The 71,443-nt window shown below is 45.1% G+C and overlaps 3 protein-coding genes and 2 pseudogenes across 4 annotated transcripts; 4 read left to right on the plus strand and 1 right to left on the minus strand.

Annotated features, from left to right (window-relative positions):
* Positions 1–5,627: 5,627 nt before the first annotated feature.
* Positions 5,628–6,593, plus strand: LOC120108272 (annotated as a pseudogene).
* A 4,817-nt stretch (positions 6,594–11,410) lies between these two features.
* Positions 11,411–14,019, plus strand: LOC103700930. Its single transcript, XM_026802157.2, has one exon. The coding sequence runs from the start codon at positions 11,840–11,842 to the stop codon at positions 13,736–13,738; it is 1,899 nt and encodes a 632-aa protein (XP_026657958.2). The 5' UTR covers positions 11,411–11,839; the 3' UTR covers positions 13,739–14,019.
* Positions 14,020–18,909: 4,890 nt separating this feature from the next.
* LOC103700929 lies at positions 18,910–21,854 on the plus strand (annotated as a pseudogene).
* Positions 21,855–24,550: 2,696 nt separating this feature from the next.
* LOC120108273 (auxin transporter-like protein 2) lies at positions 24,551–28,689 on the minus strand. The gene is made up of 7 exons (XM_039121868.1): positions 28,434–28,689; positions 28,150–28,335; positions 27,924–28,036; positions 27,627–27,810; positions 27,422–27,519; positions 26,209–26,674; positions 24,551–25,166 (listed from the first exon to the last, which is right to left on the minus strand). Exons 1-7 carry the CDS (start codon positions 28,605–28,607, stop codon positions 24,804–24,806), a joined length of 1,584 nt encoding a protein of 527 aa, XP_038977796.1. The 5' UTR covers positions 28,608–28,689; the 3' UTR covers positions 24,551–24,803.
* A 19,797-nt stretch (positions 28,690–48,486) lies between these two features.
* Positions 48,487–51,002, plus strand: LOC120108271 (thaumatin-like protein 1). 2 transcript variants are annotated; one of them, XM_039121866.1, is made up of 3 exons: positions 48,487–48,594; positions 48,691–49,399; positions 50,309–51,002. In XM_039121866.1, exons 1-3 carry the CDS (start codon positions 48,537–48,539, stop codon positions 50,472–50,474), a joined length of 933 nt encoding a protein of 310 aa, XP_038977794.1. In that variant the 5' UTR covers positions 48,487–48,536; the 3' UTR covers positions 50,475–51,002. The 2 variants fall into 2 exon arrangements, with proteins under 2 accessions (XP_038977794.1, XP_038977795.1); XM_039121867.1 differs by having other exon boundaries at positions 48,497–48,594; positions 48,700–49,399.
* Positions 51,003–71,443: the final 20,441 nt, after the last annotated feature.

Raw genomic sequence — 71,443 nt, forward strand, 5'->3', positions numbered from 1 at the left:
TTCCTATATTATAGCATCATTACCAAGATACGCTATCTCGGTACCGAACTTTATACCAGTGCCACACTATCACTATATCCGTACGGTATGATACAGAATCCGTTCGACGTACTCAGTATTAATACGTTCTCCATACCATATATCAGTATGGAATCAATACAATATGCTAGTACAACGAACTTTGGTCGCTGCTCTCTAAATAAAACGTTTTACTTGATCTGAAATCTGCAGGAAGTCATAATTAATGATTTTGCGGACATTACCTTGTAAGATGAATAAAAGAATTTAATATGCCATGCATGACGCTTAGCCAGTGGAGAAGGTCCAACAATTATCATGAATAAATATATATTGGAAAAAAGATTAAACAGAGCTTAATTGTTTTCATTGAGAAAATGAAAGAAAACAGTACAAAATAAACAGACAAACTGGTTAAAAGTAACCGAAAAAGAATCTACTGTGGGTTGTTGATCCACTCACTGCCCATGTGAATGCACGGCCTTTTTTGGAGGCACTCCCAACTCGGTCCAAGTTTTAGTTTCATGCCCTCGACAGACAAGTACCAATTTCTAATTTTAAGATAAATGATGTAAGATTTTGTTTTAGATGAAAAGATAAAATAGAGGAGCTTTAAAGGAAACTTCCGTTGGTGCAGGACCCCGGCATCACTGGCACCAACAACTACCTACTGTAACGGTAGGGTCGATTTAAAGCTGGCGTCGCGGCCTTTCCGCTCTAAAGTGGGCAAATGGACTGCTCACCTAATATACTTGCATGCAGGCTTTATAATTGGACTACCAACCTCGTAGGGTCGCAAGGCCAGGGATCCAATGTGACCTTCATGACAACTTAGATCCCAACCACCTTAGCTTCTAGAGAAACGATCTGGGTCCCTTCCCCCTTTAATTTTATTAAACTTAGATGCCTCCAGTAGTGCAAAAAGAAGCCAACAGAACCTTTTGTTATATATTTGTTATCCAATGACCCCTCCTCCATTTTTCACGCCCAATGGACAGGTGCTCGCCGGCTTCAATAGATAAGTTGATGAGGTCGTATTTTCCTTCTAGAAAAGTTTGTTTTTTAATTCTTGGAGCGTCATGCTCTCTACTTCTTGATGCCACAAATGAAGTTGGTGACTACTTAATCTCTATGACTTTATACGAGTCTTTCTTTATTCAGCTCTCGATCAACTGTATTCGGAAGTGCAATCAAGCCGAGCTGTAGTTCGAGCTCGAGATTGACTTGATTCAAAACAGGTCGAGTTTGAAACTCGACTCGAGAATTGTTCGAGTTTTAATATCCAAGCTCGAACTCAACTCGATAAAAAAAAAATCATATTCGGGATCAACTCGCTTGGACTCGAATATCAACCGAGCCATTCTTGAGCTTGAATTCGAACTTTAGTCATAATTGAAAAAATATAGTTAAAACAAAATATAACACAATATTATATTTTTAAATATTAAATTAATAATATATATACACACGTATGATTAGGTTCGCAAGCTTTGAAATGAGTATTTTGCTACTCGAGCTCGACTTAAGCATAGTCCATAACCGAGTTAAAACGAATTTGGATCCAAATCGAGCTCCACTAGCTCGCGAGCTACTTAGCTCACTTACACCCTGTGCCACTTGGGCCTTTTTATTTATTTATTTATTTATTTATTTTTGCATGTGAGTCCAATGAGGGCGTTATCGGTGGAAGGCATACTGGATGTGCATCATCAATGCTTGCGGTAAATTTCATATGGAGAGGTTGCAAAAGAAAAGCAAACCATCAAGGTTGGCATGTGTCATGGCGCTACAGGTTACATGACATCCAAGTAATGCCCAACCTACTGCTTCAAGCTACGGTCGGTGTTATTTAAAAAGAAAAAAAAAGGATTTTTTAAAAAAATAAAAACTAAAACTAAAACACTCAACAAGAAGACATTAAAGCGTGTGGTGGGCTTTCCACTTCAATTAACATGTTTCAGGCTGCATGATTGGTTACTTTTTTAATTGAAGCTAATTCACATTAGGTAACGCCCTTTTCCTCTTCTTATCGTATCAAAACATAAAATGAGAAACAGTTAGCACGTATGGTAAATGGTGGGTGCGTCCACTTTCTTCCTTTAAATAGAATAGAATTGCTTGTTAAAATATCTTAACATAATTATCATTTAAAGACAAAGATATAGTTTCTACAAGTATAACAATAGATTGTAATATTAAAACAACTATATGATATGTCTTGGCTGATTAGAGGGTTCGAAACACGTAAAAGGGCTAACAATGATTTTTAGGGATATTAGTAATGTTTTTTTTTCTATCACCAAAAGTGTGGCGAGCTATTATTTGATCAAACATAAAGAAAGTTATGTGGCTGGAGTGACCTTAACTTGCATCAATCTGCTAGATTTCGCTGCATTCATGGCAGGGGTGCAAAGACCTATATAAGATAAATCTAGTAGAACAATTTACTGTCGAAGGATTGCAATATTATTCCCGACATGGATACAAAGTAATGCATCAATACAGAGGATTGCCAAAATAATTTTTAGCATAATATACCTTCCAAATATTAACTGCAGAATTAAAACAAATCAATATTGTTATGAAGAAACCAAAAGAAACCATGATTGAGGCCGATCGCTTGTCATGTTAACTCAATCATGCGATACTAGCTATTCCATCCATAGCTCATGGTGTATTTGCCAAATGCCTGAACGTCGGAGATTATTACAATTTGATTGGTGGATACTTATACAGGACTAAGGAATCAAAAAAAATCCTACCAGTTAGTATTTTTCGGTAAGAGCAAACTCAGTCTATAGCCTATATCAACTAGGAAACGCTACAGCACAGATTCATTGAGGCTGACTACGGGCTGATCATGGTGATCCTGGTTAGATTTAAATTTTTTAGTCTGACGAGAGCGTCAGTACTTAAACAGTAGAGTATGCGAGGAATCGTACGAACGTGTATTTAGTCCCACATCAGTTATTCACTGAATAGATTTTAGTTACTCATAAAAAAAAATCAAGAAATCCTAATAGTACCTTTCAGTTAGATATTTTGGATGGGATCTTGGATTATTATATGTGGCGTTATCTCTATGTTTATGGGAGAGAGAAAAAGAGGAAGCGATCTGCAGAAGATGACAAGAACATCGAATGCAACATTGAGTCAGCTTAAAGGTGGAGTTGCCACGGTTTCGCTTTTTAAAGTCCGGCACAATGGACTGATCACCTAATACCACATGCAAGTATCTGAAATCGGACAACTAAATTAGTAGTTATCCCTCTACTATCCAACCTAGTCCAGTGACAGCTGAAGTCCCAACCTCCTTCGCTTCTAGACGGATGACCGGGGCCCAGTCCTCTTTGGTATATTAATCTCATATGTCTTTGCTGTTGAAAAATCTGTAACACCTCCTAGTAAAATATTGTCATCTAATGACCTCTTATCCATATTAATATATCCTTCTCCGACAACCTTTTGGCTTATCCCGCAGGTAGCCTTCAGCTCAATATACAAAGGTAGCCCAGCCACAAAGGCAGATAGATGATAACTGCTCAACCGATAGGGAACATTAAACTAAATTTTATGGATACAGGTTTTCTTCTTTTGGTGATGCAATGCTTGTTTCCGTAGTTAGGTCTACATTCAATGTAACCTAAGCTTGTTGCCTTGAGGACGATGCAAAAAAATACTGTACACAGAAGCTGGCATGGGATGTGCCGCTGTGAGGATACATAACTTGCAGTTGATGGCCGGCCAGCAGTTTAAACCTGCTGCGGATGACAAGTGTGTGTAACTAGCGAGGTTCAGGCTGCATGCAAACGTTGTCTATTTTGGCATTCCTGACATTCAATTAGAAAAGAAATCTATTTCGGTGCTGTGAACCTTGAAATGAAATCCGGAGTAGAAAAGAAATCTATTTTGGCATTCCTGATTTTCAATTGGGACAAGAAGATTCATACAGTTGACATGTTAAAAGTTTAATTTCTTTTCCCAAAAACATGTTAAAATTGCCATGCCAGAACGAAGCTTCCCTAGCTACTAGCAGAAATGAAGAAACAAAAAGCTTTTTCATTTATGTGAATTACTGTAACATCTAATAAGACCATAGAAGTTGGTACCCTACACGTAGCATTTTAAAATCTGTCCCAAAAAGACCTTTTTTTTGCTTTTGCATGATAAATTTAATTCATTATCAGTTTAAATTAAGTTTGCTCGAGGCCTATGTCTCGATGCCCTAGATTTGCTTATTTAATCGTGCTTTGCCTAGTCTCATGGAAAACCAAGAGACAATCTATAGTATTTGCATAGGTTGAAGATACAGCCATTTCAATGGTCAAGGAATAACCTAAAAAATCTATATGGGAATGATATTATAATGATTAATCTTTGATCCATGCATCAAAGTTGAAGAAATTTATATGACCCAGTTTAATTTGCAGCAAACTCTGAATTTGTGTCGCAGTGTCTAAAGAAGACATCTTTGAAGAAGAGCAGGTGCTGCAGGTCTAATATAAAATTTTAGAAGACTAGATAGCCAATAAAGGACAAGAAATTCTCTTAATTAGATATTTATATGATAAACTCACTAATCATCCAAATATTCCTATTCTTCTCATGATGAACTCCTTCATGGCTCCATCACGCCTTTTGCTCGACAATTAGTGCATTCCATACCCCACAAATGAGGAAAATACTGTACATCATCAGATTAGTGCTCAGTTCACCAGCTCAGTATAGGGATCGGTGATTGCCCGAGCAGTTGGAGGGATTTGGTTGATACTGTTGATCCCATAGTATATCGGATCGATCTTCAACTACCATATGAGCATCATGGACACATCCAAACCCCACTTTCCTTACCAAAACCCCTTTCTATTGCCTAGGTTGCAAGCTCTTAAATTCAATTCTTCCTCCTCCATTATAGTGCGGGAAAGAAAGCAATTAATCAGAAGACGCTAGTTACCCTTCTTCCTCTTGCCAAGTTTAGATCCTTTCAAGTTCTTCAATTAACCGTATAGTCTAGTTGTCCATCTTTGTCATCCATGCGGGTGAGTCCCACTAATCATCTATGGATGGTCGAACCGTACACAACCCATTATATCTGAACTCTCCAATGCTCCACAGCTGATATTTGACAGGATCTGCAAGAATCCGAGCCCTAGGGTTGTCTCTTTCGCCAAAAAGAATGATCGAATTTTTTCACAACGCCAACCATTGGACCGTAGCCCACTGAGATCTCAAAGCACACTATTTTTTTTGCTCGCTATCTGTACAGATCTCAAAGTGATCATTATATGATCCAATGGTAGATTGGTGTGAAGTAAAGGAATTCTTCTTTTAGGCCAAAGATACAGACCCCGTCCCGAGTTGTTCTTACTGCCTAACGTAATCCGACTTCATCGGGGAAAAATAAAAAGGCAAAAAGGGCCACGATCCCACTAATCCGCCCCTTCACTGCTGACTCGGCCAAGCCAAGTTGTGGTTATCCGCGGACAAAGTAATTCATTTAACCGGGAATAAGTTACCGACGCTCCTCATGGAGTCAGAGATCTTATAATAATTCTATTTCTAACTCTTAACCACGGTTAAACCAACCCCGCTTCAACCCCCAACCGAAGCATATTTCTATAAAAGAGGGACTCTCCCCAGCCCCATGCCGATCCTATCGTCCCCCGATCGATTTAGTGCTATGATGATCACCACGTCCTCCCAGTTCCTCGGCCTTCGGATCACCCCCTCTACCCCTCGCTCCGTCGCGCCTTCCTCCCCTCGCTCCGCCACCTCCCTCCGCTCGCCGGGCATCTCCGCCGCGTACGCGGCCGCGGCGGAGCGCCAGCCCCCGGCCGCCGCCCTACCCCCGGCTTTGCAATCATCCTTCGCCTCGCTCTACGACGTACTCGGCCTCCCCTCAGGCGCTACCGGCCAGGAGATCAAGGCCGCGTATCGTCGGCTGGCGCTCGCACGCCACCCGGACGTGGTGGCCACCGACCGGAAGGGCAACCTCGGCCGACGAGTTCATCCGGATTCACGCCGCCTACTCCACCCTGTCCGATCCCGACAAGCGCGCTGACTACGACCGCAAGCTCCTCCTCCTCGGCCGCCACCGCCGGACCGTCCGCCACTCTTCACCACCGACGCCTTCCTCCTCCTCCTCCTTCCGGCCTTTCTCCCGCTCCCCGTCCTTCCCCAGCTACGGCCGCCGGACCTGGGAGACCGACCAGTGCTGGTAGGTCCGCCGAGCGGGATCCAGTATCGCTGGAGCCGTCCGATGGGATTCGGACGGAGTGGATCTAAACCTCTAAAGATTTCCATCATTTCTACTGACGGATCCGTAGTCACTTGCGGCCGCCGGCGCCGTGAGTTGATATCGTTGGGCTTTGGTCGGATCTAGTTAGCTTAAGGCGTGGGTGTGGATGGAGCCAGGTATTATGTAAAGCTGCCACAGCCATCTTCTTCTTCCTGTTTCTTCTGGTACTTGCTTGTAAAAAAATTTCAGGTTTTGTAACACTTTCTCATCCATGAGAAATTGATATATGTAAAATACTATTAACATAACGTAGTAGCGATGTTACATGTTTCTTGTCTGCGTTTCGTGTTGGCTTTTAATTTTCCTGGCTGGAATTGGTTAGGTGCATGGTTTGAATTAGTTTGGTGGAAAGGTACGACTTCCGTTTAGCTAGTAGGAATCTTTGGATGTATTCTTCTTTAATGGCCATTTCTTTTCTGAGTCTAAAACTTTCAAAATTTGAAGTTTTGCCGGTCGAGATTACTAGGCTGCCAGAAACCTAATTTTTGTTTCAACACGAGGAGTTGGAGGACTTATATGTTCACAAAAATTGTTTGTTGGAAGTTCGTTTCAACATTTTGCTTTAGGCGATATCGCAACAGTTGCAGACTTTTGATGCTGCTAATCCTACAAGACATATGATCATGGTAATTAACTTTTCTTCGATGAAAAAGATTTAAGAGCATTACATTTGTGGTCGTGACTTACATCGATAGCCCACCGAAACAGAGTTACCTCCGAAAAACTGGGAGGCAGTGTTGTGGTGTGGTAATTTTTTTCTCTCACATCATTATATCAATCAACACTGAGAAACACTTGACGTCTCTAGGATTTTTTCTATTTTTCTGCTACTAGTTCTTACGCTCACCATCATCATCTACCGCATGAAATGAAGCAAAGACGGATTGCACGGGCAGAGAAAGGTGAGGCTGGAAAGTTGCATGACAAAATTGTCATATCTAGTGGGTACTATTTCAAGAGGCCAGAAGGTTATATCTATCTGGAACTATTTCGAGTGGCTACAATTTTTGCTTTTTAAAGCTCGAGTACAAGCCCGATCACGTTGCAAATCCAATGTTGGAAATTTTAAATCCAATTTTTATTTCCACAATAACTCGTAAAAAATAATGGATCATAGACTATTTTCTTATGAAAAAAGGTGGATCATGTACTAGATCTTAATTTAGGCCTAATCCGATCCAGAATATCTTGGCATATTTTGAATCCAAATTTCGCGTGATATTCACTTATTGCGACACAGAGATCACCCAAGATCTGAGAAATATATTAAAAAAAAAAGACAAGGATTCATCAAGCCATTATGACGAGGACGAAGCTAATAAGATAGTAGCGTATGATGGAGTAACGTGCGAGATGAAGAGAACGGTGGGGAGCATTGGAGCTTCCTTTGTGAATGCCAAGTCAACAGGCAGGGAGAAATTGCCCTGCGCAATAAAGAGCCTTTGGAACGAGTCTTGCAACGATGACAAAAGTGCTTACCAATTCAATTCATGGCCTATCCAATGGGTTTCCGGGCCCCCATCGCCCTCGGCGTGCATGGGACTTCCAAGCTAGTGGAGACCCATTGGCTCCGGTTGTGTCGGGTGGGGTGACTTTTGGCTTTGCTCCTTCGAGACGGAATGGCTGTGGCCCGGCACGGCACCGTACATTGTTTTTGGTGTATATTATTTGATAGCGGTCCATCTTTTGATAACGGTCATCCAAAAATATGCGGTGTTTGCAAAGCCACGGTAGAGGATCTAGGTAATTATGTATATTGTGACCGAGTGGTTGCATTTTTTTTAAAGAAATGGGTACGCTATATGAATGGATTTATAATGAGTCCACTCTAATTTCTATCAGCTAGGCTTCTAGAGCATAGCCGTCCAAATCGGGGGAGACTTAGTCCGTCCAAATCGGGGCAGACTTAGTGTCGGTCTATCTGTTATGTGGCCACTACACGACGGCGAAGCACATGGATAGAAAGATAGAAAAAAGGTAAAAATAATAGGGATGAGAGGGTGCCAGCATGGTGCTGAGAGGGACGGATGAGAAGACTCCGTTTGCTTCTACGGCTTCAACTTTGACTTAGGCCTCGCTTTTTGCCGTGGTGATTGGTACCCAAGGGTTCGGTAACCGATATACATAACATGTGACAATAAATTTTTTTTATATATACAACGACGACTCACATGAGTCGAATACTACTAATAAAATAATAAAAAATAAAGAAAAAATAGAATTAATTAGTGATTCTCTCAAAAATTCTTCATGAGTGTTGTACAACAATGAAGGCAATCTAGTTAGCAGTGCTATTTGCCTTCCAGTAGATATAAATGGCCCAAAAAGAGCTACATTTTTTTAAAAGCCTGTGTATGTTCCAAAGTAGCAGTTGCTCGTTGTCATATTTATGCTAGTATTGAATCCATTCGATCACCGTAATAGAATCCTCTTCAACATAGCTGTATCCGCACCCAGAATAACCCTTGCATAGGTTGCCTCCTATGTAGCTCTCAATTGTACTCCGATGATAGTCATGTCGAATATATGTCGTCCTCCAGCTATGACGAGTCTGAAGTCATGACTTCTAATCATAAAGCCCACTCCTCCTCTGCCTCCACCCTCGGACGCACTATCGTTAAAGTTCACTTTAAGAAAACTAGGAGGTAGAGGCTCTTAGAAAACAAAAGCAATCCTGGTCGTTGTAAAAACTAAGTGGGAGTTCCAAATATCCTTAGCCATTCTAAATGAAACTACCGCAGTAGTCCTAGTGATCTCAACAGCATGAAGTAGTACCCTGTTCATCACTATCCTCAGATACATCCTTCTATTCTCAAAGATCTAGGTGTTTCTGTCAAGCCAAATATGAAAGGTCGTATAGGCATATTTGATACCCACTCTATAGGGACTCCTTTAGATGGCCTAAAAAGTTCTCTGTCGATGACACAAACTGCGGCATGCTAGATGAAGCTAGAGCGCACCTCCAAATCTGGGCCACCCATGGACATCCAAAAACAATATGGATAATAGACTCTTCCACATCAGGGCATCCCTTGCAAGCTGTAGTGATTCTCACTCCCCTTTTGGCCAACACACTCATGGTCGCTAAAACATCCCCATGCCACCTTCTAGATGAACAAGACAACATGGGAGTGGATGCACATCCTCTAGACCCAACCTCCATCAATTCGTCGAGTCGTCCTCCTACTGACCATATTATGTAGGTCTTGAGGGTGGAATTGATCATCTTCCTCGGCTAGACCTCTATATTGGTCGCCCTCGGCTGCCGAATTCGATTGGTGGTAACCAGGAATCGAAGACTGGGCGGTAGTCGCGGTCAACCCCCATCCAGCTTTGGTAGACTCAATGTCTTTGTAGGGGTCTCCACAACCATGGGCGCCAGAGAAACCCTAGCTCCTTCCTTCATCGAAGCCGACATGGGGGAGGAATGCCGACACTCACCTTCCACTGCCGATTCAGGCACGAACGTTACAAAACACCGACAGGTTTTCGTAGACGAAGGCCTACTAGAACTTGTGCGTCTGCCCCTTAATGAAGATGCTAGATTTGAGGGGGTTTATGCTACTGGTGTCCACTTTGACCGTAGCATAGCTGAGCTTCTGAAGTTGGTCAGTGAAGCATCCAAGGCCAGCGGCCGACCAGTCACCGACGCGATGTCTAGGATCGAGTCCCTGTCCCAATACTCCAGAGGGAGACATCGGAGCTCAATCTGCACCACCATTCACCGAGTTGATGCCTGAAACGAAGTTCGACATCCATTTCTCCATAGTCAGTAGCTGGCCTACCACCAACCACGGACCATTGGCCAGCGTCGAGTTTCGGTCGCCTTCATTCTTGAAGCGGCAGGTGTGGTGTTCCTCTGCTTATTGGGACACCTCCATATTGTCGTCCAGCTTGCCCTTGAGATGTAGCTCCTGAGCAACCCATTTTGCCGGGACTCGTTGCCCTAGGCTGCGTACGATCATCGTCGTTGAACTCCTATGCTCTTCTGGACTTCTCCACCCATTCCGATGGCAGCTCAAGGATCTCTATGAAGTGTCGTTGGAGGATGGAGCCTGTGCCATCATCAACCATGAGGGATGGGTCTTGGCCACTCTCGGGAGTGGCCAATCCTTACTACCAGATGCCCTCTTGGCCGATCTTGTTGCTCTTGTGCTATGGCCTCTGTTGTTGCTCTTGTGCTCCAATCGCCCATCCCTTGGAGTCCCCAAGTGTTCCAGAAAAGGCCCCAAATGCCACACCAATATTGAAGTAAGCGCAGTCCAGTCGCGCTAGGCCCTCTTAAGGAGTCAACAAGGTTTTTTTTACCGTCAACAAGGTTTTTTTTACTTTTTTGCCCCATCCAAGAGTTAGGGACCTTGGGTTGACTGCACGCGAGCACCTTTAGGGGCACAGCCACCAAGCTGAGTTCGTCCGTTTTCCATCCACCGGCGCATGAGGAAGCTTGGGACCGCTGATCACGAGAATTCTTGCACGATCAGGACCGCGCATCCAGAGTCCCGACGCATTAAACTACTATTCTTGCACGAGAATTCTTGGCACATATGAATTCTCGCATAGTCCAGACGCATGCATATAGATGGACTTGGTTATATAGTTGTATCTCACTCCATCTCTTATCGTAGCGTTCTATTTAGATATGTAACTAGAGGGAAGCTGCAACTATTATGTTCCATTTCTTCTCCAAGAGAAAAAATTGTTTGGGCTCTGATAGTTTGTTGCAACGGATAAGGTTTTTTTTTTTTTTTTCTAATGCAAGATGTGAGTAAAGATTATTATTATTTAACTATGGTTTCCTTCTTACATGGAGAGTTGCATGAACGCCCCATTTCATTTTTATATGTCGGTCAATCCTCTCTAACGGGGATGAAAAGGATCGATAGAAAGAAAGAGAAAAAGAAAAGAAGAAAAAGAGGCGGGAGTGAGGATGATTTCTTTTTTCTATTTTTTTTTTTTCTTTTCACCTACAAATGTTGTAGCTCTCAATAGGCGTCTCGGGAGTCCGGAGCGAAAGATCTTGAAAAAAGCTAGAGCCACTCATATAACAAGAGAATGCCTAAATAGAATTCCACACATTCGCATGGACATTGATGAACCGGTGCCGGCTCGATTTTAGGGCTCTCCGGGGGCGGCTGGATGACTTGGAGAACCCGGTTCTTGGTGATGACCGTCGCGAACTGGAGATGACCCGAAGTCGACCCCCTGTCAGAGGTGGCTCTCCAATCGCCCCGGCAGTAATGGCTGGACAGCGGAATAGCGGATTCCGCCTCTCTTTTTCCATTCCAAAGATGTCGATAAAAGAAATAAATAAAATCGGTTGAATGATAAAAGACGCGTTTGACCCGTTGCCCTTCTCCCTTCCTCTCCTCTCGGGATAACAGAACAAGAGCAGGAGAAGAGATCCCATCGTGACCTCCCCAAAGATCAAGAGAAGGGTAAAACTAATTAGGTCCTCGATTTAGCCCCACATCGGCGGATCAACAAGTGGTGGTGGGGAATTAGGAGGGCGGAGGTGGAGATGCGATGATGGGGGACGGGGTGATGCAGATCCTGGCGAAGCTGATCCAGCTGGCGGATCAGGTGATCAAGCTGGCAGGCGATGCGCCCACGTCCCGGCAGGAGTGCCTGGAGCTCAAGGCCAAGACCGAGAGGCTGGCGGCCCTCCTCCGGCAGGCCGCGCGGGCGGATCTCTACGAGCGTCCCGCCCACCGCATCATGCTGGACACCGAGCTGGTCCTGGAGAAGGCGCTGGCCCTGGCGTCCAAGTGCCGAGCCCACGGCTTGATGCGCCGCGTCTTCGCCATCATCCCTACCACCGCCTTCGCCAAGATGTCAACCCAGCTCGACAACTCCATCGCCGACGTCTCGTGGCTCCTCTGCGTCTCCACCGCCGCGGCCGACGACGACCAGCTCAACGGGCTGCCGCCCATCGCCCAGAACGAGCCCATCCTCTTCCTCATCTGGGGCCACATCGCCACCCTCCACACGGGCTCTCTCGACGCCCGATCCGACTCGGCCGCCGCCCTCGCCTCCCTGGCCCGCGACAACCTCCACTACGCCAAGCTCATCATCCAGGAGGACGGCGTGGGGTACCTCCTTCGCCTCGTCAAGGAGGGCCTGGCCGACGGCCAGGAGAACGCCGCCCGCGCCCTCGGCCTCCTCGGCCGCGACCCGGAGGGCGTCAACAGCATGCTGCACGCCGGCGTCTGCTCCGCCCTCACCAAGCTCCTCAAGGACGGGGGGCCGATGAGAGCCCAGGCGGCCGCCGCCTGGGCCGTCGCCGAGCTCGCCGCCAACCACCCCGCTTGCCAGGACCTCTTCGCCCAGAACAACGTCATCCGCCTCCTTGTCGGCCACCTCGCCTTCGAGACCGTTGAGGAGCACAGCAGGTACTCCATCATCCCCTCCTCCAAGGCCACGTCCATCCACTCCGTCGTCCTCGCCACCACCCCCAACAACAAACCCCCCAATTCCTACACCACCAAACCGGAAGACAGAAGCAGCAACCCCTTCCCGAAGCCCAATGCGCAGTCCCAGATCCATTCCGTGATCCAATCCACCATAGCCTCCGCCAAATCCTCCAAACACGCCGCCGCAACTGCCAACGGCGCCGTCCCTTCCTGGAAGCCCCACGTGTCCTCCGGGTTCGGGACCAAGGGGAGGGAGGCGGAGGACCCGGCCACCAAGGCCGAGATGAAGGCCATGGCGGCCATGGCGCTGTGGCAGTTGGCCAAGAACAACCCTTCCATCTGCAAGAGCATCACCGAGTCCCGCGCCCTCCTCTGCTTCGCCGTCCTCCTCGAGAAGGGCTCCGGCGACGTGCGCTACTACTCTGCCATGTCCATCATGGAGATCGCCCGCGTCGCCGAGCACAACCCCGACCTCCGCCACTCCGCCTTCAAGCCCACCTCGCCTGCCGCCAAGGCGGTCGTCGACCAGCTCCTCCGGATCGCCGACAAGGGCGTCTTCGACGATCTTCTGATTCCCAGCATCACCGCTCTCGGCTGCCTGTCGAAGACCTTCCGGGCGACGGAGACGCGGATCATCGGGCCTCTGGTGCGGCTGCTGGACGAGAGGGAAGCCATCGTGTCGAGGGAGGCGGTGATTGCCCTGACCAAGTTCGTGTGCAAGGAGAATTTCCTTCGCGTCGAGCATTCCAAGGCCATCATCGAAGCCGGAGGGGCCAAGCACCTCGTCCAGCTGGTGTATTTTGGGGAGCAGCTCCAGACGGAGGCGTTGATTCTCTTGTGTTACATCTCCCTCAACGTACCGGAGAGTGAGGATCTCGCACAGGCAGGGGTCCCTGCGGTCCTCGCCTGGGCTTCGAAGCAGGGGCACTTGGTGCAGGACTCCAGGGTGGACTCCTCCTTGCCGGAGGCCAGAGGTCGGATGGAGCTCTATCAGTCAAGAGGATCTCGATGATCGACGACATTGATGCAGGGCGAGATTTCTTCTTGGCAATCCAAAACCAGAGGGTTGCTCGGTGTAGATACATCAAACTTTTCCGTCCAAGTTCTTGTTACCGTTTCAATCGGTCGCGTACACCTCTACTGTGATTTGCGCGGCTGCTGTAGGGATGACCCGTAAATGCTTGTTCCGATTTAAGGAATTTTGTAAGCCGAGCTGGATAGATGAAGTGGATTTGTCTGCTGTGAGCGTTCTATCATCGCCTAATATATATATTTTATAATATTTTCTGTTTATACGGATCACTTCTTGCACTAGCGTTGGCTGATTGAATCTAGGTTAAGATTAACCAGGATTATGAAAACCAAAAATATCCTCATTTTAATAGCAAATAAAAATCAAAACTTAGTCTTTTCCCTCTAATGCTGCCGTCTTGTCGTCCGAGGCTTGGCCATTGAGAGTTAAAAGGTTCGTTAAGTTGAAGAATCAAAAACAAAAATATCCAGAAAATAAAAAAAATAATACTTTAAAAAAAGGTAGAATATTTTATTATCGCTACTTAGCTTAACGTAAAGCATGTATAACCATTAAGTTACAAGATTTCAGGTCTTGTAATATAATTATATAAATATGGAAAAGACAGGAACTAACATGTAAATACAAAATATTTCGTGAGCTAATCTACGAAAGAAACTTTATTTTTAGTTTTATTTAAATTATTTATATTTGTTCGTTTTTTCCAAACATATCACCCAACTCGTTTTGGCAGGCCATTCAAACGATCGCATAAGGAATCCGACAATGGTTCTTGCATCTGCCTCAACCCAAACCTATCCAATATCCTTCCTGTCTGCTCCATTAAATCAGTAATTTAAATCTTCTAAATTTATTTGAAATTGTAGGTTATTTTTCTTTTTATCTTCTTGGCACAAGAAGGACCGAAACCCAAGATTAAACAGGAGCCAGCAGCTTCTACTGATGCTGCAACATCGAATTGAGGGGTTTTAATTGTTAGGAAATGCTTTGAAAACGTGTGTTTCTCCATGCTTGAGATTCTGCAGGCTGTAGCTCGAATTTGGACATCATGTAAAGCTACAATTGGTTGTCAGAATCTTGACTTTTCAGTAGGATTTTTCACGCATGGCCAATGCTTCTAATTGGCCATTGGATATCTTTTGAAAGTGTATCGAGCCGATCATATATTATTTTGTAACTGGGGCTTTATCTCCGTCGTCATCTTCTTTCTTTATTCCTCACCTAACATTTGTTGCCAAAAAGACTGACCGGTTCTTATTGACTTTTTTGTGAGTTATCGTAACGAATTCTTTGTATTGGATCTATTGATGCCAAATTCTGTGCAACCATGATCTAATAATCAAGAGGCATGGTGGGCACATATCAATATGCCCAATCACCTCTAGACTTCACTGTATCGCCCGAGTCAACAAGTTAGCTCAGCCTCAAATGTAGTAAACAAATGATACGCCTTCGAACCGACAACAACCAACGTAGCAGATTGACCAATTAGAGATTTCCACGAAGTCTCCAATCAATCAGTCACTGTCCGCTATATGGCCGATCCAGATATGCATAAAGAGTCCTTTAAATTTTAAATTCTTTCCCTAGTAGGCGACATCTTGGTTATGATCACTAGCGATTCATAACCACGTGGGCGAGATGTCGGGACGTGTGATAGGCTACCAAAAACGATGGATCTGCACATCAAAATTCCTCAACGACAGACGTCAACTCTCCTCTGTATAAACCATTCCAAGGGGACCCTCCAAATGAGTGCTCTCGAGCCTTCTTATGCCCCTATGCTGACGCTTTATTGTTCTCACAACACTTTCGTTGTTCTCTGAGAATCCGTTTGATTTAGTTATCAGAGGGTCTCCCGTCGGACAATCTTCCAGCAAAACGACTTCTTCGTCTTTGCTACCTAATGTCGGATCTGACGTCGGAGCCAAGATCAGAGCACGATCTTCTCTTACCAGCACCGTCTCGGAAGTGCCAGCATCATAACCATTGTCATCCGAGCATAATGACCATCAACTCGCCGCCTTAGAGGCACTTCGTGATCTTCAACCAATCTCTGCGATTTGAACTGCCAATTATCTGAGCACTCTAGCAGCTCAGCCAGCTCGATGCTTGGTCGGGCCGATTCTCGGCGGCAACAGAATCCATATTTCGATGAGAAAATGGTTAGAACTTCTTGCGTAGTTACTGCTTGTGAGTGGTTTCCATAATACTATACTATAATCACATTTGTAAGGCTCGTAGAAGTCTCCCCTAAACCTAGGCCAGTATCATATGGAACTATAACACCAAGGATATCTTGATTCATGAATTGAGATCATTTGAAGTCTCGATAAATGCACTACTATATTGAGCTGTTCTAGTAAGTTCTGTGTCTTCCATGTTTCTTTCTTCCGTACATTCTCCCCTATTTTTTCTTGTAAATCTTTCTTTCTTTTTGACTAAACTTTAGATGACGACCACTACCTCTCTCTCTCTCTCTCTCTCTCCCTCCTTTTTCATAAAAAAAAAAAAATTATGAACTTCGTGAAAATATAAAAAAGAATAAGGTCATGCGCGACATTTAATAAAAGCCGAAAAGGAATACACAACATTTGAAAAGTCGCCTGCAGCCCATCAGCTGTAACCAAGTGGAGCAGAGCAGTAAAATCCAGCTAGAAAAACGGAGAAAACAATCCGGCTCCGGGCGTACTCGGCACGCTGTCATCGCCAGCACCGAAAGCGTCACTGATCGCTGAAGGACTCTCAGTTATATTAATGAGGCTCAAATAAAAGCATAGCAAATGGCTTCTCAAGACCTTCTTGTCCTTTATGCGGTCGCTAGATTTTCCTGCCGACGCACGTGTGCATCCCATCGGTGCAAGTTGGCCAGCATTTCATGCGCTGCCGACTGTCGTCGCTTTGGGGGCATGGCCGGTGATCATCGCAGGACTGCAAGAGACGGCCAATGGGACAAGAATCTTAAGCGCTAGGCTCCAAAGAAGAGCGCATGAAGGACCCACTGGCACCAGACGGCAGGAAACTTTGTGACCTTGGGACGTCGTTTATGGGGACACAGGACTGTCATCATGTCGCGTTGCTGCTAATGCACCAGTGTAAAGGACAACAGACAGCAGTGACGTCGATGCAATCTTATTTAAAGGATTTCTGAACTACTGAAAATCCAGATCATGTTTCGTTCTGAACACTGTACCAAAATAGCAGTGATGAAGAAAATTGCATTGGCTGGCAGAACAAATCGAGACTTTGCAATGATCAACTACTGTTCCGCAGGTGCAATGCATATGAGCATGACGTAGACGACTATAATCCCGCTGTTGAAAGCTACCTCAAAACCACCAAAGTGGTAGCCCAGTTGGAACGGGCGTTTGCTTCTAACCAAGTGGTTCCAGGTTCGAAACGCACGGGCGTCGATTAAATCTGGGGACCGGATGCCCCGCGCCTGGACACGGGGTCTGGAAGTGCTACTGGTCGACTGGTAGCCTGGGTGGTGCCAGGTGTGACGTACTCACATGGGATACTCGTGCCAGGGCCCAGTGGGATAACTGAGCCGGGGCCACGGGTGGGGAGGGTATGAGTAAAATATGGCTGGGGTCTGGTGAGCTGGGCCTATACCAAACGGTCATTCTGCCCGCATCGAACATGCTCCTGGCGGGGTGGGGGCCCAGTGTGGGGCTGCTACGCGGGGGTGGGCTTGCCTTCCCCCCCTCTTCTCCTATTTTTTCAGGAAAAAAAAAAAAAAAAGCTACCTCAAATCCAAGATTGATTGTCCATCAATCCATTCATTTGGCTTTTGAATATGTGGAAGAATTTTTTTGCTCCTTGCTTCAATCTTTCGAGGTACTGAGAAACCTGCAGCTCTTGCAATTCTTCTTCTTCTCCATTAAAAGTTCATTGGGTACCGGTCTCCACCTCTTGGAACTTTGAAAATCAACGCAACTTTGATGGCTTTGTTAGAGATAATTAAGATACTGCTGGATTTCTTATTCGAGATCATTATGGCCGTCTCATCTAATGCTTGTACTAGGCGATTTGCAGCTACATCTGTAGCTAAGAGCAGCATGGAAAGGGCATATCATTGCAATCGTCACTTATAGTGCACAAGAATTTTGCTTGAATGTGACTCCAAAGTTATCATTAATTGAATTATTATGAAGTCTTCTTTTACATCATCCAGCCCTCTTCTTATTGATGTCCGCCATCCTTTTGCAATTTTGGATTTATTTGCTGCTAATCATGATTTTAGAGAGTCTAACTCCGCGGCAAATTGGCTGGCAAGTAGAGATTCTAATTATGATATTTATCCAAATGATGATGTTCATCCTGAGCTGGCTTTGTTATTACAAATTGATCGTATGAGACTTCCTTATATGCGGTTTCATTGAGGCCATTTACGCAGAGTTCTTCCTTTTTACACCCCCGCACCCCAACCTAAAGAAAAAAAAAAAAAAAAACAAAATAGAGGGAAATAAAGGTGGAGCATGCTCAAGGCATTGCGATTAAAGGAACAGTGCGCTCTATTGCACGAGCTTAATCGACCAGGTTCTCCCAGGATACGGCAATCTCCACCCGCTGAGCGTCGCTGCGATAGCCACAAGCCTCAGGAATCCAGTTGCAAGGCCTTACGCTATCTAGAAAGAAATGAGATAGCTGGGAGAAGAAAATTGGACAAAATTTAAGAAAATTAATCTAGCTAGTAGAAAAATACAAAATAAAGAATCAAAAGGTCAACAAAATTAGTCAGGCTAATGATAGCCCATTAACAGTTATACTAGCTAGATTCGAAGTTTATCACAGAGAACAAATCGGGTGTCCAGGTTGTAAAGTTTTCAAAATTTCCATACATGACTCCTGTATTTGATATACTAGTTTTCTTTGTTTTCCTTTCCTCAATGTGGCGTGCAGCACTGTGAACTGGTGGCACAAGTTGGTGACTCATAGTGAAGTTCTAGTTGTGTGAGACTAGAAATTTAATATTACTTTAAGTAGTTAGCTAGGACTACAAAAGGCATGGGGTCTGTGGTCTCATATTATACGGACTCCAAACCTGTCTTGGGAACCAAACTTCTTAGATTATTAAAAAAAAATTATATTTGTTTTCTCCTCTGGAGCTACAGGTTATCTCTATCAAGTTTATGTGTGTAGCGAAAATGACGGTGTTCCTCCGCAACCAGGAACTGTATTGCTGCTTCATTGATTTCTTTGAGAAGACGGTCATCTGCTCTCTTTCGACTATGCTTACACTACTTCAAGAGACTTTTTAAGACTGGCTAATTGAAAACGAAAAATGGGGTAGAGTCTAAACAGGCCAAGCCCAATAGCCCTTTGGCCTTTTAGCTCAAGGCCCAAAGCTCAGATATGGGCATAGCCGAATGTGGATCGGTTTTGGTCAAGAGCAAACTGAGAGTAACCCCCAATTTCAGGAATTAGGCAGTTTCCATTAGTGCAATATTAGTGCTTTTACCAAAACTAGCTATTAATCCTTCTTTTCTGTTTCATTTTGGGATCAATTTTCGATAATTTTTCTATTCTACTACATAATGCCAAGTCCCACAATGTGTTAGTTCATGAGGCATGTCCAATCATCCACGTTTCTCACCACAATTGGGTCAACTTGTAGCTTGCTACAAAAAACAATGGATGCCCTAAAATTCACGTGCATCAAATTAGAATCTATTTTATAATTATTGACATACTTTTATTTTTGGCCGTCAACCTGACATCAACCTTTCACCTTTCTTAATTATCCAGACTTTGGACTGGCTGTGGTGCTGTTAGATTGCCTAGCAATATCAATTTGCTTAGAAGTAGTTTCCAACTCCTTGTGCAATCTGTGTAGGATCCCAGTGATCAATTGCATAAATTAATTTGCTGCAGTAGCTTCATCAGGTACTTGCAACTACTAATTTCAGATGATCTTTCTTCTAGGTTTGATCAACAATGATAAGAAATTATTTGTTTAAGTAGTTCCAATTCATGACTTTCTAAGCCACCATTCTTTCCCTAATCATTACCTCTTTTTTTCCCTTTTTTAAGAACAACGTACACTTCCAAGCTACAATCAGAACTCTTGCCAGCACAAGCGCTGAGGAGAGAGGTGCCAACAAGCGGACCAAAGTCCCATTGGCCATGAGTATTCGCTATCAATGTTTTAGGATGTGTCCTTTCGAAACTTGTAATTCATGATTTCATGGGTCTGCTTGATGATTAATTTTGAAGGAAATGTGTTTTGTGTGATGTTTAATTTAATTGGTCTGAGTTATAAGCTAATAGCTATGTTTGTGTCATCACTACAATTAGTTCGAGATGCAAGTATATTCTTTACAGGTTTCTCTGTGTGTAAAGCGGCTTGTTTATATCAATGAGCAAGGAGAAATAGTGAAAGGAGTCTGCTCAAATTTATTATATGGGTACTTTAACTCCCCTACTCCTGTTGTCATAATTTTGACCAACCCAATGTTTTATTGTTTTCTTGATTGACTGATCATATTCCACTCATGTTATGCTGTTGTATTTAAGGTGACATGAATCCTGGTGCTGAAGTCAAGCTTACAGGACCGGGTTGGGAAAGAAATGCTTATGCCTAAGGAGCCCCAGGCAAATATTATAATGGCAATCTGGTGACCTTGTTTTATTCTTGTTAGCACTTGGAGATGTTGAGTTCTGCATCGTATTTTAATCCATTGGCCCATTACATGTTGTAAATAGATTTTGTAGGGCTTACCGATAGCCTTGCAGGCTGCAGCCTGCAACTGGAACTGGGATTGCACCCTTCCGCTCCTTCTTGTGGAAAATGTTCTTTGAGAAGCATGATGACTGCAAGGCAATGAATGCGACAGCGAATGCTTAGAACAATTTGCTCAAGTCAGGCTTTGCATAACAAGAAGTGAAGTGGTCTTATAAATGCAACTTATTAGGCAAGCCATTGGATAATATTAGTGGCAATTTACTTCTGAAATTTAATCTACATGGGAGATTGATGTCATCCGCTATAGTAAATGTCTCGTAATTGTAAATGAATTATAAGCCTAAAAAAGGCTCTAGATGAATTATGTCATGCGTGTGACTAAACTATTAGAAAATCGCAGTTTGGATTGCTTGCTACCCATGCTCCATTACTTGCTTATGGTGTTTCAAATAATTCGTCATGGGATGAGCAAGATTGATTTATTAAAATTCTTATGCAGTTCAATGGACCAGCATGGCTCTTCTTGGGAGTTCCTACAAGCACCTCATTGCTGTATGAAGAGGTAGGCTTATCATTATGTATTTACAATTCTAAAAAAGAAATAATCATTGTATTCCAAATTCCTTTATGTTTCTTTTGGTCATTAAATCTCATAATCAGCTACTGCTTATATTTATGTTCTTAATGGACCTCATATGGTGATTTTAACATGATATCAGAGGAGAGGTCTTGAGTTCGAACCATGTTTTCGCACTCTTTAATTTCATTATTAAAAATTTCACATGTTGAGCTCACCCATTAAAAAAAACTCCAGCCAACATATGAAGGAGAGCATAAGAAAATATAAAATATATAAATAAATCTACTTTATCCTATCGGTTTAAGCTTTTTAGAACAAGTGGTGATTTTAACACCTCACACTCTTGCAATGTGTAGGAATTTGAGAAGATGAAAGAGAAGGCACCAAATAATTTTAGGGTCGACTTTGCTGTCGGTAGAGAGCAAACGAATGAGATGGGAGAAGAAATGTACATACAAACTCGTATGACATGGTAATACCTATGTATATATGTTTGGTATTGATAACATTATGGTATCTTTGGTATGTGTGACAAATTGAGGGGGGAAAGTCATATGTTATGCATACTAATTTTCTTAATTCTGTTGCTAAATTTGCAGGTATTGACTGGTCGGAATACAGAAGGAACTTGAAGAGGGCAGAGCAGTGGAATGTGGACGTACGTGCATTTGTGTATGCTGTGTTTCTCCTCCATGGAGCCTACTCCTATCCTATACTCTACTCGTATGTAGATGGGCAATCCTCTTTTGTGTTTTATGCTAGCTTCTTGTGAGGCAACTGTATTATTCTGGCCTCTTAAATTTTATTCAGGAGGAATTTTAAAATTGTAATTCTAGCTGAATTCAATATCATGTAATGAACCTCGGCTCCCGTTATAGTTTTGCTGCTAATTTTCTGCAAGGAGCAGCTGAAGAAATGGTGTTCTACGTGGAAATACAAAGAGAGGATTTCCTCATGCACAATGATCCTTAGTGTTTTTCCTGTAAGAGAGTTGGTAGATGACTGTCATGAAACTCTCTCTTATATATATACCAGTGACATGGATACTGTTTTCATCCACTTTCCCTCTCAACTCAGAGTTTATATCTGTCTAACACTGCCTAATAAATCTATGGTTGTGTCTTGCAGGCTGTAGGTACTTGAAATTCTCAAGCGCCTGGGTCTCTTACCTCCATTCAACTGCTCTGTTTCCAATGGATATCCGTGCTGTCTTGATGGGAAATACGCATCATAGTATTTGACTGCTTGGCACGTCCCTGCTTTCTTGCAGCCTTTGGAAACATTCTAGGTAACATCTTAGCTCATTAGTTCTTGTTTTCTATCTTATGTTCTTTAATCAAATTTTATGTTTCTAAGTTTTAACATCCTTCTTTTGGAAGCTGGTGAATTTTTATTATCATTGCTCCTGAATTTCCTGTCTTTGCCTCTGATCAGATTTTTATTATGGAGAGAAGTGACGAAAATGCGACATTATGGTGTTGATGTGTATTTGGGGTGAGGACAATCCCAAATCAAACTAGTTTTTTAGAAATCATCAGTTTGCAGCTACCGAGACCAAAAGAAATTATTGGTTAGAATCTTTAAATTACTCCTATAGTTAGGCTTCTCTGTGAAACAATACCCGGATATTGTTAGAAGTTATCGATATCTGGACTTCTACTATACAATTACAAAATCATCTGGACCTAATTCCCAAAAATTGTCTTGGAAGAATCCTTGTTTCTGTGTGGGATATGTGGATATTCTGTGAGTTGTTGTTGTCACAAAAGTTGTGCTTGTAATAAATCATTTTATTCAATTCTTTGATTACATCAATAGTGTCAAAGTATAAGGTCATCTGTTATCTTTACTTGGATTTACTTAAAATCACTAAATAACCTGGTTTTCAGCTCTTTTTTTAAAAACTTCAATGGTAATAGACCCCCCAAAATACCCTATTTACATGAAACAACCTGGGTTAGTTTCTGATAGTCCTCTGGTGATGCTTGGTGTTTGTTGTTCAAGGTCCAACAGACTACTATGTTTGTCATATCAGATAATGTACATGCAGCCTTCGCTAGGAATAAGGATTTATCAAATGGTTGGGACAAACTTGGATAATTATGGTTGCTTAATAGATAATTTACAAATATTGAGATCAGAAAAGCAACGAACCTATTAATTCTTAACCTCGTACCGAGTCGTATTAATAGAAAAGCCTTGAAGTCCATTCTAAAGTTCCAAAGTATCTTGGACCTACTTGCCACTCTAAAAGTGGAAGAACCCTAAGAAAAAGAAGGCTGCAAAGATTCACTTCTTTTTATTATGCTTGTCAACATCCAACAAACTATTATGTTTGTCAGATCAGATAATTCACATGTGGCCTTTGATAGAAATAAGAATTTATCAAATAGTTGGAATGAAATTTGATAATTATGGGCTTGCTTGATAGATAATTTACAAATTTTGAGATCAGGAAACTAACAAACTTATTGATGCTTCTGGTTCTGATAGTGTGTTATTTTCTTTTTTTTTTTGGAAGTAAGATAGTCATATTATGTTTAGCTTCTCCATTGACCCATATTTCGTAGCTGAAGAGAGGGATGCATGGTGCAAATTATCTCGTATCCTACCTGTTACTCTAAAAGTGAAAGAAAGCTAAGCAAAAGAAGGCTGCAAAGTATCTCTTCTTTTTATTGATAGTTCCAGTGTATGATGTATGCCAATCCATGGATAAAGCAATGGCTTTATCTAGTCCAAAGTAATGGCCATGCCATATGTCATTTCCCTTCCTGGTTCTCTCAACTACACTGCAATAGCAAAGGACAAATTCTTCCTCTTGGTCTTGCATTTTTAGAGGAGACAACTTTCCCACAAAGTTGCTGTTTTTTACCCCATTTGTCCGATGTTCTCTAGTTGATATAGGGCCAAGAATCAGGTACCACATTAAGTATCTAGAGTGACAAGGCATTACCTAAATGCGAAGATTAGCTAATGAAATTAAGACGGATATTAATTATGGTTTTGTTGGGACTTCGCAGAACACTGCGGACGGAGCATATATAGTGTTGTTTACTGTAAGATGAACAGTGTCACCTCTTAATGTAACATTATACCCCTATTTGCATGTTTCTTCTCCAAGATCACCAAGAATCCACCCGTTGATGATAGTCATCTAATCGTGAGCACTTGAATATAGCACTGCAACATTAATTTTTTCCACTAGAGTTTCATGATGAATATATGCTTGCAACCCGTAAGGGGCAGGTTTTAGACAATCTAAACCAGCTACCATCTTTTGGCGCATTTGGAATATATAGTTAGATCTGCAACAATGTGTGTTTTTTTTTCCCCTCAGTACTCATCAGACTCTTTTCCCTTAAAATCAGAATGTATCACTGTCTAAAACTGCGTTGCTTGGTATCGGTAAGGAATAAAGCTTCCAAGAACCAAGAAATGGCAGTGCTCTCCTCTTAGCTAGCAATGAAGTAAAGCAATCATGCAGCAACGAGAGAGAGAGAGAGAGCATGAGTAGAAGATAAAGTTAGATGCAACTGTTGCTGCCACAGCGCATTGATAATTCCATTCAACTCACATTCCTGAATTGACCCCAGAAAGAAAAAGAACAAGAAGTACTGAAACATTGGCAGCGTTTGTTCTCTCACCTTCTCTCTACCAAACGACCATGGGACAACTTGCCTACATGGAACTACTTGCCTCTTCCTGCCTTCCTCTTTTTCACTGCTTAGCCTAGTAGTTCAAAGGCCATACCTTGGTCTCATTTCACATTGGTAAGCTCATGGGCCAAGATGGTGGTGGACAATATAAGAAGGCGATGGAGAGGGAGAGGGAGACATGCTGCTAGATATGGTTGGAATGGTGTGGTTATGAACATTAGTGGGGAATGGAGCAGTGGAAGGAGCCTGAGTGCTGGTAGGAAGCGGAAGACCATATGGTGGTGGTGGTGGTGGTGGGAGTTGGGGACATTGGTAGCATTTGGTGAAGAGACCAAAAGTGTCAATCTGGTGGATGAAGTTGGCCATGCTAGCCCAACCCCCAAACCCGAATCCCACCACCAGCACCCAACCCACCACAAATGAGTTGATTGTGTACGTGCCAATCCACCTCCCGACGAACCACGGCGGTGGCTCCACCGCGTTCTGCAAAGCGCAACAAAAGACGTGTTAGTGTTTAGCTAGCAATATTTATCGCAACGTACGTACTTATGAACTCCTCGGATTTGGGATGCTTGCTTATTATCATGGCGTCTGGACACGGGGTCTGGAAGTGCTACTGGTCGGCTGATAGCCTGGGTGGTGCCAGGTGTGACGTACTCACACGGAGGGTCGGGTCGGATAACCGAGCCGGCTCACGGGTGGGGAGGGTATAAGTAAAATAGGTCGGCGTGCCCAACACACGACCCGGTTTGCCCGCATCGAACATTCTCCTGGCGGGGTGGGGGGCCCAGTGGGGGCTGCTACGCGGGGTTGGGCTTGTCCCTTCCTCCCCCTGCTCCTCTTTTTTTTTTTTATTTTAGCAAAAAAAAAAAAGGTATTGATTCGATTGATTCTATTAAATTCGAAATTCGTTCTTGAAATGCGATTTTCTTACATGTTGCATGCATTTTAGTCCATGGTTAATACAGGTATTATTAGTTAATTGATTTCACCACTAATATTTATATTGTACTGCATCAATCACTCTAGTACGAATGATGCAACAATGTAGGCATGAAATATAGCTACAGAAATTTACCTTTTAAACTACAAATTAGCATGAGGAACAAGTTGCTCTCCCCAGAAAAGCATAAGGGGCATGTTACTCTGGAGACAGTCAAATCCATTTGTTTACTATATTTAATGTGGTCAGATCTATTGCGTACGCCCCAGTTGTCTGCCGGGTGGGTTTTTTCACTTATCTTGATCCTGCATTGATGTTATAAATTCTCATTCTGTAACTTATTATCTGCTTTCTTTTCTTCTTCTTCTACGATGTAATTTATGCAGACTGCATACTTTTTTTTTTTTCATTTGTTCTGAATAAAATTTAGTGAGTAATGTGAGTTCCTCTCATTACTGTCTATCTTCTAAGAAAAAATAATGCAATAATAATTTTTTTTCAAGGGGTTAAACGCAAACCAAAAGAAAAAGAATAGAAAAGGCTGAAGATTTTATTTTTTGAAAAAAAAGGGGAAAAAATTACCTCCCGGGCGGCGGCGGAGCGGAAGGTAAGCATGTGGGCGAGGGAGGGAATGACGTAGACGGTGAAGCTGACGAGGAGGGAGCCGACGGTGGAGTTGATGGGCCCGAAGAAGGGGAAGATGATGGCGAGGAACCAGATGGGCACCACCACGGGGAGCCGCGCCGCCGCCCGCTTGCACAAACTCCGGCAGTCGTGGAGCCCCACCAGCTTCTCCCACACGAAGTAGAGCGGCGTGCACGCGAACCCGAACGTGATGAACTGGTGCACCAGCATCAGCACCACCGCCGCATCTCTCCACCCCGTCCGCGGCAGCAGAGCTAAAGCGTTCGAGTGGTCGAGTAGTAGGTCGCCGAACGCCCAGTAGACGCTCGCCGCCGACGGCAAAGTCAGCGTCATCACGTACAACGTCGCTAGCAAGTAGATCGCCTTGAACTTTTGAGGCTTCCACATCGCATGCATGATCTCCCTGATGATGATATATGTTTTCTCTCATTAATTAGTCCTAGCTGGCTATTTATCTAGTGTTATTATTAGTATTATTAGCAAACTATTTTTTTTACTTGTAGGGCAAAAAAACAGGATTATGCAGGACGTCGATTGGTCCATATGCATCTGTCGTAGTCGAGCATGCAGTTGGCATGCATCAGTGGATGCGACTGCCTCCTGCCTTAAAGGCAGTCAATGATAACTTGTTTGCCCGTCAAAATTAAGCATGCGAATACTGTCAGCTTTCACAGAGAGAGAGGGTCTTGGCGCTCTACTTTGAAGAGCTAGCTAGTAGCAGTGTTTATGTGATCGAGTGGATGGATAAAGATAACAAAGAAGTGAGCGAAGCTGCAGAAGAGAACAAATGTTGCAAGCAGCTGTCTCTAATTTCTTTATTTTGAAATAAAAGAAAGAAAGAGAAAGAAGCACATGTGTACGTGAGATTTAAAGCGTTAGGGACTCTATCTAACATAGTGAAAGTGTGCATTGTGAAGGTCTTCCAAGTAAGTTGATAAGATGGAGGGCGAGTGGTGGGAGGAGTATAATTAATGGTCCCATTTGCTGGTCAAAGAAGAATACAGATCCGGATGATGCATGCACCACTAAAAATAAAAAATATCAGAGAAAAGAAAGGACGAGGGGGACAGATCACATCACATGGGTTTGATGTGCGGGTTGTGTTTGTTTACGTCGCGTACAGTGGGGAACCCAAGAGCTGTCGCCTTACACTGTAACAGCGTGCCCACCGAATGTGTAGAGAATGTTTGTGGCGCCTGTAAAGTAGAGAACCAGCTTCGTTGGTCCCGAATGCTTCACTCCCTCCACCTGTCGTCATTTCATCACCCAACATCCCGCGTTTCAAGAGACAAGCTAGAGAGAGAACAAAACATAAATAGGTTCGGGCTCCTGTGATACAAGAGGAGACTACACACCTGGCCATGAAGAAGGGAAGCAATGGTGAGATACCAAGCAGTGTAGGTTGTCATTAGGAGGCCCAAGAAGGACCATATCCTATAGTTGTGGAAGGATGGGATGAACACTGTGGTGGCACAGCAAACCCCAAAAATATAGGTCCATGTCCTCTTGTCCAGCTTGTCATTGATGTAGTATATGTTGCTGACACCGAGGAGACACGGAAACAACCATAGATCAGCCCTCTGTGTGCTCTTTACCCTCCCTGTAGTAATCTTTGGAAAAAAAGGAAGGAACAAGCAAAGAGCAGCTAATACCTAGCACAAGCAATGAGCTGAATGACGGATCCAAAGAGAAGAAAAGTGCAGTTGAAGGCCAATCCCACGTTCCTCCAGTGCTTCCCTAGCATCCCATCTAGCACCTCGAACCACTATTTTTCATAACAAAACAAGAGCGAAAAGCATAACAATTAAAAAAAAAACCCAAGAAAATGGCCTTGGACGGTAGTTGACAGTAACCAAAGATCAGTGGAGAGAGAAATACCTGGATGACATGGTTCCTGAAGTCCACCTTCTCCCTCTCCTTCCGAGTCCTATACTCCACATAGAGAATACTGATGAGGTAAGCCGTCCAGCTACCCATGAGACCATAAAACAGTTGGAACAGGATACCACTCATCATTCCCAGCTGTGAGAAAGAGTATGGCAGTGTAAGTAGCACCTGGGCCACCTGAGAGCCAAACCAATCCAATGTCAGTTCATTTTGTGGTGAGAAATGAGAAGAAAGGGAAGGAAACGACGAAAGGGAGTAGCGAAGGGGTGTTGGACCTGGTTGGAAGCGCAACTGAACCAAGCGTCATAGGCTGAGCCGCCATGCCAGAGGAGGCTGGAGAGCCTTGATTTGACGGTCCTGGAGTCCCCCTCCTGCTCCATCTCTATGTACCTCCCTACCATCACCGTCTCCACCACCTTGTCCTCGTTCCCGTTCGAGGTCGACCCCATCTCCCTCCTTAGCTTTGCGTGCTCTCTCTACTAGCTCCAAGTTCTCTTGTTCGTTATTCCTTCGTCCTTTCCCTCTCTCCCTTGTTTGTGTTGTAGCCGACGAAATGGCACGGCTAGGAAGCTACCGTTTGGACTTCCGCTGGGAAAGAAGCGGGTTGGCCTTCTATTTATATTGCCTTCCTGCTCCACGCGAGCGGCCCTACCCGGTTCACTCGCGAGTCCTCTGCACCCGAACCACGAGGGTTCGCCAATCGTGATTAATTAAGAGTAAAGGCCTTATTATTATTATTATTATGTTTAATTAAGAATAAAGTCATATTAAAATTATTACATTAATTAATTCTTTTCCCGGTAGCTTTCCACCGCCCGCTAAAATTACTGAAACGCCCTGAAGTGTGTGGCGCCGCACCCATGAAGAGTATTAACTAATTTTGGATTATACGTGGGTTTCCCATGACGCTTGGCTCTACTCCTACGTACTCGCATACCGGACCCGTTCAATATTAGATGTTACCAATTGTAGGCCTGGTTGGATCATGGTCTAAGTTTGGGTTCAGTTTATTCTAGATTCTTTTAACAAGATCTTAATTAAGCATGTCAAGTTCAGTCCGGAGCATTGACTTCCGGGACGAGAGGGGTCTCTCCTGATTGGTTTAGTTTCTGTCTACTTCTCCACTTTTGCCTCGAAACCAGTTTCTTAGCATATTTATCATTCTATCATTCTCCCTCTTTTTGCTTTTTATTGAAATTTAACACCGGTAGAGACTGAACTGATCATCGAATTAAATTTGCGTAAGCCAAATCGGACCATGTCGAGCAGCTTTGGCAGTAATAAATAGATCAAAGTATAGATGAAAATTATAGAAAGTATTGGCATCGTTCGGTCCAACTCCAACTCAAGAATATTTTTTTTACTATTAAGAACTAAGATATAAAATCAAATGAAGTCAAGATTCAAGCCAATATTCTGTGATTTCAATATCCAATGATTCTACCAACCGTGCTTGTCGGCATTCTCAACCTTAAATATAAATGGATCCAGTGGATCCAATTCTACAAGTCAACATCTAGTCCAATTTTGACATACAGCCACCTAACTTTTCTTAAAGTAAAAAGTATACATGGCCGCCTAATTTGATCCAGGGTTGGGGTTGGTCTAGGTTGAGTTTAGATGAATCCAAACCAAGCAGAAGCTTTTAACTTATTTACCTAGCATGTCCATGATGGCGATGGACGGCTATGATTGCCAATCTTTTATATGTGGCTTCGATCCATGGTTTAAAATGTGCAATCTCGGAGGTGAAGAGAGGAATTTCCTAAGGAGGATCTCGGCAATGGACGTGCTCAAAGGAGAGAGAAGGAATAAATTAAGAGAAAAGTTGAGAGCTGAGAAGGAGGAAGACCACATTATTGCATCCGGGCGAGCGTGTTCGCTTTTGCGAGGGGAGGGGCCGCAAAGGCGCTTTACCACATGGGGGCCGGTGGAGTCGAGGAAGAAAAACAAACCAAAACAATGAGGTTGGAGAAGCTTGGGCCCGCCGTATGTGTCAGGTTGGGGCCGACAGGCGGATCGAGTGTTTGGGCCGTGTGCCCCGGGGAAACGGCAAACTCCTCTGTAACATTTCCCTCCTTTCCCTTACTGTTTTCCCTTTACTTTTGTTCTCTCGAGGCCTAGTGCTTGCTCCACCACTTTCTTTTGGAACGCATCCCACACCCCCATCATGCTGGAATTCTTTTTATCACCAAATTGTTTGTGTGAGAGAGAGAGATACACGCCCCTTTGGCTCTAAACCATCTTGCTACATATTTGTCATACCCATCTTCTCTTGCCCATATGAACTTAGTTTGGTCCGCGGAGGAGGGGAAGAAACAAGTATGGTCGAAGGAGAAATAAAGAAATACTTTGTATTTGATTGAAGTTTTTAAAGAAGAGAGATAGAAAGTAAATTTTTCATGAAAATAAGATTTCTATATCTGATAAGAAAGAAAAATTCATATGGGACATGAAAAAGTTCAATTCCTACTGGCTGAAAATTGGAATTTCTTTTTTTCCAAAAGTGCTCCTAAGTTTTTTTGATAGAATATGGTAAGGTTTTTCTCTTTAATAAGGGCATAATCAATATTTTATATAACTTTTCTATGAAAGTAAATGCTTAACTAAATATAAGCTATTTTGAAATATGGCATTTTTCTATGATCAACAAACATATAAAAACCACTTTTTCAGATATATTATACCCAGGAGTTAGGCATCAGGCATCAGCTTTTTAGAAAAAAATATTCTAGTGAATAAAAATTATTTCCATAAACCAAACGAGTTCCATATCTCATATGGAAAACAATAGGGGCTCGTTTGGTTCGCAGAAAAAGGAGGGGGGAAAGTGTGGTCAACGGGAAAGTAATGAAATGCCTCTTGTTTGGTTGGAGTTTTCAAAGAAGAGAGATGGAAAAGTTGTATTCCCATGGGAATATGATTCCCACATTTCGGGCTCGTTTGGTTCGCAGGAAAAGGAGGGGGGAAAGTGTGGTCAACGGGAAAGTAATGAAATGCCTCTTGTTTGGTTGGAGTTTTCAAATGAGAGAGATGGAAAAGTTGTATTCCCATGGGAATATGATTTCCACATTTCATGGGAAAGTCTTTCCCATGAGAAACATGGGAAAGTTACTTTCCCATGAGGTGGGAATCACTCCTTTTTTATTTTTTTCCAAAAAGACCCTTCAGCATTAAAGAAGCATTAAAGAGGCATTAAAGACCTAATTTTTATTAAGGGCATAATAGGAATTATACTTAACTTTCCTAGGAAAGTGGATGGTCAACCAAACATAAGTACTTTGGAAATTTGTCACTTTCCCATGGTTAACCAAACATGCCAAAAGTACTTTCCTAGGTATCCTCTTCCTAGGAATCTGATTCCCAGGAATCATATTCCTAGGAGGAAAAATACTTCCCGCGAACCAAACGAGCCCTTCAGCATGGGAAAGTTACTTTTCCATGAGGTAGGAATCACTCCTTTTTTATTTTTTCCCAAAAAGACCCTTCAGCATTAAAGAAGCATTAAAGAGGCATTAAAGACCTAATTTTTATTAAGGGCATAATAGGAATTATACTTAACTTTCCTAGGAAAGTGGATGGTCAACCAAACATAAGTACTTTGGAAATTTGTCACTTTCCCATGGTTAACCAAACATGCCAAAAGTACTTTCCTAGGTATCCTCTTCCTAGGAATCTGATTCCCAGGAATCATATTCCTAGGAGGAAAAATACTTCCCGCGAACCAAACGAGCCCTTCATGGGAAAGTCTTTCCCATGAGAAACATGGGAAAGTTACTTTTCCATGAGGTAGAAATCACTCCTTTTTTATTTTTTCCCAAAAAGACCCTTCAGCATTAAAGAAGCATTAAAGAGGCATTAAAGACCTAATTTTTATTAAGGGCATAATAGGAATTATACTTAACTTTCCTAGGAAAGTGGATGGTCAACCAAACATAAGTACTTTGGAAATTTGTCACTTTCCCATGGTTAACCAAACATGCCAAAAGTACTTTCCTAGGTATCCTCTTCCTAGGAATCTGATTCCCAGGAATCATATTCCTAGGAGAGAAAATACTTCCTGCGAACCAAACGAGCCCTAGGAACTAATGAGAATATGCAGTGATGGTTATACCTTAAAGCTATTAATTGGTTAAACTAATATAAGCATTTTCAATCAGAGAAATGCCAAGAAATTTTGAGTATAACTGTAAATTTGAATTTACGAGGCCCTTTCTTTAAAGAAGATAGTCGGCAGGTTTTCTACCCCGGTCGGCCCGTTACATTTTGTTTGTGATGTGAGCAATTTCATTCAGAGATGATCAAGAAATTTCGAGCACAACTACGGCTTTGAATTTACAAATTACAAGGCTCAATGTCAGGCTGATAGCTGGAAGGGTTGTTGCTATGGGTAGTTCTCTTACAGAAAAAAAGAAAAAGAAAAAAGTTGTGGCTAGTTCTCCATGATTCATACGAAACAACTCGTGATTCTTCCACAAGTATTCAAAAGGGAGAAGAGGTCAAGTTTGATAATGAATTCAACAATGGGGCATTAAGTTTCACATTTGAAAGCACTTGTATGGAAATAAGAAGACCAACATCATCTTGAGAAAAAGAGGACCAGCAAACGCAGTTTAATATGTCAAAATCAAATTCTTTAACCATATATTCTCTCAAAAAAATGTTCTTTAACCACATCTACTGTTTCACTGCATGAACTCTTTGTTTCTCGAGCTACCAATTAAAATCCCTCTTGGCCTCTTTCCTCCGGAAAAAAAAAGCCTCCAATCCCTCCAATGTGATGCTATATATTATTTACCCTACTCTTATCTAGTATTAGTTTCTTGTGTCAACAATGGTGATTATAGCAATGCAAATTTTGTCTCATCTAGCATTCTTATTGTTATTGCTGGAAATTGGATCCAGGGGTGATCGGAAACCAGGAGAAGGAGCTTCTGCCGCAGGCTGTGGCCTATGGCTGTCTTCAGCAGACCTGCAAGAAGCTCAGGCCGGGAGATCCGATGAAGGCCCTCCGATATTTAAGTCAGAGAGGATTTTTAGAAATTTTAATGGAGAAATCTTTTTGTCGAGGGGGGAGTTCCTCCTTCTTTATAGGAGGGGGTGTAGCGGTTATTCGCAATCGGATGCGATTACACAAATCTTGAGTTAAATAAATTACCTTAGATGGCACGGAATTTCAGACTAGCTGGCAATCGGTTGAGATTGCAAGGATTCAAATTTGACGGCTGTTGTGATGGAGACTGCGGAATTTGATCCCGAATATGGAGGATTTGATGATCCCTTCTTTATGCAGACGTCCCGATTTAGAGACAGGCTTGACCTTCGGTGGAATTGGGGTCGGTCTCAGCTTCTGACTAGATCTTTCTTGGCCTCGAGGTCAGTCAAACTTTGCTTAGCGGAGGCCGAGACCATGCTCGCCGAAATCATGCCTGCCGAGACCATGCTTACCGAGATCACGTTCGCCGAGGCTAGGCTTACCATCGGATTTGGGTGTTTTAATCCTATGCATTGGGTGATCCACTTTTTCCCCCATCACTTATGATGGTGGGAATTATAAGAATACTTGACAACATTAGAGGAAGTTTTAGGTTTAGCTACATGGTAGGTCTATGCAATCATCGCAGGATAGCATGCCTTAAACGGTTCTAGCCAACCTAAATGCTACGATCGAATGTGCGCATATATTCAAACAGTAGCTTGTTTTTGCCCATTTTGACATCAAGAATTCCATGCACCTCTTGTATTATTCATGTATTGTTTCAAGCAGTATGCCTAGTGAATATAATGAGCCTGCACATGCCATGATTTGATGAATCTTCTTCCATCTCAAATCAGACCCCTTCTAATTGCTCTACCTCAGCCTTTTGTTAGAGTTCAAGCATTAGGTCATGCCTGCTCAATCCTATAAATTTGGCCAGTCCATAAAACCAGGAAGTGTTGTGCTGAGTTTATGCTCTTTTGTAAATTGTAACTAGTTCCAGATTGGCAGTTCATACCATATGATTAGCAATGATTGAAGTCCCACTACTTCAGTTGCTACTCATATTATCTTCTTATTCCAGTTCTCAACATCGATATACTAAAGGCTTTCCATCATAAAAGTATATAAGAGAACTGGTTTCCAATTGCTTTAGTGCTACTGCTTCTGAAAGAGAAGCTTTTACAGACCATAAAAGTTTGACCAAACAAATGCTTTGCTGAACCTTTATTTCCTAGTTCAGTTATTTAAAAGACCCGGTCAAGTCACAAACCAGGGACAGCATTAATTCAAATTTGAAAGCAGAGAAAGGATAGGATGGACACATAAAGCTTCAAGAATTTTAAAGAAAGATCCTTTTGTCCAGCCTTAGAGAGCAGGACTCTACATTAATTTCCTTTGCGAACTATTGAAGCCATCGTAAAGTGCAGACCTTCTCATGATTTCTTCAGAGTTTTCACGCGCTGGGCATGGGGTAAATGATCTTTAGCTTTTAGTGCACCATCTCAGAGCAATGAACAACAGAAGAGCATGAGGGGTTGAGGAGCAATTGTGGGACTCGGGAGATCCCCCCTCTCACTTCCCAACAGTAGCTATAGGACTCCATGATGGTCCCAAATTCCATAGCAAAGCACAAACTGTGCCTCTGCCCGTATGCACAGTATGATGAGATCTCTTATCATCCCACCAGAACCAACATCATATTGTCTTCCTGAGGAGCTCCTTTTTCCTCCTCCTTTTAACCCTAAGATGAAGGGACCAAAACCAAGTTCCCATTATAGCTATCTAACACGTAGAGGTCGAGAGTAATGTGGTCAAAGCTCTCTAGTTTTCATGAATTGTGATCCCATCCTTTATCAGCATTGCGTAAAGAGGCCTTCATTTAAGCCAAAAGGTGGCAAAAGATTTGCTTTGTTTAAGTGGTTCGTTAAACTTTGTACTCAATGGGCTTGCATCACCATTGGGACCCATATGGAGACCATGAGAGCAGGAGTGGGATAATGTGGTGCAAGGAGATCATGAGCGTTATCACACATGCAGGAATCTAATAGAAAAGCTAGCAAGCATTGACACTGCAACAGCTTTCTCTCTTCCTTATGCTTGTCCCTCCAATATCCCTCACTTGCTGAGGAATAGAAGAACAACATAAGAAAACCATGTGAGGCTGTCTTCCAGCGACAATAGTACTATGGGGCCGTGGACTACGCTGTTGGGATTCTCTATTGTTGCCTGGGCCATGGACAGATTGTTCCCAAAGTTCTTTTCGACTCCAAAATAAAAATACGTTTTAGCATCCCTTTAATTAAAATTTACGACAATAATAGTTTGTACACACTGCAACTTGATTAGAAATGCATGTTCGGCTGCAAACTTAACAACAAGCAAAAATATTTAATCTCTATATCTTGAAAGATGATGATACAGTTTGGTTGATCAACAGATGTATCTTTGTTTGTCGGGTGACGAAGTAAATTTTATTTTAAGCTATATAGCTTAAAATTCTTGATGGCAAGATGTAAATAAATGCAAGCGTCCATTTTAGGATATTGCTCAAGATAATACCTCTATTTATCAACATATTGATATGTTAGATTTTATATTGTAATCCTTTTTAACAAGCATTTTGAAATTTTATAAAATAACTTATCTTTTGCATCGATATAAAGTAAATTCACGTGCGAAGCACATGCCTGGACTAGTGTGTGCCAATGAGTAGAGGACTCGAATCAATACGAGTTTATTAGACTAGATTGGAGATGCTCATTCACTCAAATGAGCTACAAGCTTCAAAGCGTATCCAGTGTTACAAATTAGGTTGGAGGCAAACCAAGACTTGACACGAGCCAGAGCCACCTTCGACTTGAACCCAATGAACAAGTCAAGATCTCAGTTTGAACGGGCTGACGTCTGGGGGCCCAACTCGACCCAAGAGCCGTTACTACCTACTTGTTAGGTCGCTTCAAGCTCAAACTCGACAAAATTTTATAGACTTTCGATTCTTCACCTTAGTTCAGGTTTTATTTGGGCCAAGTTGATTTGGAAGAAAGGTGACTGGAAAAGTCAAGATGGCATGCGCCAAAAATAAAATTGTTACATAGATTAGTGAGGTTCTTCATTTTTATTTTCTTTTGTAATTCAATGATAACATTATAAAATTCATAAGAATACATATTTTTTTCCGAAGGCTAAGAAGTTAGTGCCGGAGAAAGAGCACGTCGAAAGGAAAAGCCAATTTTTTGTAGGGGGGAGCTCCTATAGAAAGTATAATCAATGGATGATTCGAGATTCCAACAACATGAAAAAAGACTAAGATGCGGAATAGAGATTTGAATATAATTGTAAGCTTAGTCTGAGTAAAATGTGTTTGATACATCAAAAGGTGTTATAAAATTTTTTGCAAGGCAAACCGGATTTTTAAGGAAATTAGAGAGCTCTTGTTTACCAAGATGGAGATTAACAGTACCTAAAATTGATTATATTCCAGATTTTGTATCCAAGTCTAATTCAAAATGGGTGACTAGGCCTAGTCAAAACCCAAGTTGTAGACCAGGTACGCTGATCCGAGAGGAGCACAGCCGATTTCATATATATATTATTGGAGCTTTTGGTTGTTGTTATTATTGAATGTTTGCCTGTCATCTTGCTTCATTTAAGCACTTGCTTACTTTAAACTTGACTCAGATCTTACTCTAATAAACACCTCTTGGTTCCTAAATGACATGAAATAGAATAATAAGTAGTACCTACGTTTTGACTTCGTCATGTTAATATCAATTTATTCAATTATGACGTGTCTTATTCAAAAGAAGATAAACTCTAGCAGTTTTGAAAATGGATCCTAATTGCATGGTTCTCTAAGTTTCCATCATTTAGCCATAATTAATATCTTTATGAGTTGAAGGCTTCATTATCCTCCATATCAAGCACGAAGAAGATGAAGTGATAACAGGTAGGGCATCCATGGTTGGGCTAGTCCGCATGGTTCGATGATCCAACCTGAGAAAATCCGGGCTTGGGCTGTAATTTTAACTTGGAAGCCGCGTCATCCTCAAATATTCTGTGCTGGGCCTGCGTTCAGTTGTCCGCTAAACATGAATATGAGCTTGACATGGCCCGGCCCAGTCCCAAATATTACCCACGGTTGAGCCGGGCCTTGGCTTGGGACCCTTGGGTTTAGAGCTCATCATGGGCCGAGCTTGGCTCAATAATGACATAGGCCTATCCGGAATTCTGACTTAAAATGAACCGTGTAGGCCCGAGACTCGGCCCATAGTCAGCTCTACTTGGCTTGGTCGTGATTGAGGCCAGGTTGGGCTCGAGCTTGATCTCTAAGGTCCATGTTTCTTTCAACCCTAGACCCAATCCAGCCCAAGCCAACCCATTACCAGCCCTACTAACAATTTAACTTCAAGGTGGTGATGCATTAACGATTTGTTGAGTTGGACTTGTACTTCCTGAGTAAGGTTGGGGTTCACTAAAGCACAAGATCTATAAATTGGAGCAATGTTCGATTTTTTGGTCGAGATCTATTTGAAACCTCCTGCTGGTTCCAGCCTAAACTGACAAAAAATAGCCGAACCCTTGGATTGTTAGAAAATCCATGCTGCCTTGAAACAATCTAAATTTTATTCATTAACCTCAGCTCAGATTGCTGGTATCGAACAAGTAGAGCATCTTGGAAGACATCACAGAATAGCACACTATGCGCAATGTTCAAACTGCATCATTTTGTGGGTTTTGTCCGGAAATTAAATTGTTTGCTAGTGCTGGTGGGTCACCCAGAAATCTTGTTTAGCATAAAGACAGACCACTATTAATGAAACTGTGAAATATGGCCGGATGGAGAACTGCTTGAGATCTTTTATTCACATTGTTGGTCAGTGATACGACAAACCATGACTTGAAAATTTCTTGTTAGTCCTCACTCTTCAGAAAACATTCTGCCAGCATCACTCGTGGATCGCTTGTGGGCTGATGTGGTTTGTGATAGGAATTTTTGGAAGCTTTCGTATTGGCATCAATTATTCAAGTACTTTTGAGAACTCTGATAGGGGTTACTAGCTATTTAATCAGATTCCTTTTTTTTTTTTTTTTTTCTTTGGAGATTCCTGATAAGTATGCGAGAGGAACAACTCGTAGTGTCTTTTTTTGACGAATGATTTGAGGCACCTTTTTCTTGTTGATTAATCATTCATTTCCATGATTTTTATATGAAGCAAGATAAGCCAGCCTTGCCTGCTTCCATGGGCAGTTTTCACATTGGCAAGCCTTGGAATCCATGGTGAGGCGGAGGATTCGGTCGTTGCTTTTCTTAACAATATTCTCCACAGTGTGCATTACCACCTAAACCTATTCAAAGACTTTTTTTTTTCTGTAAATCAGATTCATTATTGCCATCTAATATAAATGCAATCATGAGAATCAAAAAATAAAATATAAAAAAACTCAAAACAAACATCCATCACAATAATCTGTAAGATATCCTCTGTGTGATTGGCCACATATCATGCCATCAAATCCAATATATTCAATGGCTCTCATCGTGCTGCTCTGAGCTTGTATATTTTCCTTCTGCTGCTCTGAGCTTGTATATTTTCCTTCTGAATGGTGCTTTTTTTTATTTTTTGGTAAAATACTTAAATGCTTTACACTCGAAACTTTCAAATGTTATACATCACCAACTTTTAAAAAGCGGTATTAAAGGATTTGAATTGTATCTTTTGCATGAAAGAATGATAGGGTTTTTTTTTTGTAACGTCAATTATTAGATCATATCGCATAAAGATGTCAAGATACTTGCCATCCAACGAAAACACCATTCTTTTTAATTTTTTTTTATTATGATGAACTAAATACATGTTCGCTACAAATTACTGAATTTAGTGCTATACTGTATTTATTTTTTGAAAACAACAAGTATTGTTAACCAAAGAAAATAACTCAGAATAAAGATAAGATATATTTTGACCAAAAACTCATGCTCAAAATAATAAATTTTATCGAGTACGGGCTTTTGTCGATAAAGCCGAATCCAATAATTCAAGTGGAGTTTTTTATAACGTATCAATAAGATAGATTCAATGTACATAGATCTCAAAGCAACTATGATCCAAAAGAAAAGAGAAGGAGGAGGAGGAAAAATGCATAAAGTTTAAAACCCTAGTTTGCAAGTCGTTTGGGCCATCTCGTGTGGAAGGAATCCAAGGTGCATGATTGTTTCGGAAGCTATTTTTTTGGAGCTTTCGTCAGTAGTCAGAACGCCTTTACGTGAAACCTTATCTTCCCTCTATATAAAAACGAACAGTATAATTAAAACATCTCAATTCGGTGAACGTCTTCGCGGAATAAGGAAAAGGGTCCTTAGGGCACGTTGAACGACACATGACAACGGCCGCTAAGGGCGGTACAAGACGTTGGGCCACAAGCGCCAAACCTGCAGACGTAGGGCGTTGGAATTTGGTTTGTCGACACTTGGGATAACGTTACAATTTCCCCAACGTCATAATTGTCCTTCTTTCAATTTTCTAACGTTTTAGGTACCCAACTCTAACATCAATGCAAGGCACGGACACCATGTAGGCTATACTACTATTTTTTTTTTTTTTCAATTGCTTGTGATGTAGAAGATGGATGGCCTTGTTGCTTAAATTTTAGGTGATGAGTCCTGTTGAGCGATCTACATTGGAATAAATTAATAATCAACATATGTATCTTATTTGTTATATACTGAAAGAAAAAGAATTCTGAATTTGAAGGATCTTTCTAAAAGATTCATACTCTCAAGCATGTCAGGGGGGAAGAAACAATATTGCTCATTTTTCAATGCATTATACTTTTAAATCACTATTTATTACTTATCATCTACGTATTTAAGTATGTTATATTTCTTAACGTGCAGGGATTTGGTTTGCTGATTTCCCAATTGAGGAGGAACATGACTTTCCCCTCTTTATCCTGGATTGTGTGGGCGGACCATCTACCGGCGAAATATCATTGCCAATGCTTTGAAATCGTGTGAACTTAATTCTATGCGAACACCGGGGTATTCTTTAGCTTTTCGTTTGCGGTCCTCACGAAAGATGAGTGGTTTTAGGTTCAAGAGCAAAGCATATGGATGTGCTGCATATACATGTGAAAAATGGATAGGATGTTTTAATTTGGCATGTTGATTGAGGATAGTACGTCTTGATTTTATATCGGCCTAAATAGTTATGGTTTGTTGCATGATATATGGTGCTAGCTTTGCACCTGAGATAAAAAGTAATGCAGTGCATAAGAAAAGACGTCGCAAGTTCCAGATTATTTATACCTTCTAAAACATTAAAGTAAGACTAATCTATGGCATGTAGAATTAGATATACTAGCGTGAACAATATTTTTTTTATATGGGCTGGAGATCGTATAATTAATTTTTATTCAAAGCTTGATAAAATATTTGTTATTATATGACGACTTGTATGGATATGTATTTAATGCCATATTGATTATATTCTGAAGAGAGATGGAGCATTGTTTATAAACCTAGGCTACCATCCTTATGGATGAAGGAATATTATAATATAATTTTTTTTTGATGATGATGGTGATCATGATCTATCACGGTATTTATGATTGCATTAGTATCTGACAAGAATAGTTGACAAGCATCTATTTTTAATACCAAACTGGTTGTAATATCCGATTATACCAAACAGTGGTGTGATGGTGTCGTTAGTTCTGCATTTATTGTGCGTTGAGGTACTTGTTCGTTGCAGGTTGCATCCCTTAATATCGTTTTTTTTTTCCTTTTTGAACCACTTTTAAGAGTTTAGAGATGCTGCAATGAGCCCCCGGTTTTGTGTTACGTAGATTCCAAATTAACTGTAAGAGACAGCCAAGTCATATCTAATCATAACAGTGATAAAAAAAGGGATTGCAAAACCGGGGGCTCACCAATTATGCTAATTAAGCAATTATAACAATTATGCCAATTAGTTTATCCCACAACCTGCGGCCAATTGGCATGCACCCGATGGAATAAGTTTATCCCACATCCTGCGGCCGCGGCCGCGGCCTCGCATCCCACGTCAAATATTGGAATTAGTATAGAAGCGAACGGCAACGCGGCCCAACTAAAATCCATACAAAACGGATAACTGCGATGGAACGAGGCGTGGATGAAGGCTCGCCAATGCACGTCCGGGCGTGCCGTGGGCACCGCGTCGTGTCACGCCCGATCTGGCGCTGCGTTGGATGGCAAAGCAGCCGCAATGGGGGCGGGCCCGATCTTAAGGCGGAGGGAGGGAGATTTGTGTAGATTTCGTATTCGTTGAAATCACTACTTTTTTTTTCATCAGCTTAAATTTATTTATATATTTTATATTTTCTTACCTACGTCCTACCAACTTTAGCTACTATCGGCGACCATCGCTGCAGTTAGACTCGTCGGCCGCCGACCTGATAAACCATTGCAGCTGCAGTTTAGATTCATCTTACAACTTGAAAAGCGTTGCCAAACTATGGTATTTTCTGACATTCTTAAACCACATGCTACGTCTCAATGTATACTATGAAGAAGCAAAGTTCGAACCTTCTTGGATTCTTAATCTAAGCTTCAATATCCTCTTTAACTTTAATTTTTAAATAAAATTTTGTGCTTTGGTACAAAAATTAATGAAAATTGCTGAAGTGTGCCACTAATTCCATGCATCCCAATTATCAGGTATTAACATGGCACTCACGAAATGGTTGAGCCAGAGTCAAATTGCACCCAAGGGATCCTTGTATAGGATCCTGTTCGTGCTGAATTACACTCAAATGCGAGTAGACTCCGTGGGTTTTATAGAGATTTATTCGGAGAGAACTTGCACTCAAATCGAAACTTTGAAGGTTAGCTGTGTAACGATAATATCAGGAAGAAAGGTGAATTGTCTTAAGTGTCATAAATACTTGCACGGAGGTGCTACAAAGATGCTTATGTTCCTGAATACTCAAGTACAATAATATTTATGCACGAGATTGATTTGCTCAAAAGTTTCGATGCTACCTGTTGGGGGAAAAACCCCAAGTCATACCGCCACGGAGGCGCTCGGCCAAAAAGCGCCGACCGGAAAGGCGCTCGGCCAAAGAGTGCCGACCAGAGAGCACCAACCAGAGGGGTGCTCGGCTAGAGAGCGCCGATCCGAAAAGATGCTCGGCCCAAGAGTGCCGACCAGAGGGAGCGCCAAGAAGAGGCGCTCGGACCAACCAACACAACCAAGTAGGGATGCTCGGCTAGAAAGAGCCGACCAGAGGACGCCAAAAAAGCGCTCGATTAGAAGGCGCTGACCAGAGAGGAAAGAGCGCGAAATAAAGGCGCTCGGCTAGAAGGCGCTCGCCCAAAGGGCGCCGACCAGAAGCATTAGAAGCGACCCCGCCACAGGGCGCCCCATTGGGCGACCAGCTCGGTTCGGCACCCCTGCCGAGCCGATTGCCTTGACCAAATGTTCAACTCCTGCCTAACCCCCTGAGGGACCTGACAACTCCACTACAACCTGCCGCTATCTCCAAGCCATCAAGGCATAAGATCTCCGCAGGTATTCGGCACGACCTGCCATTAATGCATGAGACCCCCTCAAGTCTCCGATGCACTCAGTCATTTAATGAACACGGCTCAAGGCGATCTCCGGATCACTGAACCATCAAAGCGTATGGCTCTCCCTGACCGCCGGTTCACTCGGTAATAAATGCACTTACCATCCACGGACCCCAGGCCCACCGCGGCCGGCGGTTCAACCACTCCAACAGGTTCGATCGACCGTGACAACTCCCTGGTTCCGGTCCGATTCGGCCTTATTCTCCACTACGTCATTAATGGGCCAAATCGTGCCCAATTATTACAAAAGAGAACAAACTCCCTGTCACCTCCCAGGCAACATAAAATCCTTCTATAAAAGGGAGCCTGGGAGGAAAGAAGGGGAGGACCGGAACACAAGTAAACAGCACAGGCACAAATTGAGCACAATATTCTCATCATCTTCTCCACATATCTCTTCCTTGCTCTCTCCACATATTTGCCCCCTCTGACTTAAGCATCGGAGGGCCGGCGTCGGGGAGCCCGGCCACCGGCTTTTTTGCAGGACAGGACAGGACGCACTCTCCCTCGCTCGCTCACCCTCCAGGAGGACGCAGCCGGCCGACGCACCGCCGTCCGCCCTCCCTGCGGCGGAGCTCCTCCTCCCCTGGCTCCGTGGCGGCCCCCGGGTCCAATTTCCAGCAACACTATCATACAGTCAAGAAAAATTCGCAATAACACCCTTGCAAAGAGGTATTTGTATATGTTAATAGATATTCTTGTTCTTGTTTGATTTGTTTTTTTTCCCCCTCTATTACAGATGGAAGACAAATACAATGCGCTCAGAAAAGACACTGATTGTAGTCATTTGCACCACTACTTTCTTCGCCCTTTATAACATCCTTGATACTCGAAACATGCTATTATATTTTAAAATCCAAAATTATGAAAACCTCTAGAAATCATAACTTCTGTTCTTGTATGTTTCTATATAGTAATTGTACTTGTGCTCCATCAATTCCTTTAATTAAAAGCTCAAATGAATCTCTACGCTTCTCTTTTCTAGAGAGTAATAGAAAATTATAATTTCTTAGCATGATCATAACACCTTCCATGTGCGCACTTTGTTCAAGCAATTACAATTAATTGTGGAGTAATCAATCTGACATCGGTGGTTCCCAATCAATTAAAAAGATTATATTAGTCATATACATCATAACGAATACGGTTTTTTTATTAGTTTTTAGATATCTTATATATTTTAGATTATTATCAATGATGTGGACCTTAATGTAGAATCTTCAACTTTAACATTATGTCATCGGTCAAAAAGAGTGCCGACTAGGTAGCTGGTAACGTCATTTAGGATTGGTGTCAATGTCTATGAGTTTTACTTCCATCCTCGCTCGTTTTTGGTGGGGTTTCCCGATCATAATTTTTCAAAGATATTTTGTCTCCTTGCACTCTCTCACCTAAACCCATAGTTAGGCCCGACTAAATTTCTAGATTTTTTTGGTTTTTAAGTATTTTCACAGAGTTATTAGTCAGTGTCCCATTACCATATACCGGTAGTTTTGAGATCAATTAGTTGGTATTTTTCTCTCCATGCAAGAGATTTCGGGTTCAAATATAAATGGTGATGAACAAACACCATATCCAGAGAAAAAAAATTTGCTAATATCTCATTTAAAGAAAGTACAGTTGAATGACCTTGTTGTCCAGGAAAGCTCTTCTTACTAAGTTAAGGGTTCAAATCATTTGAGTGAGCCCAGCAGATCAGATCCGAGTACTAATCATACCAATGTGAACGATAAAGATCACCGGCGTCCAAGGCTTCCGTAAGAAATCTGGTCTTCGATGCGATCCTTCGTCTCGTCAGCGTCAAATTCCTATTCAAAGATATCAATCCATAGATTCCATGCGTCCACGTCTTTGTTTCCTAGAGCAGTCGACGGCGATTGACTCTTGTTTTTATAGGACCCGAGGATCACGTAAAGCTTATATGAATACATCCAAAAATCCAACAACTATTTTTTTTTAAAAAAAATGGCGCCACTAAAATGCTCTACCATAAAAAAAAAATGTAACATGTAGCTTTATTGGCATTGCGACAATATGACTTAAAGATGGTATAGTCACATGTACACCGCTAAGTATTTTAGAGCAGAGTCTGCTTCCGAATCCATCGAATTATAGTAGCTAAGTCATATTCTAGATGAATAAAATTTGCTTAGAAATAGAGCTTTGCATAGCTAATACATGCCCAAACAACTCTTGGCTCGGCTTTATGGATAGTAGTATTATAGATTCAACTCCCATCAGCAACAATAAGATGAGAATCAAGGCCTATAATCATAAACCCGACATCTTCTCTATTTCTATCTTCGCTCATATTGCTGTCAAAGTTTATTTGGTGGAAGCTTTGAGATGGAGGCTCTCGAGTGATGAGAGTCGTCTTGGTTGCTACAAAAGCTGAGGTGGAATTCCGGACGTCTCAAGTTATCACAGGTTCTTCTATGGAAGATGAGTAGATGACTTCTGCTATCTTGATGGAGATCCTCCTTAAAAGTGAACTCAATGGCTGACTGCTATTCAAGGCAATCTTTTGTAGACGTTAATTTAGTGTTGAAAGACGCATGACCTACACTTTTGTTTCCTAAAAGAGTCGACGGCGATCCTTCGCTAGTTTTAATTTCGCATTCAAAGACATCAATTCGTAGACACCATGCGTCTACGCTTTGTTTCCCACAATAGTCGAAATCACAAAGCAACAAAACTAGGACACCAGATTTGCAAGAAAGTTGGGGAATCTTGCAAGCTTGCTCAACGAAGTCAATGAACGATTTGAATTTTGTCACCATGCGTTGGGCCGTGTACTATCCTCCAATTCTCAAGAGAACGTGTCACCGAAAGAAAGAAAACGCTTGCGAGGACAACGCCTGTGCTACGGCTTCTAGCTCCCTCGTACACTGTACTGCAAGAGAGTTTAGCGCATAGCTAAGGGTAACGCGGACGGGGGAAAGAAAATGGAGAAATTGTTTCCTAACTACATGCACCACCATGCATACCATCAATCACAACCATTCATTTTTGTAAACTCACTCACCAAACACATATCTTAATACATTATTACACAAAAGAGCAACAATGATTGATGTGCACAGCCAGATGGTACAAATAGTATAGAAAATAATTTCTGAAAAAAGTGACAACTGCGGTTAACCATGTTGCAAAATATTCTTTTTTATCCCCCGATGGTTGCTTTAGGTAAGGTCTCTATAATGCATAGTTGCCGCCAACAAATAAAAGATATCCTTTGCAAATCAAATTTTTGGTTATCAAGAAACTATTAGCATTACGTTTCCATTTAGCACTATTTTTTTTATTTTAAATTAAATATAATTTTCGAATACTGAGATAAAATAATAAATAATAAAAAACTCTGCATATTGATCAAATAACAAATCAAATGAAATATTTATTTTCTTACATCCAAACTTGAATTAAAAGATAATTTTATTTATATTAAAGAGAAAATATTTAATAATTCTTAATATTATTGTTATATTACAATTGTCGGACAAATCACAATATTGGTCTTAGGATAGGTGGTACAAGATGCGCAGTACATTTTCTTAGACTATCATCATGTTCAAATCGCGCATATCATCACTAAAATGTATCCGAGAGTATCTTAGCTAGCAAGCTCTTGTGATCACCCTAGACCCTTATGCTGGAATTTCTTTTCCCACCAAATAACTTTGATTTTTTTTTTGATAAAAACAATATTCATATAGCACTTACATGAGTACAGCCTGCTAAGTCAAAAGTAATAAAATGATACAAAAGAGAAGAAATCTCTATGACACTAATCCAAAAAATTTCTCCAAAGTGCCGAGCTACATAAGAGGCGACCTAATTTGCAGCTATTTTAGTTTTTTGATAAACGTGCACTATCTAGAAAGGAGCCAAACTCCTGATCAGTCTGTGAGTCTTATAAATCAGTAGATGACCGTCTCTATATCGATCAATTCTCAGTATCCAACCGATCATCTTTTCTTCTACCATTCTAACCTCCTCCACGGACCATCACTGGATAGCTGCATTTCTTATGAATATTAATTGAGCTGCAGAGCCTGCAGAGATGTCCATTATGTCACGTAAGGTTTGTCTCCCATTTTTATTTGGAGTCCGGTATTTGTTTACCTTATCAATAGTACTGCAAGGGGAAGACGGCCACCAACTAGGAGACATTTTTCCCATTCTAAGTCAGTATGTCAAACCCCGCCACCATTAGCCGGCTAGGTGAATCCTTTTGTGATCTTGGGTTACGGCTGCGCGGTTGTAGCTAACGCCGAATCCCACTACTTCTCGTTAGGTACATTCTCACGAGAGACCAAATTTGACAGTCAGCAATTCAGTAATATTATATCGATACTGATCTTCCCAAGAAAAATTTAAAAAACATGAAGTGCGTACAAGAAAAGAAACTCTGGAAAATTCAACTCATGGACGCGAAGACTAATGCATTTAGCTGGGGACCTGGGGTGATATAGAGTAATAGGCTCACCCAATCAACAAGACCCAAACATTTAGTTGGGGTAGTAGTTGGGCAATGGATATGGGAGTTGGGAATCCGTTCGATTCGTGCTAGTAGTGGACAGTTTCAGTTATTGTCTCATGGACATGGGTACGACCTTTAAAATGGGTACATATTTTTCTCGATTCGCTCAACAACCATCAATTGGTGGCACCTATCCTTGTACAAATTACACTTTGAATTATTTCATGAAGGGGAGAATTTGAACTCCTAAAATCGGGAGAAGACTGCTTAGAAAAAAATCAAAAACTAGACTCAAAAATTTATAAAACGAGTCCTTATTTTAATTAATTTATTAATATTAATACATTAAAATATTAAAAACCCCTGGGACCTGCAACTATCCGAGGTTCAACCCCACTTTCACCACGTCCCCGGAAATTTTCCATGGAACCGTTTAACCAACAACCGGTCCATTCGAATTCCAAAACCCACCATTAAAAAAATAAAAATAGTAAAAAATATATTATTATTTAGGATTTTTTTGCATAAATATTTTTTTCTAAAAATTTAAATTTTTATAAATAGCCACTTAAAATTTATATTTATTTGTGTATTCTTATAAAACACTGTTTTTGCACAAGTACCCTCAATATAACAGTTTTTCTAACACCGTTAATAAAAATCATATTTATTTTTATTAAAAATAAAAAAAATTTAAAATTATTTTTATATCCTCCAATGCGATAGTCTTATGAATATTTTTATACATCTATTTATTAACAATATTTTAATTATTTTAATTTGAAACTGTTAATATTTTAATGATATTAGATGGCATAGGTACATATGCAAAAATAATGATTAAAAAAATAAAATAGCAAAATATATGTTTTAAAAAATATATATAAATATTAATTTTAAAAAAAATATTAATATAAAATTTAATATTTAGAAGGGTATTTATGAAAAAAATAATTTTACTATTTATTGTTTTTTGTTTGAATATCCAAAGAGTCGCTTTTTATTAGAAGCCGCTTTGCCCCGGCCCTTCCAGCCTCGAATACTCACATGCCCCTCCCTTCTCCGAAAACAGAGCGGCGCACCAGGAGTTCGAGCAAATATCTGAAAGAGGTTATCGAAATTACCTCAAAGAATTTTAAATATGGATCCTTGCGGGGCCCATTCTGCAGACTCCCAGATGGTACATCCCCCTGTCGCCTCCCCTATCACTTCCTCCCCTTATAAATCCCAAGTGCTTGCTGGTTTTCCGCTGCATTCTTTCTCAAGAAAAACCACAAACAAACTCATACTCTCCATCCATTAAGATGTCCAGATTCCTAATTTTTATGGTCCTTCATTCTTTTCTTCTCTTCTTTGTTTCAGGTAATGAGCATTCTTAGATCTACTCCCTGTTCTCCTCTGTTTTCCTTTGTTTTGAGGATTTATAGTTATAAAGATGGGTTGTTCTTCGTGTTTCAGGGGGTTTAGCGGCGACGTTCACGCTGACGAATAACTGTGAGTACACGGTGTGGCCGGGGTCGCTGTCGGGGGCGGGCACGGGGGAGCTGGAGACGACGGGGTTCGCGCTGGAGAAAGGAGAGTCACGGAGCCTGAATGCGCCGGCCAAGTGGTCCGGCCGTTTCTGGGGCCGCACCCTATGCTCCACCGACTCCGCAACCGGCAAGTTCACATGCGGCACCGGCGACTGCGGATCCGGCACCATGGAGTGCTCCGGAGGCGGCGCCGCACCCCCGGCGACCCTGGCCGAGTTTACCCTCGACGGAAGCGGGGGAATGGACTTCTACGACGTCAGTCTCGTCGATGGCTACAACGTGCCGATGCTGGTGGTGCCGCAAGGAGCCAGCTCCCCCGGGGGGAACTGCAGCGCGACGGGGTGTCTGGTGGACCTGAACGGTGTTTGTCCGTCGGACCTGAAGGTGGTGCTCGCGGGTGTCGACGGGGGGAGCGAGAGCGTAGCGTGCAAAAGCGCGTGCGAGGCATTCGGGTCGCCGCAGTACTGCTGCAGCGGGGCCTACGGGAACCCGAACACATGCAAGCCTTCGTCATACTCTCAGTTCTTCAAGAATGCCTGCCCCCGCGCGTACAGCTACGCCTTCGACGACGCCTCCTCTACCTTCACCTGCTACAACGCTAACTACCTCATCACCTTCTGCCCCAGCACCACCAGGTATGGTATTTTAACCTTCCTCGCGGCAGCAAAATTAAAGCTCTGCTTCTTCCTTTCTTACATTCGTTCGCTTAAAATCTTTAAATTAAATCGAGTTTGGTCCGGTGGTTCGCACTAGAAGGCCGCGCTGTGGCCTTGTAGATGTAGCCCAGTGTTTTGGATTCGGGCAGCTACGAATAGTGATTTCATCAGGATAATATGGGAATTTTTGAGCGAGACGCTGAGTTTGCTACCTTTGCGTCAATCCGTGGCAAAGAGAGTTGGAAACGAGCGCGGCAAGGAAGACTTCCTTTCCTTTCTGGCTGCGTGCAACGATGCGTGCACAGGTGCTGCACCTTGCCCTTCGTCTCAAACTTTCTGGCTGTTTCCGCAGATGTCCTGACCACTAGACGTGACATTTTGGCATCTCCTATTCCTGTACCTGACGAGCTTCGCTAAGCTGTCGCTCATTCGCTGGTCAAACCTAACGTGATGACATGGCAGGTTATGATTAGTTTATTTGTTGGACAACGCCAAAAACGTCATGAGACATCAGCAACTCGATGCTAAAATATCTAATCTGCCAACCGCCTTTCTAAGCCCCGGAGAATGGCGGCCTGAGGAAAAAGCTTATTAAATCAAGTCGGCAACCGTGTCCTTGATGTCTGGTGCGAGCCTTACATCCAGATTTCCAAGAATCGCCGTCTTTCTCTTTCCATCATCTTTCTTCCAAGAGTCGCCGTCTTTCTCTTCCCATATTCCTTCTCCCTCCTCCCATACTTTGTCTGCACTCGCGGTAGTTGAAATGCCTCCTCGCGCACCAGTCCACAGAACCCATTCCCACTTCTCCGTGGCCTCCTCTAATAGATTACTAAGATTTTTATGAAATCTTAACCTAACATTTTTTTTTTTTTTTGGATATCTTAACAGTCAGAAATCAGCGGCCGATAATCCGGAGGCCGCGGCAGGGCTGCCCTTGATCAACAGCACGATGGCCTTCCTGAGCGGCGACGCCTCGCCCTCCATGCCGCACGCGGCGCTTCTTCCCGTCACTCTCGCCGTCCTCGCTGCTATCGCGGCCCTCCTAAAAGTCTAAACCGCCCACGCGCTATCCCATACGTAACTTGCGTGCGGAAGGGCGCGCGTTGCGGTTTCGCTCGCCCACTCCGCGCCCGTCTTGCTGCATCGTACATGAGAGGGCCGACCGCCACAACCACCGCACTTCTCCGCCCTTCTTTTTTTTTGTTGTCGTTTTTGAGAAGACGTGGCACCACCTTTTCTCTACTCGGCCGGGCTCCTTTGTCTCTCTTTGAGGGGAGATTCTACTGCTGGCGAGGGTGACGATAGTGCGACAATGACCGAACTTTGAATCCGGCTTTTTTTATTTTTCTTTTCTCTCTTGCAGAAAGGCTCAGGCTTCCGCCTGTACGAAATAAATATACTGGATGATTTTTTATATTTTTTTATCTTTCTACATGCTTCGCAGTGGGTGGTCGCAATCGATTTTATAGTTAATTACATGGTGATTTTATGTACCGTATTTGCGCCACGCCTAGAGGTGGCACGTCGTTCTCCGTGATGTGAAATTCAAGGATGAAATATTGTTATCTTAAAGTTTTTCTTATGTTTATATATATATTTATATTTGTATAGGTCTTCGAAGTTACTTTTATGTGAGTCGATCAGCATGGCTTGTCGATGGCTTCGGTCTAGGGTCGATGGCGCATGGCATAGTCCAATAGTTAAATCGAGTAAAACCATATCTGATCTTGACCTGTATGTGCGTGACCAAAAGCGTGTAACTTAAAAAGGGGGTTAAAGTAGTCAAAAGGAACTGCCAATCACCGGCGGCAATTTTCACTGGCAAAAGGTTGGGGGTAAGAGGGCACCACGTACTCATGAGGTCCCTTATTTCCTGATGTGAATGAAGTGATTTGAAAGGACTAAGTTTTTCCTAGTTAAATCTTGTGACGTTAGTAAAGATAGCACGAGCCCTTTGTGCTCTTTTTGCTTGGGTTGCAGTGGATTTATTTCCTTTTTTTTCGTTGTCCGTAAAGAAGCATCATCTGGTCAATGGGCCAGCGTGTCAAGGTCTGCTTTAGTTAGCTAGCTGATTTGCCGAGTCACGAAATAAAAAAAGTATACACATTAGACTTTTTGAGATCCATATTAACTATATTAACGGCACACGTGCAAAACTCAACAGATTGGGAAAAACCTTGCAATTTGACAGGTTAATGGAATTAATATTTGTTCTCAATTAAAAATTTTGACCATCTTTGGAAAAATCAGTTAACATGGAGAAAAATAAAAAAAGTAGATAACCTTCCTTCCAAATGAATGATGCATGTAAGTTTGTTAGATGAGTACATAAATCACAAGAGATAGATAATTTCAATTTCATTATTAACATTTTTAAGAACAATAATAATTGGGTTTGAATGTTTAGATGATATATCCCCAGCATTAGGATTTAAGTAAGTATAGTGCAAGGGGATCCTCGACAAAAGGAAAAACTTACATTCTTAAAGCTTCTTATGTTAGCTGAGAACAAAGGCAAAGATTTAGGATCAAGATTACATCTAAATGGCAAATACAAGAACACAACAACGAGGGAAAAAAAAAAGCAGAGCGTCATCGCTGTAGTTTTACAATTGAAAGTAAGAATGGAGAAAGAGCATATATGCTTTAGTAGTCTTGATTGCAATATGACCCAATGTGTATAGTCTTATCCTGTCACTATTTCATAGACATGAAAAATAGCGAGGTTCTCGTAGTTGAAATGAAAAACCTTTTCACTTCACCTATGGATCAACCTCACCAAGTTTGATTAACATCGGTGAATCTTATTTGGTTCGGCACACCATGTTTTAGACATTAATTTAGCTTTCTACGTGTCTTCCTCTAACCCGCTTGGAAATGCAACTGCTAATTGCCTCCATGTCAATGCTTGATATGCTTGTTGACCACGCTAATTAGTTCTACTTGGTGAGTTGGCGACAACCACATAACCAAAATATAGAGCCCGCATGGGCGGCACCGACTGAACGGAGCTCGTCATTAAAATGTGCTGAGGTTGATGGATCAACCAACGTGAGGTGGCGCCACGACACCACAGGATAAGTCCTGGGACCCACTTTATCCATCCTTTTCTATTGGCGTGCTGCACACCCTTAGCCTTCCTTCTTGTTGAATTGAGTCAAGGCTAAGCACAGGCACCATTGTAAGTAGGCATTGAACCAAGTGTAGGGATCTAGGATCCTATGCATTGCACAGTTTAAACAAGATAGTTTTATGTATCATACACGATGCGTTATTTTTGATAGTCGTTCATCTCCTGATGATGGCCATCTGCTTGGCAAACTTGCTGGTTCCAGCTCCTTTTTTTTTCAGTCTGAGACGAATGTCGAATCTGGTTCCCTTTTGAGAGGGTTGGTATCTCCTGTTCTCATACTATTCCACCTTCCATGGAAGACCCACCAATTTTAATACACAAACTGGCTTTAGATAAGGACTCTTCTGCACCTAATTTCTGCAGCAAAGTCTCGATAGTGATCCACCAGCTAACACAAACAAAGAATCCAATGAGCCCAACTAAGGTCGTAAAAATTGAATCAACCTTCCCCTCATGACATGTAAAATGCGTGGAGAGTAGTCCACTAACATTTGGTAATCCGTCGCAAGAGCAAATCGTTCATTCGCTGCCTGGTTATTAATTCTCCTAACCTTAGAGGCTGCCATATCCAATCCTTTTCTAGGTTGAACTGCGTATGCTGACCATCTTCTCCCAACATACTGAAGATTATGACATGCATTAAGATTTTTCCTCAAAAAAAAAAAAACATTCATTAACATTCCACAAAGCACATGCTTCTTGTGCTCATGACCTGGCCAAACAAAAATGATGAAGGCCATATTTATTCAAAGCATAGTTAGTAAAAGCATATCGATTTCAATGAGATAGGACAAGTTGCTTAGTCAAGTAAGGTGGAAAGCATGAATGCATTGTCAGGAAGAAGTATAGATTAGGTGATGGTGGCTAAATATTGAATAATACAGCCTATGCTTCGGCAGTGAAGTGTTCTTCTTCTAGTCAGAAAAAAGGATTCAGTTTGACTTAATGGATGAATCATTCTCTTGTCCTCAGGTATAGCTAGCTGGTATTGAGTCATTAGCTGGGTGGAGGTCCCGCTCGGGGACGAGGGCTGGTCGGCCACTCGTGATGATTTGGTGCAAGCTATTAAGTGGAGAGGATTAAAGAAATTTTTTCAGAGAACACGTTTATTTGGAAGGAGGCAGCAAGTGTGACAGGTCACAATGCTGCCTTGTCTTCTCCGGGCAATAAGAATTCCAATTGTTTACTAAGTTAGCCAAAGTTCTTAAATGTGTATCTAGTGTATTGCTTTGGAACCACTTGGGATGCGAATTTTGGAAATGTAACTATCAAATTGGTCTTTAGCCCACTACCACTCTAATCCACAATTGCCATTCGGTGTCTCGCTCACATGTTGCCACTTGGCCTATACATATAAAGCGCTTGGGGCCTAGTCATCATGATCGGGACACAATTCAAGAACTACTTGTCTTCTTAGTTCATTGCATGTTTTCCGCTTCGGCCGCATTTTTGGGATGTTCTTTTGTTGGCAAAAGATTGGACTTTTAAGTAAAATTAGATGGGAAAGAAAAAAAATACACTAACCATTATAGTCTTTACTAACATAAGTAGTCTTTAAGGTCCATAAAATGTGATCCAAACTTTAAGAGACTTTGCTTTAAATGGGCTTAGTTTGGGTCCTGGCGTCTTGCACTATAAAACAAATTTCAGTATGATAAGGCCTTCTTTGGCAAAGCTTTTAGAGAAAGTATTTGTAGCCCTCCAAAAATATTTTTAAGTAATATTGTGGTGTTTCCTAATAGTATAATAATAGTATAATAGTATATATTATTTTAATTTCACTATAAAAATACTTTTGAAAGTATTTTCAGTATTATATTATAATAGTATAATATATTATATTATTGTAGTAATACATAATTATAAAATAATATATTCTTCTATTATATTATAAACACAATATAATATATTATTAGTATTATTAATAATATAACAAGATAATATATTAGATTACATCATTATATTATATTCTATTTGTTGCTGGTGGTCCAAACCGAGAACGATTGGCACTGCGGTGTGAACGGGGTTCCGTCTGAGTTGTCTTAGTTGGTGTTGGTTGCGCTCCACCTTCCGCCAAGAAACCTGCAAACAAGCCTTGCACCACCACCAGGGTGGTGATGGCCCTCCGACGGTCAAGTCAGAGGAGATTGGAGGAGGAGGAGAGGTGATAATCGCAAGTAAGAGAGTGCTCTGGGAGATATTGCTCACCCCCCTCTTTCTCCCCCAGCCGCATATATACCTGGCTGGGGGGTCTCTCAGGGGGGTTCGTTATCGTGGGGCACGATGGTGTGGCCACTGACATGGCCGTTACAGGGCGTCGTGGAGCAGCACCGGGTACGGCCACGTCAGGGCATAGTGGGGCTCCGCTTTGTACGGCTGATGCAGGAGATCGTGGAGCAGCATCGGATACAGCCGTTGCAGGGAGTAGTGGAGCAGGAGGCCGCGGCGTGCCTCTGGGGAATAGCCTGTCGTTATCAAGAGATCTCCGACTCGGGGTCGGAGCGCTGGATCAAAGGGCAGCCGACTCGGGGTCGGGCTGCGGAGCCGAGGATATCCAACTCGGGGTCGGATTGCTGGATCAAAGGACAGCCGACTCGGGGTCGGGCTGCGGAGCCGAGGATATCCGACTCGGGGTCGGATTGCTGGATCAAAGGACAGCCGACTCGGGGTCGGGCTGCGGAGCCGAGGACGTCCGACTCGGGGTCGGAGCGCTGGATCAAAGGGCAGCCGTAGTCTTCCTGGGCGCGCGTGCCGGTCACGTGGGGCATGGCGGCTTAGTTCCCCCGTAACAGTAGCCCCCTACTTCCGAGCCTGGAACCAGAAGGGGAACAGGTGAAGGGAGTGATGTTTCGGGATTGCCGCCGTTCCTCGGAGAGGCGCGCGCGCTTCGAGCTCCCCGCCCTTTTTATGGCGTATGGCGGTTATTGCTGACCTGGCAGTCTGAGGATTTCGGCGGACATCCTTCCCTAATGGTGTCGATTCGCCTTTGGGGCGCGAGCGACCCTTCGGCAGCCAGGCGTCCTCTGGCGTCATTGAGGCGTCACTTGCCTTTCCGCCTATTTAATCGGGGGCCTTTCCCCGTCCGTCTTCTTCTTTACAGATATTTTCAAGTTTCCCCTTTGCGCTGCTGTTGCTGCCGTCGGACTGTTCACTCGTTTCTCCTTTGGCGCTCTCGGAGCCGTTCTTACCTCTTTTCCGGTGAGTTTTCCCCATTCTTCTGCTTAGGGCTCTCCATACTTTCCCCTCTTATACTAGTGTACTCCAGTCGCTCCGGTCTTTCCCCCCTTCCGGTCTCCGTCCTAACCGTAGGTTTATTGGCCATTAGGAATGGGCGAAGTGAGAGCAGACCAAATTAAGTCGGAGCTGGTCGCCACAGATTTAGACAGACTCGTGGCTCGGTACCACCTTCCCGAGGCCTGCAACGCCACGCTCCCGGGGCCTGAGGAGAGGATGTCCCATCCTCCTCCAGGGAAGATCGCCATCAATGAGGGCATTCTCCAGGCCGGGTTCTGCTTTCCCCCTTCGGACTTGGTCATGCAGGTGCTACGGGGTTTAAGAGTGGCACCGACGCAACTGGTGCCGAACTCGTGGCGGGCCCTGACGGTCTTCCAGGTTCTCTGCCGTATGCACGAGATCCCCGCCACCCTGAATATTTTTTGGGAGTTCTACAGCCTGAGCGGCCACCCCCAGGACAAAGGGTGGTGGTGCTTCGCAGCGCGGCGAGGATGCGGCCTTGTCAAGGAGGCTCCTACCTCCATTCACAAATGGAAGGAGCGCTTCTTTTTTGTTGATGCAGATCCCTCTTGGGAAATCAGGGCGACCTGGGAGACCCCGATGAAGTCTCCGATCGGCCTATCGAGACTGTCAAGGGAGGAGTCCGATGGCTTGGCCGCCTTGAAGGGGTTGGTTGCCGAGGGCCAGCTCCCCCCGGTGGCCCGCCTTATTTCCGAGGATACTTTGGTGAATGTCGGTCTGAGCTCGGTCCCCACCGACCGTGAGTCCGCCACCGATTCTTTCTTGACTTTTTTTCCCTTCTTTCGTCCCGTTCTTTCCTTTGGTTTCTCCGTCTCCGACTATCCCGTCCTTTTTGCAGAGATCGACGACGTCATGCGGTCGGTGAAGACAAAGGCTGTTGGTAGGGCGTCCCTGCTGGAAGCAGCCCAGAGGAGGAAACGAGCTCTTCCGAGCGGGGCCCCACCGGCGAAGAAGTCCCGTAAGGAGGTGCCTCCGACGCCGACCGACGAGTCCGGGCCCACCGATCAGGGAGACGTCGTGGGCACGGACCGGCAGCTGACGCTGTATCAGCCCTCCGGTGGTAAGATTGCCGCTACTCCGGAGGTATCATCCGAGCCTGCCCGAGACGGACGGGTCGGACGTGATCAGTCCCCGACCCGGCCTTCGACTCGGTCGGCTCCTGATGACTCGAGGAGGGACGCGCCGAGGCCCCGACCGAGCGGGACCCTATCAATTCCTGGGGTGACCCCCGCCCCGAGCGCGATCGGCCGGACTCTTCCCCAAGCGATGGATAGGGGTAAGGCTGCAGAACCACCGTCCGGCTCTGGGGAGAAATCGGGGTCTGCCTTCACTACCGATGGCGCCCGAAATCTCATCGAAACAGTGCTGCTGGAGAAGGACCGTCGGCGGGTCCGGGAGTTGGAGGTCTCTGACGTTGGGGCTGCCAGCTGTGTCTGTCTCATGTCGGTGAGTATTCTTCTGGCCGCTTTTCACCATTTATTGGCTCTGTTGTTCTCCGCCTGACTCCCTTATTTTTCCTATTTCTTAGCTCGCCCAGTACATGATCCGTCTGGAGGAGTGCTACAAGGAACAGGCGGGGCTTCTGGCGAAGGCCGAGGACCGGCTGAAAGCAGTGGAAAAGGGAGGCCAGGCTGTGGCAGGAAGAACAACCGGGGACTTCGAGGCGAGGCTCCGGGAGGCCGAAGAGCGGGCACTCGGCTTTGCTGCCCTCGAGAAGCAACTGTTGGAGGCTCAGGAGCTTGCCTCGGGTCTCGAGGGCGAGGTCAAGAAGGCGGATGAGCGGGCCGAGAAGCAGTCCCGGAAGGCTGCCGACTACCGGGAGAGGTGGGAGAAGGCCCAGCGGTCAGCCGACAACGCCCGCAACCGAATCCGGTCTCTTGAAGCTAAGCTGGGCGAATTGGAGTCGGCCTTGGAGAAGTCCCGTGCGAGCGATCAGGAGCTTCATTCGCGCCTGACGGAGGCTGAGGCTGCTCGCATTGCTGCCGAAGCGAAGCACAAGGAGGCTCGGGCTGAGCTGCTAAGGGTCTCCACCGAGGCGGAAGGCCGGATTGTGGCGAAGGTCTTGGAGGCGAAAGCCCAGATTATGGAGCGGGCAGAGGCGGCGCTGGCCGAGAGGAGTGCGAAAATCGGGCGTCAGGCGGTAGAGGCTTATCGCCAGTCCGCCGAGTTCGCTCATGATATGTCGGAGGCAGTACAGACCTATCGTCAGTCCGACGAGTTTGTCCGTGACGCGTCGGACGCGGGGGCCGAAGCCTTTATCTTAGGCTTCGAGGAGGGCCTGGCAAGGGTGTCGGCTAAGTACCCCGAAGTTGACCTGAGCGAGATTTCCCTTCTCGACTCCTCTCCGGCGCCATCGCCTACTGGTTCTCCTGCTGCTTCCCTACCTCCTGCGGACGAGCCCGACGTTCCCGACCCGGGAGTTCCTCCAAGCTGACCTCTTGTGCCTTTCGTTGTCTTCTCTTTTTTTTTTGTATACCGGGGTTTTGCTAAATTGTATGGGCCTCGGCCCTGAAACAATGAAAATTGATGCAAGTTGAATGTTTCTTCATCTCGCCTTCGTCCTTCTTTTTCTTTTAACTCTCGGTAGCGTCTTGCTGACTCCTGGCTTCCGAAATTCTTCCGGCGCTAAGCCAGGCATCCGAGGGTTAGGCCTCGGGAAATTCTTCCGGCGCTAAGCCAGGCATCCGAGGGTTAGGCCTCAGGAAATTCTTCCGGCGCTAAGCCAGGCATCTGAGGGTTAGGCCCCAGGAAATTCTTCCGGCGCTAAGCCAGGCATCCGAGGGTTAGGCCTCAGGAAATTCTTCCGGCGCTAAGCCAGGCATCCGAGGGTTAGGCCCCAGGAAACTCTTCCGGCGCTAAGCCAGGCATCCGAGGGTTAGGCCTCAGGAAATTCTTCCGGCGCTAAGCCAGGCATCCGAGGGTTAGGCCTCAGGAAACTCTTCCGGCGCTAAGCCAGGCATCCGAGGGTTGGGCCTCAGGAAATTCTTCCGGCGCTAAGCCGGGCATCCGAGGGTTAGGCCTCAGGAAATTCTTCCGGCGCTAAGCCAGGCATCCGAGGGTTAGGCCCCAGGAAACTCTTCCGGCGCTAAGCCAGGCATCCGAGGGTTGGGCCTCAGGAAATTCTTCCGGCGCTAAGCCAGGCATCCGAGGGTTAGGCCTCGGGAAATTCTTCCGGCGCTAAGCCAGGCATCCGAGGGTTAGACCTCGGGAAATTCTTCCGGCGCCGAGCCAGGCATCCGAGGGTTAGGCCTCAGGAAATTCTTCCGGCGTTAAGCCAGGCATCCGAGGGTTAGGCCTCGGGAAATTCTTCCGGCGCTAAGCCAGGCGTCCGAGGGCCGTCAAGCCTCAGGGAATTCCGCTCGTTGGTCGGCCAAGGCTGGCGCAAGCCGAGGCGACCGGTCGGGGCTTCAGGCTAGTCTGCTCCCGGGATGATCGTCGGGTTAGCCTGGCATCCGAGGGCCGAGCCTCGGGAAATTCCGCTCGTTGGTCGGCCAAGGCTGGCGCAAGCCGAGGCGACCGGTCGGGGCTTCAGGCTAGTCTGCTCCCGGGATGATCGTCGGGTTAGCCTGGCATCCGAGGGCCGAGCCTCGGGAAATTCCGCTCGTTGGTCGGCCAAGGCTGGCGCAAGCCGAGGCGACCGGTCGGGGCTTCAGGCTAGTCTGCTCCCGGGATGATCGTCGGGTTAGCCTGGCATCCGAGGGTTGTCAAGCCTCAGGAAATTCCGCTCGTTGGTCGGCCAAGGCTGGCGCAAGCCGAGGCGACCGGTCGGGGCTTCAGGCTAGTCTGCTCCCGGGATGATCGTCGGGTTAGCCCGGCATCCGAGGGTTGTCAAGCCTCAGGAAATTCCGCTCGTTGGTCGGCCAAGGCTGGCGCAAGCCGAGGCGACCGGTCGGGGCTTCGGGCTAGTCTGCTCCCGGGATGATCGTCGGGTTAGCCTGGCATCCGAGGGCCGAGCCTCGGGACATTCCACTCGTTGGTCGGCCAAGGATGGCGCAAGCCGAGGCGACCGGTCGGGGCTTCCGGCTAGTCTGCTCCCGGGATGATCATCGGGCTAGCCAGGCATCCGAGGGCCGAGCCTCGAGAAATTCCGCTCGCTGGTCGTGCGCTTGTCGCTCGCTGCCCGACGGGGTTTCTCCGTGGCCAGCCGCGATCATGTTTCTCCTTTTCTCTAAGCGTTGCCTGGGGGAACACGAGAAGGGCATTAAACGCTAATTAATGCGTTACCTGGGAAATCGGATCGCCAGCTGCTGCTTGCGAGGAGTGTTAGTTGAGCGGCCGCGATACGCGGGTCCTTCATGGAGGATACGGCCTGGGCGCGAGCGGAGATATGTGGACCTAGGGGTACATGACACCCGGATTGTCCTGCACAAAGAATGCGGTTTAAGGAGAATGACGCTTAGAAAATCGCGGGGAGATACGCCTCGGGAGCCGGAACGGCTCCGGTTTCAATGCGCCTGCATTTATTGGAGCCACCCGCATCGGAACGACCTGGGGGCCGCAGTTTGGCTATAAATACAGGTGCAGGTACGATGGAGTTTTGCCAAGCCGGAGCTGTTCAGGTTGCCATGGATCGCGGACCTCCTCCTTGGCATATGACTGAGAGACTCCTGTTGAAGGAAAGGGGAGACGCTCCCCTTGCGACTTCAGCCAACTAGCCGTTTCATCTGGGATCAACAAGGAGGGTCTTCCCGGCGGAGCTCCGCTCTAGGCGTTTCATCCGGGATCACATCTCCCCTCCTTGAAGTTCAGCCTCCCGATCGAGCTCTGCACCAGACGCTCAGTCCGGGGCCGCACCTCTATATGCTCTTCCCCCTCGAATTCCTTCTCTCCCCTATCACTGGGGAGGATGGAAATATCCTTTGGAGGCGGCGTTCCCCTGGGGGCAGCGGGAGCTTCTTCTGCGGCGGCTCCTCGTCTTTTTGGTGAGGTGCTGGATGGCGCCTCCGGTTAGAAGCACCCACTTCCGGTGGGATTGCAGCTGCTTTGGATTGAGGGTTTGGGATCCTCGGTCCTCAGCTCCACGGATTCTCCACCTCTTCTTTGCTTTCTTTACTCCCTAATTCCCCTCTGGGAATTCCTTGTAATCACACGAGCACGCCATTGTAACCAGAAATTATTGAAATGAAAAGTGTTGCACCTTTCCCAAATTGTACTTTCTAGGTTGAGATGCCTAGCTCGCCTCAGCACCAGATCTCCCAATTCTGAAAAGCTTCGGTCGGACTTTGGAGTTGTAATATCGGGCCACCCTCCGCTGATACATTGCCATCCGAACCTGCGCCATTTCCCTTGCTTCTTCCAAGAGATCCAGGTTCCCTCGGAGTTGCTCCGAGTTGGCCTCGGGTCGGTTGGCGGCTACCCGAGGTGAGGGAAGTCCGAGCTCTACGGGGACAACGGCTTCCGTGCCATAGGTTAGGCTGAAAGGCGTCTCCCCCGGTAGGAGTCCGATGCGTGGTCCGATACGCCCAAAGGACATTCTCGAGTTCCTCGACCCAAGCTTGCCCCGTCCGTCCGATCCGCGCTTTGATACCTTGGAGGATTGTTCCGATTTGTGACCTCGGCCTCGCCATTGGTTTGGGGATGCGACACGGACGTGAACCGATGTTCGATCCCGAACTCCTCGCAGAAGTCTCGGAAATGCTTGTTATCAAACTGTCGACCGTTATCCGAGAATGAGGACCCGAGGAACCCCAAATCGGACAATGATGTTCTTCTTTACGAACTTCCGGACTTGCGCCTTCGTGATGGTGGCCAGTGGCTCTGCCTCCACCCACTTGGTGAAGTAGTCGATGGCGACAATTCAAAAATTTCCGCTGGGCCGAAGCGATGGGGATGGTCCGAGGATATCCATTCCCCACTGTGCAAAGGGCCAGGGGGGCGGTGATTGGCGCCAAGGGAACAGAGGGGACTCTCTGGATGTTGGCGTGGCGCTGGCAGGCGTCGCATTTCCGTACGTGATCCTTTGAGTCTTCCAATAGGTCGGCCAATAGTAGCCTTGCCTCATGATCTTGATGTGCCAGGGACCTAGCCCCCAGGTGCGATCCGCAGATGCCTTCGTGACTTCGCTGAGGGCGTAAGCCGCTTCCGAAGGGCGGAGGCACCTTAAGAGGGGGGCGGTGAACGAGGTCCGATACAGCCTCCCTTCGTAGAGTACGTAGTGGGCGGACTTTCATAACAAGTCGCCGAGCTTGAATCTTCATCTTCGGGGAGGATCCCTTCGGCGAGGTAAGCTACAAGCGGGTCCATCCAAGATGGTTCCGGATCAATTGCCATTACCGCTTCAGCCTCGCCGATGCTCGGGGCATCTAGGGTCTCCAGGTATATCGCCCTTGACAAGTTGTGTGCCTCAGCGCCCACCAAGCGGACAACCTGTCGGCCCCTAGCATTTTCCGCTCCTTGGGACCTGCTGAATGTCAATACTGCCGAGGTCGGGAATGAGTGCTTGCACCTTCCGGACGTAGCTCTGCATGGTCGGGCTCCGTGCCTCGAACTCCCCTCGAACCTGCCGACCACCAGCTGGGAAGTCGGTGAAGACCTTCAGACGCCGGATGCCGAGCTCCTTGGCGAGTTTGAGTCCCGTGACTAGGGCCTCGTACTCCGCCTCATTGTTGGTCACTGGAAATCCGAACCTCAAGGCATACTCCGGCTATCACTCCATCGGGATTGGTAAGGACCAGCCCAGCCCCTCCACCTTCAGGGTTCGACGACCCGTCAATGTGGAGCGTCCAGATCGGGGAGATCGAGGCTGGGTGTTTCCGGCGGCCTAGGTTCCGCCTCCTGCACAGTGCACTCAGCGAGAAAGTCCGCGAGCACCTGGGCCTTGATGGCAGGCCGGGGCTGGTAGCGGATGTCGAACTCACCAAGTTCTATTGCCCACTTCACCAGCCGTCCCGCATTCTCAGGATTGCTGAGGATCTGCCGCAGTGGTTGATCGGTCAAAAGGGTGACAGAATGAGCCTGGAAATAGGGGCGAAGCCTCCTGGTCGCAGTCAGCAGCGCGAAGGCGATCTTTTCAGCCTTCGTGTACCGCATCTCGGTGTAGTACACGGGCTTTCTGAAGTTTTGCCTCTTCCCGAACCAGTACTGCGCTGACTGCGGTTGGGGAGACCGCCAGGTAAAGGTAGAGCATCTCCCCCTCTTGCGGCTTGGACAGTCTTTTTGCCTTGATTTTGTCCGGGTTGGCCTCGATCCCCCGCTGGTTGACAATGAAGCCGAGGAACCTCCCGGCCGAAGCACCAAAGGCGCACTTCGCTGGGTTAGCTTCATACGAAACTTCCGCAAGGTGGCGAAGGTCTCCTCCAGATCCGCAATGTGCTGATCCGCATGGCGGCTCTTTACCAGCATATCGTCCACGTACCCCTCCATGTTCCGTCCGATCTGCTCCTTGAAGATTTTATTAACGAGGCGCTGGTAAGTAGCGCCAGCGTTCTTCAGACCGAAGGGCATTACCTTGTAACAGTACAGCCCCCTGTCTGTTATGAAGGCCGTTTTCTCCTCGTCCTGTGGAGCCATCATTATTTGGTTGTAGCCGGAGAAGGCGTCCATGAAAGACAGCAGCTGATATCCGGAAGTCGCGTCGACCAGTTGGTCTATTCGCGGAAGCGGAAAGCTATCCTTGGGGCACGCCTTGTTCAGGTCGGTGTAGTCGACGCACATCCTCCACTTCCCGCTCGCCTTCCGGACAAGTACGACGTTTGCCAGCCACTCGGGGTAGCTCACTTCCCTTATGAAACCTGCCTCCAAGAGTTTGTCTACCTCCTGGTCGACCACCCGGATCCGATCCGGGGCACAGTGTCTCTTCTTTTGCTTTACTGGTCGGTGGGTCGGGTCGACGTTGAGGGCGTGAGAAATGACCTCCGGGTCGATCCCAGGTACATCGGCCGCCGACCAGGCAAACACATCAGTATTGGCTCGGAGGAATTCCACTAACCGGAGCCGAGCTTCTGAGTCGAGATTGGCACCGACCCGGACCGTGCGGTCCGGGCGGCCTTCTTCGAGGGGAACCTCGATTACGCCCTCGGCCGGCTCCCCGTGCCGCAAGGCCACTTCGTCTCTGGCGTCAAGGGACTCGACGCTTAGGGCCTCCATGGGCTTCTTCCCTTTGAGAGTTGCTAGGAAACACTGCCGTGCGGTTGGTTGGTCACCTCGGACCTCTCCAATCCCGGCCGCCGTGGGGAACCGCATGAGCAAATGGTAGGTAGAAACCACCGCGCGAAGGGCGTTCAGTCCGGGTCGTCCGAGGATAGCGTTGTAGGCCGAGGGGACACGGACGACCAAGAACCCGAGTCGCACCGTGGCTTCTGCGGGTGCAACGCCCGCAGTCACAGGCAGCTCAATGACACCTTCGGCCGAGATAGCGTCTCCAGTGAATCCTATGAGGGGGGTGGATGTTTTGTGCAACAATTGTCGGGACAAGCTCATCTTTCGGAAGGCCTCGTAATACAAAATATCAGCTGAGCTTCCACTATCCACAAGAACACGCCTTACATCATAGTTCGCCATAGTGAGAGAGATCACCATGGCGTCATCGTGGGGAGTCTGAACCCCCTTTACATCTTCATCACAAAAAGTGATTACATTTCCGACCCGCTGCCTCTTCGCGACGGCCACTCCTGATGCTCCCGCCGAGCCCCCTGCGTTCCTCACGGGCCGAGAGCAGCCCCCATGATGGTGTGGATCACTCCCGCAACGGGTCGATTCTGTTCCCGAGGCTCCTGAGGGGCCGGGTCGGCCGGACGCGGGTCTGCCGGGGGACGTCGGTCGTTTACATATCGACCGAGACGCCCTCGGCGAATGAGAGCCTCGATCTCGTCCCGAAGCTGGAAGCAGTCTTCGGTATCGTGGCCGTGGTCTCGGTGGTACTCACAGTACGCCCGAGAAGGCCTCCTCCCAGGGATCTTCTTCATCTGCCTCGGGACCGGGAGGTCCTCCCGCCCCTTGACCTCCATGAGGATCTGGGCCCGGGGGGCCAGAAGTGGGGTGTACCGGTTGAGGCGTCGGTGCGGAGAACGAGGGCGTGTGGCGCCTTGGTTCCTTGCTGGTGACGGGCTTCTGCGCCGGCGTTGAGGCGTCGGGCTCCTCCTCTGGGGTGCCTCTTTTCGCCTTTTCTTCCCGGGCTTTAGAGGGGCCTCGGCGGCCTCCTTGTTCCGGTGGGAGGCTGCCTCCTCGGCGTCTGCATACTGGTTTGCCCGAGATAACAGCTCCGGGAAGCTTCCGCGGCAGGCGTTTGTCCAGGGAGAAGGTGAGTCTGCCCTTCCGGAAGCCACGCTTCAGGGCTGAGAGAGCCACTTCCTGGCTCAGGTTCCGGACCTCCAGTGTAGCCTTGTTGAAGCGGGTGAGATAATCCCGCAGGCTTTCTCCCTCGTTTTGCCGGACATCAAGAGGGAGTCGGAGACCAGTCGCCGCCTGCTACTGACGGCGAAATGGCTGATAAAGAAGCGGGTGAACTGGTCGAAGGACTGGATGGAGTTAGCCTCCAGGCCGGCGAACCATGCCCTTGCCGGGCCACGGAGGGTCGCCGGGAAGGCCTTGCAGAGGAGCGGATCCGATGCTCCATGGAGGAGCATAAGAGTCCTGAAACTCTCCACGTGGTCCCGCGGGTCCGCCGCCCCGTCGTAGGGTTCGATCGCCGGCATTTTGAACCCCGGCGGGTTCGGGGTCCGCAGGATCCTCGAGGCAAGCGCCGGCTGGGAGGAGATCTCCAAGTCAGCGAAGGGATCTTTGGAGTGGCCCTTCAGGACCTGGAGCTGTCTGTGGAGATCGTCCACCTGCCGGTCCAGGGAGCGCGACCGGTGGGTGGGGGACAAGGAGCGGCGCGAGGGGGACCGACTGGCGTGCGGGCCCCTCGAGGACTGGGGTGTCTGAGAACGCGCCCGGGTCCCGCCTCTCGTACCCCGCACAGCTCCGATGAGAAGGTCCTGGCAGAATGGACCGCACTCGAGAATCCTCCTCGCGCCGGCGCTCCTCTCCATGGGAGAGGAAGGAGCGCGGGTTGTGAGGAAGAGGCGAGTGCTCGGGGGGCAGCGGCTCCTGAGCCCGTTGCGGCACCCGAGAGATCACACCCTGCAGATTCTGCACTGCCTCCGCGAGGGTGCGAACCTGCTGGGCTAGCTGGTCGAACTGAGCAGCTTCGACCGTCTGAATGGGAGAAGGGGCGGTGGAGTGCTGCTGAGAGTGCGTTGGGGACGCAGCAGCCTCTCGGCCGGAGGCGCGAGAGGCTCCGCGACCGGAAGCATTGGAAGCTCCACGACCACCTCGCCGTGCCATTACGATCGTTCTAAGATTCGTCCCTTCCTCTAGCGCCAACTGTTGCTGGTGGTCCAAACCGAGAACGATTGGCACTGCGGTGTGAACGGGGTTCCGTCTGAGTTGTCTTGGTTGGTGTTGGTTGCGCTCCACCTTCCGCCAAGAAACCTGCAAACAAGCCTTGCACCACCACCAGGGTGGTGATGGCCCTCCGACGGTCAAGTCAGAGGAGATTGGAGGAGGAGGAGAGGTGATAATCGCAAGTAAGAGAGTGCTCTGGGAGATATTGCTCACCCCCCCTTTCTCCCCCCAGCCGCATATATACCTGGCTGGGGGGTCTCTCAGGGGGGTTCGTTATCGTGGGGCACGATGTTGTGGCCACTTGACATGGCCGTTACAGGGCGTCGTGGAGCAGCACCGGGTACGGCCACGTCAGGGCATAGCGGGGCTCCGCTTTGTACGGCTGATGCAGGAGATCGTGGAGCAGCATCGGATACAGCTGTTGCAGGGGAGTAGTGGAGCAGGAGGCCGCGGCGTGCCTCTGGGGAATAGCCTGTCGTTATCAAGAGATCTCCGACTCGGAGTCGGAGCGCTGGATCAAGGGGCAGCCGACTCGGGGTCGGGCTGCGGAGCCGAGGATATCCGACTCGGGGTCGGAGCGCTGGATCAAGGGCAGCCGACTCGGGGTCGGGCTGCGGAGCCGAGGATATCCGACTCGGGGTCGGATTGCTGGATCAAAGGGCAGCCGACTCGGGGTCGGGCTGCGGAGCCGAGGACGTCCGACTCGGGGTCGGAGCGCTGGATCAAAGGGCAGCCGACTCGGGGTCGGGCCTTGCGGAGCCGAGGATGTCCGACTCGGGGTCGGATTGCTGGATCAAAGGGCAGCCGTAGTCTTCCTGGGCGCGCGTGCCGGTCACGTGGGGCATGGCGGCTTAGTTCCCCCGTAACAATATCCTAATGACTCTTTAGGATATCCGATAAAATGAGCACTTATGGTCTTAGTCTCTAACTTGTCCGCCTGTAGTCGCTTTGACGTGGGCCGAACATCCCCAAATCTTGAGATGACAAGACTCGGCTTCTTAACCATGCCATATCTCATACAGTGTGGTAGGAACGGATTTAAAGGAGACTCTATTCAGTAGATAAATTGCGGTAAGTAAGGCATCTCCCCAAAAAATATAGGTTAAATCAGTGAAGCTCATTATGGATCGGACCATATCCAATAGAGTCTGATTCCTCCTTTCTGACACCCCGTTTGAGTTGAGGTGTACCTAGAGGAGTTCATTGTGAGACTATGCCATTCTTCTTGAGATAGTCCCGAAATTTTTTCACTAAAGTATTCTCCTCTCGATCTGATCGAAGAGCCTTAAAGAGTTTTCCAGTTTGTTTTTCTACTTCATTTCTGAACTCTTTGAACTTTTCAAAAGACTCAGATTTGTGTCTTATAAGATACACATACCCATATCGTGAATAGTCATCGGTAAAAGGTAATGAAGTATGAATAACGACTCCGGCAAGCACATCAAATGGGCCACACACGTCAGTGTGTACCAGGATAAGTATTTCAGTGGTCCTTTTCCCATGTCCTACAAAGGGCAATCTAGCCATTTTTTTCTTGAAGACAGGACTCACAAACTGGATATTAACTCGGAAGTCCAATGAGCCGAGAAGCCCATCTTTCTCTATTTTGTTCATTCAGTCCTCTCCAATTTGGCCAAGCGAGGTGCCACAAATACTTCTAGTTTATCTCATCCCTGGATCTCTTGAATCCTTTGGCACTCACTTCTTGCTCAAACACATTTACAGATACATCCATATGCAAATTATAGAGACTGTCATCATAAAATCATGTGTAACTAATTTATTTCTAAAATAAATAGAACAGCAGTCTTTGTCAAAGTAAAAACATGACCGTCCTGTGCTAGACACGAAACAAAAATCAAATTTCTGTTAGCAGCAGGTACATAGTAACAGTCTCTAAGTAATAAACTAAAACCAGACAGTAGTTGCAAAGGATAGGTGCCCACAGCCACAACAGCACTTTGCCCCGTTGCCAACCCGAAGGTTTACCGCACCTTTTGCCAGCCTTCTACTTTTCTTTAGACCCTGCATAGCAGTGTACAAATGAGCACTAGAATCAGAATCTATAACCCAAATAAAAGTAGAAGAACCATAAGATTAGTTTCAATTACGAGCAAGTCTGACATACCTTCTGAAGGTGTGTCTACCTTCTTGTTCTTCAGGCTCTCGAGATACGAAGGACAGTTCCTCTTCCAGTGGTCGTTGACATTGCAGTGGAAACATTTTTCTTTATCATTAGCCTTTTTCTTTTGAACTTCCTTCTTTGGCTTCTTGTCTTTCTTCTGCTTCTTCGCTGGCTTCTTTTTCTTCCAAGTAGACTTTTTCTTGGAACCAGAAGTCAACTCAGCAGCAAGGACATTGCCCCTTGAACCTTTCAAGCCCCCCTCAGCTGTTACCAACATATTTAATAGTTCAATCTTAGTGCATTCAATCTTATTCATGTGTAGTTTACTATAAACTGTCCAAATGAATCGAAAAGGAACTGCAGGATCAGATCTACTTGCAATCCTTGTGCATGTTCATACCGAGCTTCTCAAGCTCCTTTAGATCCTTGATCATAGTCAGACCGTGATCATGGACAGATTGCCCCTCTCGCATTTTTGCTTTGAAGAGTCTCTTGGACACTTCGAAACGAGTTGTGCGACTCTGCTCACCGTACAAGTCTTGTAGGTGTGCTAATACTTCCCTACCAGTCTTCATATTTTCATGCTGGCATTGAAGTTCATTGGACATGGATGCCATGATGTAGCACTTGACTCTAACGTCATCATCCGTCCACTTTTGATGCGTCTCACGCTGATCATCAGTAGGACGTGCTGGTAGTCTGGAGATATCTCTTTCGAGTATGTAGCCTAGTTTCTCACAATTCAGAACGATTTTGAGGTTCCTAAGGCCAATCCTTGTAATTTGTATCGGTTAGTCGGTTGGTCTCAAGAATACGGATCAAAGGATTTGAAGCTGACATTGTGATCTGCAGAGAGTAAAGATTCTAGTTAAATTTTTGTACTTGATATAATTTGTTTTAAGGACTTTTAAAACAAACATGCTCCCACTATTTCTACAAAACTCTCACACTCCCTAGGTGGAGAACGGAAACCTTTTTTGCGACTAGGGTTTCGAGTGGGGTGATGCGGTCCCATTGATCTATATGCCACCTCACCTGTCAGTTATTGGCGATACATAAACCAATGAGTGTACAACTCTTGTACAATACTTCTCAAACAAATCGCAGCGATACCTGGTCTCTAAGTCATGAAGCCTCACCTGATAGTTATTGGCCTCATTCCTTAGTAAGTCAGACCCACCATATACCCGCAAAAGCAAAGTCGTCATTGGGTCCCTCACCTGACAGTTATTGGGTCCAACCCCATCTTTACCTTGCAAACATCTCATGCCATTAGAGAGGTCCCGCCCCCGGTGCAACTGACTATGTGACCAGCCGAGATGAGTCAACACCAGAAAGACGTTAGCAGCTTACTACGGTGGAAGACCGCTAGACTTAAAATTTTGGGTAATCTTAGTCTGATGATTCATCTTTGAGTTCTCCATGAAAGGTAATCGATCAATTGGCCAGGTAAGCAGGTGGAAGGCTCCCCTTACTCGAAGAGTAAGGTCCTAATTAAGTAACCACCTTTAATGCTTTCTTAGACACCAATTCGATCAATTAATCTAAAATGGCTAACTCAATGAATCGTTCACCCTCGACTAGATTGAGGAGGTTTGTGGTCTCATTGGGATTGCTTAACTGATTTGCATCATATGTAAATCTATCTACCCCGCTCACATTCACATCACATGCAAATGGCACATTGCAGGCAGTTATAATCGCAGCAATAAAAAAAGCTGAATTTTAAATAGGTGATGATCATGGATTCTAATTAGGTCATATTACAAGCACATGCATTCAATCGATCAGATGGTCTTTCAACTCTTGAATTGGTCCTGAGCTTCCTTGATTCGATCTCTGATCAACTCTTGATCCAATCGCCATCAACCGCTCAGATCGCCGTTCATCTCATATACTATCTTCGACTGATCATTGACGTACATTACATTACAGAAATACAACAGATATAGAATAAATTACATTCCTTTTAGGAGCACGCAGGCCCCTCAAAATATCAAATAAGATGCATGCAAGCATCTGAAAATATTACATGATATTACAGATCACATCGCAGGTCCTTTACATTTGATACAAAAGGGTTTAATCCTATGATCATCGCCACAATGAATCTTATGCATGGTTTTATCTAATCTGATTTTAATTTTATTATTCAACCATGCTAAGATCCAGATCATGCAATACCTTAATTTAAACATTATAATCATATCATAATTTTAAAACTAATATCGCATGATCGATCTAACAAAATCAGCATGCTGAAAATTTCAACAATCACGAAATTTCAGCAGCAGAATTTTTCAGCATGCATAATAATTAAAAAATCAGAACTAATTCATAATCAATTAATTGTTATCTTAATTGGTTCCCCAAAATCATGGCTCTGATACCACTGTTGGATTGCCCCCAGCGGCGGACGATCGCGGCGGAATCCGCGTGCCGGGCCTGGTGCATCGTATACGCCGGAACAGGATCGGGTGGATTTCAAAAGTTTTCTGAATCAGACGAATTCATAACCTTTTTGAATTCAGATGGGGACTAAACTAAGATCTAATAATTAATTATGAATTGTTAAACTACAGCAAATCAAAATCTAAAAATTCAAAAATAAAGATTCTCATCTTCACCTTTGCGGTAGAAGAACACCGCAACTGATGATCGTGGTGGTTCCTTGTAGCCGCACAAACGTCTGGCCTCTATAAGTATCCACATGAGGTTGCTGAAGATCAGAGATGGGGCTTCACCGGGGTGCTAGCTCCTTGCAAAACCCTCTCTTGGATGTCGAAGAAGAAGGAAGAAATCAAAGGATCCCCACCTTGTGCAGCCTTCAAGGGAAGAAGAAACGCTTTCACTATTTTTGATTCTCTTCTCTCCTTTTATTTGCTGATTAAAATCCAAAAATACCTCCTTGCTGCCCCCATGCCTGGAGAGAAGAACTCTCTTAAAGGCTTGGGGCGTGGGGCTTCATATATAGGGCTCAAAAACCTAGGCGCCAGGAGTCTAGTCCCACTAGGTTTCCTGGCGCCCTTCCTATATTGGCCGGCCCTGATTCTTTGAAGGCGCCCGGCTCATAGCAAAGATAGGAGAGGGCCACGCCCCTCCCTTGCCCTCTTGGCTGCCCCCTCTTGCCTCTATTCAGGAAAAAAGGCCGAATTAGGTAGGGTTTTTAGGGACTCGATCTAAGCCA

Source organism: Phoenix dactylifera, unplaced genomic scaffold (assembly GCF_009389715.1).
Source record: "Phoenix dactylifera cultivar Barhee BC4 unplaced genomic scaffold, palm_55x_up_171113_PBpolish2nd_filt_p 001248F, whole genome shotgun sequence".
NCBI lineage: Eukaryota > Viridiplantae > Streptophyta > Magnoliopsida > Arecales > Arecaceae > Phoenix > Phoenix dactylifera.

Excerpts from the sequence above, each read along its gene's own strand:
- LOC103700930 (XM_026802157.2), top strand. The coding sequence starts at position 11,840 with ATGATGGGGGACGGGGTGATGCAGATCCTGGCGAAGCTGATCCAGCTG.
- LOC120108273 (XM_039121868.1), bottom strand. The coding sequence starts at position 28,607 with ATGGGGTCGACCTCGAACGGGAACGAGGACAAGGTGGTGGAGACGGTG. Across the intron at positions 27,520-27,626 it reads CTTCCCTTCTTCATGGCCAG|GTGGAGGGAGTGAAGCATTC; the intron begins GTGTGTAGTCTC and ends AAATGACGACAG. Across the intron at positions 25,167-26,208 it reads GCTCCGCCGCCGCCCGGGAG|AACGCGGTGGAGCCACCGCC; the intron begins GTAATTTTTTCC and ends TGCGCTTTGCAG.
- LOC120108271 (XM_039121866.1), top strand. The coding sequence starts at position 48,537 with ATGTCCAGATTCCTAATTTTTATGGTCCTTCATTCTTTTCTTCTCTTC. Across the intron at positions 48,595-48,690 it reads TCTTCTCTTCTTTGTTTCAG|GGGGTTTAGCGGCGACGTTC; the intron begins GTAATGAGCATT and ends TTCGTGTTTCAG. Across the intron at positions 49,400-50,308 it reads TTCTGCCCCAGCACCACCAG|TCAGAAATCAGCGGCCGATA; the intron begins GTATGGTATTTT and ends ATATCTTAACAG.